This window comes from Nicotiana tomentosiformis, chromosome 3 (assembly GCF_000390325.3).
Source record: "Nicotiana tomentosiformis chromosome 3, ASM39032v3, whole genome shotgun sequence".
In the NCBI taxonomy this organism is placed as follows: Eukaryota; Viridiplantae; Streptophyta; class Magnoliopsida; order Solanales; family Solanaceae; genus Nicotiana; species Nicotiana tomentosiformis.
In genome coordinates, this window is record NC_090814.1 from 25975007 (window position 1) to 26047095 (window position 72089).

The 72089-nt window shown below is 37.4% G+C and overlaps 2 protein-coding genes and 1 long non-coding RNA gene across 8 annotated transcripts; 1 reads left to right on the forward strand and 2 right to left on the reverse strand.

Moving 5' to 3' along the window:
- Positions 1-16715: 16715 nt before the first annotated feature.
- Positions 16716-50461, reverse strand: LOC104120652 (transportin-1-like). 2 transcript variants are annotated; one of them, XM_070196817.1, is made up of 29 exons: positions 49999-50461; positions 49314-49601; positions 48874-48963; positions 48660-48737; positions 48493-48573; positions 48243-48293; positions 47698-47783; positions 39330-39399; positions 39170-39226; positions 39052-39073; positions 38892-38959; positions 38678-38791; positions 32409-32522; positions 32041-32139; positions 31050-31175; positions 29729-29803; positions 29577-29648; positions 25840-25950; positions 24120-24203; positions 23512-23619; positions 22989-23090; positions 22800-22862; positions 22637-22717; positions 19878-19949; positions 19554-19678; positions 18715-18766; positions 18095-18163; positions 17943-18002; positions 16716-17545 (listed from the first exon to the last, which is right to left on the reverse strand). In XM_070196817.1, exons 1-29 carry the CDS (start codon positions 50182-50184, stop codon positions 17462-17464), a joined length of 2688 nt encoding a protein of 895 aa, XP_070052918.1. In that variant the 5' UTR covers positions 50185-50461; the 3' UTR covers positions 16716-17461. The 2 variants fall into 2 exon arrangements, with proteins under 2 accessions (XP_070052918.1, XP_070052917.1); XM_070196816.1 differs by having other exon boundaries at positions 38892-38951; positions 39044-39073; positions 49999-50460.
- Positions 26129-29237, forward strand: LOC104120651 (uncharacterized). Its single transcript, XR_011414647.1, has 2 exons — positions 26129-26393; positions 27439-29237. It is a non-coding gene; the product is annotated as an uncharacterized lncRNA (long non-coding RNA).
- A 957-nt stretch (positions 50462-51418) lies between the features above and the next one.
- LOC104087350 (V-type proton ATPase subunit B 2) lies at positions 51419-59919 on the reverse strand. Of its 5 annotated transcripts, none has more exons than XM_009591776.4 (15): positions 59765-59919; positions 59238-59303; positions 57268-57323; positions 57053-57151; positions 56846-56905; positions 56112-56223; positions 55824-56032; positions 55208-55336; positions 54950-55087; positions 54628-54778; positions 54449-54531; positions 52528-52575; positions 52386-52439; positions 52145-52228; positions 51419-52044 (listed from the first exon to the last, which is right to left on the reverse strand). In XM_009591776.4, exons 2-15 carry the CDS (start codon positions 59293-59295, stop codon positions 51859-51861), a joined length of 1467 nt encoding a protein of 488 aa, XP_009590071.1. In that variant the 5' UTR covers positions 59296-59303; positions 59765-59919; the 3' UTR covers positions 51419-51858. The 5 variants fall into 5 exon arrangements, with proteins under 5 accessions (XP_009590071.1, XP_070052919.1, XP_033509602.1 ...); XM_070196818.1 differs by having other exon boundaries at positions 55824-56028; positions 56108-56223; XM_033653711.2 differs by lacking the exon at positions 59765-59919 and adding an exon at positions 59628-59742.
- Positions 59920-72089: the final 12170 nt, after the last annotated feature.

A 72089-nucleotide genomic window follows, 5' to 3' on the forward strand; every position in this document is an offset into this window, starting at 1 on the left:
AACATGATCATTGGTGGAGTTGACGTCCCCCAAGGGCCAATGTTAAAGCGCACTAAGGTGTCCATTATAAGGGGAAAATGGACTCGAGATTATGTATCGAAGGGAACTATGTGTTTCAACGACGAGGATGCTGAAGGCATCGTGCAACCACATAATGATGCACTGGTAATATCTGTACTCATAAATAAATCTCGAGTTAAACGTGTGTTAATTGATCTAGGTAGCTCAGCCAACATCATCAGATCGAGGGTCGTGGAGCAGCTGGGTCTACAAGATCAAATAGTGCCTGCAATCCGAGTTTGAACGGATTTAACATGGCATGCAAAAATACTAAAGGGGAGATAACCTAGCTAGTGAACATCGTCGGAACCGTTCGAGAAACAAAGTTCTACGTGATCAAAGGAGATATGAGATACAATGCTCTATTCGGAAGGCCATGGATTCACAATATGAGGGCAGTACCCTCAATACTACATCAGGAGTTGAAATTCCCCGCACCGGGAGGGATCAAGACTTTTTACGGAGAACATCCAGCCGCAAAAGAAATATTCGCGGTAGCTAAGGTGATCCCAATATCCGCGCTCCCGACACCAAAGGACCTGAGTTTGGTTGAATAGAAAGAAACCAAATAGCAATCATCGACACTAGCCCCGACCGAACCATAGAAGCAGGAGACAGGCGAGGATGATGATTACAGAGTTCCTAGGTCGTACATAGCCCCTAAGGATTCCCATGCCACCAAGTCAACGGTTGAGGAGCTGGAGCAAGTTGTACTGGTCGAACACTTTCCCGATCGGAAGGTATACCTGGGCATGGGGATAACTCCTGAGCTCAGGAAAAAACTCATTAAATTCCTTATATCTAACATAGATTGTTTCGCCTGGTCCCATCTTGATATGACAGGAATCCCGCCAGAAATAACTACTCACAAGCTGATCCTCGATCCGAAGTTCCACCCGGTTAAAAAGAAGATGAGGCCTTAGTCCAGAGTCAAGCATGTATTCATCAAAGACGAGGTATCCAAACTCCTTATGTGAGGTTTGGTCTTTAGTCTCCATGGCTAAGTATTCATTGCTAACTTCGAAAACCTTTACCTTTTTTACCAAGTCAGCATGCTCTTTCTGAGCCGCATCCAACTCGGCCTGGAGATTCTTGATGGCCCCTTCGTGTTGCTCGTTGAGAAGCTTATACATGTCTCTTTTCTCGGCAAGCTCCTTGATCTCAGCCTCGAGCTGGTTAACCTTGGTCCGATACCGAAAAATGCTTTCGTGATAGAGTACTGAGGCCTGTGAAAGGGTAAAAGAAAGAAGACATGAGAAATATCAAGGGCTAAGTCAAAGGTCAAAAGATCTTAAAGATACCGTACCCGATTCAGTGCCTGCTGCTCCTCGCTGAACAGGCACGGTATGCCCACCTCGTTCATTTTTGCCTGGCCTTCCTCGGTCACCAGGCATCAAAGGTAGCTCTCTACTCCCACGGGAGTGGAAAGAACCCGAGCATCCTCCGAGATAGTGATGACTATCGACCTCTTACGGACGGGATCTACACTCGAGGCAGGGAATTGGTTGACTAACTTCGAGCACGAATTCAGCCCGCCAACTTCTGAAGATGACTCTTTTCTCGGCACTTCCAAGTCGCCCATCCTAGAAAACTCTTCCAAGACGGACGAGTCCACATCGTTCGCGTCATGTGTCCCATCATTAGACCTCTCATTTCCTGCTCGGGCTTCATCGAGCATCGACTCGGTATAAAAAGGTGACCCTGAAATATCTATTACATTGGGTGCCTTCTTCGGGGCGTGGATGGCATCCCGGGAAGTCTCGGCCCCGGTCTCCTCATCGACCCCCCGAACCTGAGAGGGATCAACCTCATGGATCTCCTCTTCAATGGCTTCTTGCTCCTCGGGGGATGTTAGCCCGTGGGCCACGAAACAATCATCTTCTTCGGTCTCATCCCTGAGCCGATAAAGTGAATCTGAGTCGGGTGCTCGAGAGCTAGAACTTTCCTTTGGCTTACGGTCCAACCTTTTATTTGGCTTCTTCTCTAAGCTCGGGGAGCCCAGAGCCTTCCTTTTCATCTTTTCTCTTGCTGCAGCCCTGAGCTGCCCCAAAGCAGAGGGTCAACGGATGGATCCTCATCCCCTTCTAAATGCCTAAGCTCAATGGTCTTAGGCAAACCTGAAAAAGGAAAGGTGAAGAAGTGAGGGTAAGTATGATACGAATGGGAGAGCCAAATGTTGCCTATTCGAGGAAGGGTCTTACCGTGAGAACGGGCCTCCCAGCGGCCCCTCGAGAGTTTGCACCATGAGCACTCGGAATAAGGCATCTATGAACAAATGCCCTCGATCCACTCCTTGAACTGAGGGATAGCATTTGGAACTCGGGCGATGGCTGCACCACCACAAATACCAGTAAGAAAAGAGGAGATGAAGGTAAAATGGTGTTCAAAGGGAAACCATACTTATGAGATGCATTCCACTTCTCGGGGAATGGCATGAGATCGGAGGGAACCAAGTCTTCGGTCTTCACCCGAACAAAACGCCCTTGCCAGCCCCGGTCCCGGTCCACATTGATGCTCGAGAATGGGGCTTTGCTGGCCCGGCATGTGAGCTTTATTAGTCCCCCTCGGAAGATTCGGGGACTGTATAGGTGGAGTAAGTGATCGATGGTGAACCGACAGGATTCGGTCTTGTTCACGAAAAAACAAAGAAGGATCACAATCCTCCACAGCGACAGATGGATTTGACCAAGGCATACTTCGTACCTCTTGCAAAAATCCAAGATAACCGGGTCCACCGGGTCCACCGGGCCCAATGTGAAGGGATAAGTGTAAACACTTAGATACCCCTCCACGTGGGTAGTGATGGCGTCTGTAGGCTCGGGGACTACTACATCCTTACCGCCCAATTATAGTCCTCTCGGACTGCTGGGAGGACGTCTTCGGTAATGGAGCATATATATCTTGATACTCCTTTACCCCGGCCCTGCACCGACGAGGGCTTCTCAACCTTAAAGTCATCGGCAATCAAACAACAATCGGGAACGAACATTTTCAAGTGAGACTCAGCAGTCGGTCCATCGGTAGCCATGGCAGGAGCATACCTCTCGAGGACAACCACATCGGCAGTGATCTCCTCGATATCAACGATCGGTTGCGAAGAATAAGAAGAAGTGGCTTGTTGGGGAACTGATTTGGAAGTTTTAGCCATTGTTATCTGGAAAAAGCTTGAAAAATATGAAGAAAGTTTGAAAGATGAAAAGTCAGGTGCGCTGATTTGGGTAAAAACTTGCAACTTACTGAGAAAGTCTTGAAGAACGGAGATAAAAATATTAGAGTTTGAAGAAGGGTAGTGATATCCTAAAAACTCGAAGGTAGAAGCTTGGCCAAAAGGTAAAAAATGAGCAAAATAGGAAAGTATTTATAGAGATTTGGCGTTGTTTCGCATTCAGGGATGAACCGCCGATGACTGACGCGTGTTTGAAATCATGACGACACGAATGACGGGATATTTTGGATTCTTTGTCGTTTCTGTCACGGCATATAGAAGAAGGTATCGAAGTGCATATGTCATTTCTCGTCGTTTCAGTAAACTTACTCTCCGAGAAACGAGGGGAGTATATGTATATGGGTGAAACCGAGCACGTTGGACACCTTGGTTCTTGATGGAATAAACGGAGCAGAGACATGATCGTAAGGAATCGGAATCTGGGCAAGGAGCCCCTCGAGTCGGGATCCGGGAAAAACACCTACCCTCGGAAGAACCAGGGCCACATCCCTGAGGTCCGATTCATATCCCAAAACTTCAGAGAACATCACTAGATAATTGAGCACGACTATCGAAGGGTCGTGATATCCGCGTCCAGCCAGATGTCACGGCGTGAATCTCGACACGTATCGGCAGAAAATCTGTGATTAGCAAAATGGAAGATTTTTACCTTTTATGGAATTGAAGTTAGGGTAAATCTCCCCTACTATATAAAGGGGGTATGACTATTCATTAGAGATATTGTAACACGCATATCAAGGCAATATATTCTTATTTTCTCTGTTATTCAAAGTTCTTACTTTTGTTCATTAGTTCTTCATTGTTGTGAGCCTGGGATCGAAGGCAGGCAATACATTAAGTTGTTGCTGAGTCCGGGATCATTCCCCTTAATTGATTTGATAATTTATTACATTCTTTATTTGTTTAATCTAACGATATTTATCATTCGTATTGAATTAATCTGCATATCCTTAAAACCACATATGAAATTAATTGTTATCCATTTTTGAATGTAAACGATAGGTTTTATATTATTGTTGTTTCACTATAAGAAAAGTGTGGATTACCTGGGGAATTATTTGGGGAATCTAATTTACAAATCATTTTTATGCGTAAATCTGCAAGTAGTGAATAAAAATATTTCTTTGTCAATTCGCAAGTAAAACCCTCGAGTAAAGCTACTTGGGGATACTTACCTGGGGATTTACCTAGAGATATTCTTACCTAGGGTATTACTTGGGGATTTTGGTTCTGCGAATTTAGCTAAGATTTTCTTTTTGAGGATTTTCTTACCTAGAGAATTACTTGATGATTTTATTTTTGAGGATTTAGCTAGGAATTAATATTTGGGGATTAACTTAGGGATCTGCATACTGCAATTTTAGCTGAGAATGTTTTCTTTGAGATTTACCTAGGAATTTTCTTACGTTGAGATTTAACAGGAAATTTTTTCTTAAAATCATAATTAAGAAATTAAAATTATAATAACATAGAAAATGTGACGACCCGATTGGTCGTTTTGAGTACTAGCTCTTTTTCCTATATTCCGAGACCTCCCGTAGCTTTATTTGATGATTTATGACTTGGGTGCATAGTCCGTGTTGATTTTTGAAAAGTCTATATTTGAAATTTAAAAAAAAATGTAATTTTTGTCCTTAAATGTAGCTAGAGTTGACTACGGTCAATTCTTTTGGTAAACGACCCTGGATCGGTCCTTTGACGATTCTGGTAGGTTCGTATGATATTTTTGGACTTGTACGCATGTTTGGTTGGGGGTCCCGGGGTGACCCGAGGCCGTTTCGACGCATTTTGTGAAAAGTTGAAAAATGAGTTTCAAAGTTGAAAATTTTAAGACTTGATGATCAATTCTTGATATTTGAAGCTATTTTAATGATTTGAGACAGCGAGCGAGTTTGTATAATATTATTACACTCGTGTGAATGTTTGGATTGATGCCCGATGGGCTCATATGAGTTTCAAAGGTGCTTTGGAATGTTTTTGGACTGTTGAGAAAATCTGGTGTAGTTGGTCTGCAGGTCTCGCAAATGTGAGCTTCCCTTTTGCAAAGTCAGGCTCGCATTTGCGAGGGGGTGTGGGAACTAAAGGCTTCTCATATGATCGTGTATTGTCCCCAATGCACACAAATAAAATAAGTAGGGTGTACAGGAACTTTCCTAAACTGTCACATCAATAGTGGCTCCATCCTCTAACCTCGAGCCAGTAGCAATGTTGCTAAGAGATGCAGTAGCAGCAAAAGTGGTAGCAGTGATCACATCTCAACATAGAATAACCAAGGACATGGAATTGGGAGTGAGAAATTGCAGCAGGGGAGAGAAAACCTACACCACGTGGTCAACGAGCATTCTTACACTACTGCTCCTGCTACTTTCAATGCACTTTTCTCTCCACTTAGAGGATATGAATTGGGAGCCTAACTTGGACTCAAGTTTGTGACCACGAGCGGTGGGGAGTGGTAAGTAGATGAAAAAGTCGAACGCCTTTTGCTTCATTTTGCATTTCTTGGCTTTCATATGAGGAATCTCATTTTTTCATCTTGCGCCTTCAATCCTCAAAGTGTACAGCTCTTTCCTTTCCTCTTTGCAATCCCTCATTAATTCATGTGTTTCAATTCCCATATCACCACACAACTCCAATGTTGAAAAATACTTGGAAAGAGACATCAAGCCTCCACATTGTAATTTTGCCTGAATCTTGACATTCTCTTTTTCCCCCGAACTAGAGTCAATTTCAACCATACGTTCAATTATGCATGTTGACTCTAATTCTAATTTTTTCCGGCATCGCCAACAAGTATGGAGTCGGTTGGTGGATGTTCAATTCTTGATTCAAGCTCTTAACTATTTTGGAGACTATTTTTCAAGAACTCCTCTAAGGCTTTTTTCTCTTGGTTTCCTTCTTCACATAGGCACTTCATCATGAGTTTGAACTCTCTATTTTGCCCCTGCTCATTTTCTTCCATATTCAACGCCCTATATATGTTAAAACAAAAAGTAAAATTGTCATAGTGGGGCTTCGGGGAAGGGAAGGACAAACACGCACAATTGCCCAAATGACCATTTTGACCACCACACTTATCGCATATACTCCACTCATAGGTTTGAGATTGTGCGCACAATCCGCCCTCGGGAGAATTTAAACAAATTTGCCATGAGTATGATCCTCCATAATAAGGACATGGGTCATCAAAGTATGAACAACTATCATCCGACCAATTTTCATTAAGTGATGCCATTTTCAAAAAACTAAGAAAATAAACAAGAAAAATAAAAAATAAAACAAACAAAGATAAGAAAAATGACAACACAAATATTCACAAGCTTGGACCAAAGCACATATGCTTACTTCCCAAACAACCTAAACACTTGGCAATTTAAAATAAAAATTCAGCTGTGAACACATAACAATTTTATTTTAACAACTAAAACTTAAATTGTTAGCTCCCCGGCAACGGCGCCAAAAATGATGACGTCCAAAACACACCTCGATAAGAGATATGCTACTATCATATGTAATATAATTTACCCAACTATGAGTCGGGGTCGAATCCCACAAGGAGCTATGAAGAGTTCCAGTTGACTCAATTACTAAATAATCTAAGTTGAACAAAGAGGGACAAATATACTTGGATTTTTGTGGCTATTAAATAATGAATTAGATTCGACTAACTAACAACAACTAAACTAGAAGTCGAGAATAACTTAAGAAAGTTATAGATGATAAAAAGGCCTAAGATAGAGAATCTCCCAATTGTCGGGCTAACTCTAAGGGAAGTCTTGAAACTTTGTTTGACATTATTCTATCACCCTTGGACCTAAAGTTGTTCGCTAGAGTTTCCCAACTACTAACGAAACTATTTTTGAACTATTTTTCCCAAAATAATCAAGATAATAAACTTGTCCAATTCTAGGTCACAGTCGAATCATGATGTCCCCATAACGATTCTACATCGGGTTAAGTAATTCCTTAATTCAACCCGAAGTCCTGTTATTTGACTGACCCAACCTTGTCAATCTTTTTCCGAGAATAACAAGAAATAGGGCATAAACAATTGCGAGCTCAAACAATTGAATTCATTAAACTCGCAACCAAACAAATAGAATAAGTATCAACGATTCAGGAATATTTACTCAAAATCGCCTAACAACGGGTTCATCAATACCCTAGCTAGGGAATTTAGCTACTCTTATTTATACTAAAAAAACATAATGACTATTCTCAAAAAAATCTCCATAATAAACGAAAAATAGAAAAGTTGAGATAAACTCTTCAAATCTTCGATTAAGATGGTTTTTGGACTCTTCCAAGCCTTTATTGCTTCGAAAGTTGTGTTCTCTTCTTTTCAGGTCGAGATTGTAGCTGAGGAGGCAAAAAGAAGCTTTTATATCGTGTAAAATTTGCTCCAAAGACCAAAATATCCTTATAATTTTCGCCTAGAAATTTCTGCTCTCGCGCCCCGCGCGCGCGCGCACCGTGCGCTCTGCATTTGATCTTGTCCAGATGAGCGCACATTAGAGGGAAAATGCGTTGTTTTTGCACTTTGTCATTTTCTTCAATTTGAGTAGATTTTCGTCCCAAAACTTCGAATATTCCTTCAATTCTTCTTTCAACTCCTTATCAACCTAAGATCATCAATTAGGCACAATCATGGTGAGTTTTAACCACTAAAGTATTCAAGAACACTTGAGAATGAGGTTAAACTACTATCAAAATATAGAGAATTATGCCAAATATCACTATCCCCACACTTAAGCTTTTGATCGTCCTCGAGCATAGAAGAGAATAGTTCAATCTTAACACATAAGCAATCAAAACCAGTTCAAAACTTCTCAACAAGCAGATTCTGCTGAGATCAACCATGAAATTCAGAGGTCCTTTTTTTTACTCATACTCACACATTGAAAATCGAAACTTTGTGACCACATAAATTCCAATGTACCTCACAAGCAAAGAAGTGCCCAAAAACTCACACATCATGTAATTAGTCACATAACAATGGGATAATTAGCAATCAAGAACCCTCACACTCAGCAATGAATTTTGACATGCACATGAAACAATACCACAAGCTTGCCCATTTTATTGCTATCCACTAATGTAGGCATCTCAAGTAAAGATCAAGTAGGACTTTTCTATGATTGTGATGTAGGCTCAGGGACATGTCGGATAATATGGGCAACAATGACTCAACTCCCTCTGGCACTACCACCACATGATACTTAAGTACATTTCCTTTCTTTTTTTCTTTTTTTTTTTTGGTTTTTCTTCCCTTTTTTTTTTTTGAATAACATTCTCCCTTTCTAAATTACACACCAAAGCTAATAACTTCTCAATATAACCATGTATTGTCAAGACATTGATCATAGTATTCCAAATATAACCATCTTTGTATGGTAACTTCAAAACCAACAATTCCTCCTTGATGCACCCTACCTTGCATACATATCTCTTAAGGTTTTGCATATCTTCAATAATTTTTTAGGCATGTTCATAAAATTCACAATTTAGTTACACATCAACAACACAAGATCTGCCATTTATATTTCTTTTATTTTGCACTAAAAAGTACAATTGACATCCCTTTTCTTTTGTTTCTCACACTACTTCCTTCACGCACTAAGTACTTTCACAATGTTCAAGCGACGTTTGCCATTAGGGACTATAGTAAGAATTTATGCAATTAACTTCACAGGCTAAGGGGCATCATTAGGCTATCAAAGAAAGAAGGTGAACATGTCATTAGGCATAAAGGGGTTATCTAGGGATAATTTACAATTGTATATAGGTCAATTTTGGCTCGTATGGATAGACAAAGATGGCCTACAATCATTTTCTACTTGAGAACATCCTACGACTTCGCCTCAAATAACACGCTGGGCAAGTTCTAGACTAACATGTGAACATGAAAATGCTCAATTAGAACTCACCACTCTATGTACATGGAGTTCAGAGTTGACTCAATTTCAACCCTCAATATGCAAGCATGAGATGAAAAAGAAAACTCAAGCATACTTGGTGACTCTCAGAGAAGGCTACAAGGTTCCGAACTTTCTTTAAAATAAACAATTTTTTTTTTCTTTTTTTTTTAATATTCTAAGAATGCCCGATTCAAAAAATAGCTCCTTGGGAAAGAACCATGGCAAAGAAAACCTAAAAAGAATAAAATAATAAAAATTAAAAATAATATTCATAAACATAGCAGACTCCCACCCCACACTTATGATCGTGCATTGTACCCAATGCACACAAATAAAATAAGTAGGGTGTAGAGGAACTTCCCTAAACTGTCACATCAATAGTGGCTCCATCCTCTGGCCTCGAGCCAGTAGCAATGTCGCCAAGAGAAGCAGTAGCAGCAAACGTGGTAGCAGCGATCACATCTCAACATAGAATAACCAGGGACATGGAATTGGGAGTGAGAAATTGCAGCAGGGGAGTGAAACCCTGCACTGCGAGGTCAACGAGCGTTCTTACACTGCTGCTCCTACTACTTTTACTGTACTTTTCTTTCCACTTAGAGGATATGAATTAGGGTCCTAACTTGGACTCAAGTTTGTGACCACGAGTGGCTGGGGTGGTAAGTAGATGAAAAAGTCGAACGCCTTTTGCTTCATTTTGCATTTCTTGGCTTTCATATGAGGAATCTCATTTTGTCGTCTTGCGCCTTCAATCCTCAAAGTGTACAGCTCTTGCCTTTCCTCTTCGTAATCCCTCATTGATTCATGTGTTTCAATTCTCATATCACCACACAACTCCAATGTCGAAAAATAATTGGAATGAGACATCAAGCCTCCACATTGCAATTTTGCCTGAATCTTGACATTCTCTTTTTCCTCCGAACTAGAGTCAATTTTAACCATATGTTCAATTATGCATGTTGACTCTAATTCTAATTTTTTTCTGGCATCGCCAATAAGTATGGAGTCGGTTGGTGGATGTTCAATTCTTGATTCAAGCTTCAAACTATTTTGGAGACTATTTTCCAAGAACTCCTCTAAGGCTTTTTGCTCTTGGTTTCCTTCTTCACATAGGCACTTCATCATGAGTTTGAACTCTCCATTTTGACCCTGCTCATTTTCTTCCATATTCAACGCCCTATATATGTCAAAACAAAAAGTAGAATCGTCATAGTGGGGCTTCGGGGAATGGAAGGACAAACACGCATAATTGGCTAAATGACCAATTTGACCACCACACTTATCGCATATACTTCTCTCATAGGTTTGAGATTGTGCGCACAATCCGCCCTCGAGAGAATTTAAATAAATTTTTCATGAGTATGGTCCTCCATAATAAGGACATGGGTCATCAAAATATGAACAACTACCATCCGACTAATTTTCATTAAGTGATACCATTTTCAAAAAACTAAAAAAATAAACAAGAAAAATAAAAAATAAAACAAACAAAGATATGAAAAATGACGATACAAATATTCACAAATTTGAACCAAAGCACGTATGCTTACTTTCCAAACAACCTAAACACTTGGCAATTTAAAATAAAAAATTCAGCTTTGAACACTTAGCAATTTTATTTTATCAACTAAAACCTAAATTGTTAGCTCCCCGGCAACGGCGCCAAAATTGATGACGTCCAAAACACACCTCGATAAGAGATATGCTACGGTCGTATGCAATATAATTTACCCAACTATGAGTCGGGGTCGAATCCCACAGGGAGTTATGAAGCGTTCTAGTTGACTCAATTACTAAATAATCTAAGTTGAACAAAGAGGGACAAATATACTTGAATTTTTGTGGCTATTAACTAATGAATTAGATTCGACTAACTAGCAACAACTAAACTAGAAGTCGAGAATAACTTAAGAAAGTTGTAGATGATAAAAAGGCCCTAAGGTAGAGAATCCCCCAATTGCCGGGCTAACTCTAAGTGAAGTCTTGAAACTTTGTTTGACATTATTCTATCACCCTTGGACCTAAAGTTGTTCGCTAGAGTTTCCCAACTACTAGCGACACCATTTTTGAACTATTTTCCCCAAAATAATCAAGATAATAAACTTGTCCAATTCTAGGTCACAGTCGAATCATGATGTCCCCATAACGATTCTACATCGGGTTAAGTAATTCCTTAATTCAACCCGAAGTCCTGTTATTTGACTGACCCAACCTTGTCAATCTTTTTCCGAGAATAACAAGAAATAGGGCATAAACAATTGCGAGCTCAAACAATTGAATTCATTAAAACTGCAACCAAACAAATAGAATAAGTATCAACGATTCAGGAATATTTACTCAAAACCACCCAACAAGGGGTTCATCAATACCCTAGCTAGGGAATTTAGCTACTCATATTTATACTAAAAAAATATAATGACTATTCTCAAAACAATCTCCATAATAAACGAAAAATAGAAAAGTTGATATAAACTCTTCAAATCTTCGATTAAGATGGTTTTTGGACTCTTCCAAGCCCTTACTTGCTTCGAAAGTAGTGTTCTCTTCTTTTCAGGTCGAGATTGTAGCTGGGGAGGCAAAAAGAAGCTTTTATATCGTGTAAAATTTGCTCCAAAGATCAAAATATCCTTATAATTTTCGCCCAGAAATTTCTGCTCTCGCGCCGCGCGCGCGCACCATGCGCTCTGCATTTGATCTTGTCCAGATGAGCGCACATTAGAGGGAAAATGCGTTGTTTTTGCACTTTGTCCTTTTCTTCAATTTGAGTAGATTTTCATCCCAAAACTTCAAATATTCCTTCAATTCTTCTTTCAATTCCATATCAACCAAAGAGCATCAATTAGGCACAATTTTGGTGAGTTTTAACCATTAAACTATTCAAGAACACTTGAGAATGAGGTTAAATTACTATCAAAATATAGCGAATTACGCCAAATATCATGCACCTCTCTAAGTGAGGTACGGAGTTTAATCTTATGTTTATCTTGTTGTTTTTCCTTTTTTAAGAATTTGGCCGAGCTACAAGGATGGGCATGTCTAGTATCACTTCTTGCATTTTAATTAAGTATTCTTTTTCTTTTTTTTGTTTGGTTTATTTTTTTTAAATGTTGACACATTGAAATCTATATCCTCATTTTGTCACCGTAAAATTTTTATATAATCAAATCAAATATAAATATTAAAACTAGCTAGCCGTGGATGATGTAGAATATAATCAATGGGTCCAATTAATACCAGCATTTTACATATATACATGCTCTAGAGATCTTGGATTTGCCTTTATATTAGGGATAAACTTTTGGTAACCTTTGTTCTATGTACACTGAAGAGCCCAATTTCAACTCTTGGCACATTCTTTTTTTTTGGAACTCTTTGTCCTCTAATTTTCTCGGCATATTCATCTAGGACATCATCAGAATCATCTTCACTCGAGAAAAAACTCCAAATTGTTTTATTGAACTCCTTTTCTAACGTATAGCCATATCTTGGTATAAAGAGTGGTGTTGATGTGTTAAAGGGTGACCTTACGGTCTAAAGGTTATATTGTTTTCCAAGATTATTATGCAGGTAATAACGGTAAATTGTCCGATAGAAGTAATTCGACCAACAATTGCACAGGCTTGATCGTTTGCTGACGATTGCTTAGTAGGTACAAGTTCCATATGCTCTGACATAGTTAGTTATTCATAAAGCCTTGAGATGTATCATTGGTCTCCGCACGTACTAATTGTCTCTTGCCATTTGTGGTCGACTCTAACGTACATCAACGGACCATGACTTTAATTTTATGGTTTACCTTTTTACTCCATCCATTTCTACTTAGATAACACATTTTATTTATCAAGAGTTAAACCAGGTAAAATTTGATTAATATTTTAAAATATATTTGTTATTATATTGACATGATGAAAAAAATTGCAACTTATAATATTTTTCGTATAATTTCTGAATTTCTAACTTTTAGTTTTAAAATACTAAATACTGAATTGAACTAATCTAATTCAGATTTTAAGTTTAGTCAAATTGACTCTCGATAAACAAAATGTGTCATCTAAATTAAAGTAAGAAAGTAATTTTATGTTGTAAAATTAAGCAAGTGGGACTCATGATTCCACTTCTCAAGCAGTAGGAAGCCTTACATAAGTAGTGTTGGTTATACGACACATAAAATAAAATTCTAGACCTATGAATCGTAATCTTTTCCACCAAAGAATTTCTCATGAAGCATTATTAATTGAGACAAAGGGTGACCTAGTCATATGGAGCACCCCAAAACCAACTATGTGTAACATTCTTTTGTCCATTAGACCAAAACATTTATTATCAAACAAGAAATAGACATTAGCAAATGTCACGAAATCGATATGTTTAGAGTAATAACATAAACATACTGTCGCTCTCTGTAATATCTTTACCACATTAATTAATTAAAGTAACAAACAGCCTATTTGATGTTGTCAAAATGAAAACTAGATAGTTACATTCTCCGTGTTTCTCTGCATTAGACCTTTTAAACCAAACGATAACACATTACACATGGCTGGCTATCGCAACATCTTCCACCCCAAAGTGTAAATAAGATGATTAAGTGTAAACCAGTGAAAACCGTACTAATATTTTAAAAATATATAACTACTCCATCTGGCCATATATATAATTTAAAAAATGTGACCGTCGTTTGAATTATAGATGTATTTAGACATTGATCTTTAAATTTTATGAAATATAACTTGTATTTTAAAAACTACATGAAATTACAATGAGTCATAATTTCATATCAAGCAATTCATCACTTATGCACTAACCTTAGCTGGTTGAGATGAGTTTATTTGAATTAATTATATTCATTCTATTCAATTCTATTCGAGTCCATTTTATTTTAATATTTTGATCTTCTATTCATTTAACACTAAACGGAGCACTTTAATACATTCCTAGGTCAGTACGTCCATCGAGAGTTCGAGACTAAATTTGATATATACTCTCTCCGTCCTATTTTAACTATCGCTTTAACTTTTTCCACGCTCATTAACAAAATAATAAACATAAGGTTTAATTTACTTTGCTAACCCTATTAAATATTTTTTGAGAATTGAACAAGTATTAAAAAGAACTACTACTTCTTTAATATTAAGGGTAAAGTTGAAGATAATTATTTGGAATAAATTAAGGTAAAGTTAAAATGGGACGGCGGGAGTATAACTGACAGATGCTCGGAAAAAGAAAAAAAGAAAAAATAATCGACCTCTCAACCTTCTCTATACAAATTTTGAGCTAGCTTATGCTTTGTTTACACAAGGGAAGTTGCAAATCACGAAATTTAAAAGCTGCGAATTGTCTCTTGTCTGAATAGTAATAACCTCATCTTTCTTAAGAGAAAAGAAAGGAGTACAATTTTCCTATTATATAATTACACATCTCCAAACCATTCACTCCCCCCCGGAAAGAGGCAAGTACTGTATACTTCAGTAACTTATTAAGAAAATCAATTATATTAGGAAATTAAACATACAATTACTATGCCTATCACCCCGAACAAGTTGGCTCATATATATATATATATAACTCGCTGACCATGCTATTCCATTCAAACCCATTGTTAATATTACGAGAATACAAACATTTAAAGTCAACGCAGAAATTTTATGTACATGAAAGAGAACCCTTATCAACCCATCAAACACAGAAGCTTAAAAAATGGCAGCTTTTGCGAAATCGTAATCTGTAATTATCAGTCAAGTTTTTAACTTTTTCTTCTTTCCAGCCATAGAAAACCAGCTCCTGAAAATCACGACAAGGGCGTCGCTGAGGCACCCAAACAACCAAAAGCACTTCTCTTTGACCTTGATCAACAAACTCCGGTCGGCCTCCGGGATTTCGATAGGCTGTAGATACGCCCACGCCGCCTGCTGTAAGAGCGGGTCCTTCATCGGAATCTCTCTCCAGCTTTCCTTGCGATTAATCATTGGTGATATAACCGACGGCGGTGATTCCGGCATGATATCCTTAAGGCTGATGTAGGCCAGTGATTGAAGAGTATCCATCTCTATGTCCGAGAATTCGAATTGCACATTGGACTTATTATGGAAGCCGTCGCAGTGAAAATCAGAGAATGACTTTATTAAACTAGTTTCCATATTCCCAAAGGACTAATAAAAAAAAGGTACCTGCAGCAGCTAGCTTTGTGTACCGAAGAGGGGTACTAATTCTGTATGCAACTGAGCTGTTGCTGAACTGAAGGAGAAGGGTAATTTTGCTAGTGAAAAGCTAAGAAAATGGAAGAAATGAGGTAGAATGAAGTTTTTAGGTGACTTATGTGCAGTGAAGTGGGGTCCATGCGCAGAGACGAAAATTGGTCTTTAGATGGACAAGTGTACTGTTTAGTCGTGTGAACTCGTGTCTTGTCTGTACTTTCTCTCGCTTCTTGCTGTTGTTACACTTGCACTCTCACTCATCCACAGGAATCACCTTCACATCAGGATCTAAAGAGTCACAAGGTTTCCAACTTTAGAACTCTGAAAAAGACACTCGAAGACAATTACTATCACCCGTCCTCTAACGTTGTCTGCTTTGGTTTTTGACCAACGTAAGAAGAGTACAAGCTATTCTTAGTTCCCGTCTCCTTGCGCACTAAGCCTTAAGGAATGCAAGTTTACGGCATGCAGTTACCTATTGGGTACCTCAAATTGCGAGAGAGCCTAAGCTTGGCGAACTTAAAAACACTGACCTGTGAGAAATTGCATGATGGGATTCTGCTTACAAAACAATTGCAAGAACTGGTAAATACTGCAGGTTCCAGCTATGTAAGGAACTAACCCTTCCTCTGTGCACCCCAATTATACTGTTTCAGCAGTAGGAACTCAAGAGGCAAAAATAAATGATTCCTTCTAATTGTGTAAAGAAAGAATAAATTACTACACTTTATGATAATAAAGATCCATTTAACAAATAACGTTACCACTCGCTATGTTGCTCTGGAGTTTGGTTGGAGTAACAAATGCATGGGATAGTCTCCTAGTGTTCTGATTTTAGATGCTGAACTCGCATAATACGCATGGAATAATGAAAAAAACTGCAACATGGCATAGAAGCAATGGAGAAGGAATTTCCAGGTCATGTAGAAGGGTGGAGAAGAAACTAATGCAGCGTCGCAGTAGAAACTGAATCTTCTGCATTGCATCACTCTTAGATTTATATTCCAAATGTTAATAAACATTGTTAACTATGTGACTATTGGCCGTTACCATCAGCGAGCACATCAGACACGTCATTCACCGAAACATTCAAATGAAAACAAAATCCACATACATTTGTACCACAGTCAATAATTCCCCGAGTATTGGCTAAATCTAATAACCATGGAAATTCTTAATGTACCTTCCCCATGAAAGCAGATCAAATAAGAAAGAATGTCAAACATACTTCAAGAAAAGAAATTACTTCCTTTTTGAACCCGATGAATTTCTCCTCCTTTTTTTTTAAGAATTATATATAATAGGTGCAGAAACTACTGCTGGACAAAAGTACAAATGGAAATTTACACTCAGAATTATGATACAGCATTCTCCATACAACATACACTTTAGGCATCACGTCACAACTCTGACTGTCAAAATTTCAATTACTATAAACGGTGACAAATTATGGCAGGATAAAAAGATGCACATTTTACCTTTTTGAATAGACACAATTCGAACCCCTCCATCCAATGAACTACTAAGGTGCAATTACTATTACTGCTCTCTCTCATCACCCATCTTACTAAACAATATCTCATTCCCTCCTAACAGACCATCAATTCGTAACCTCCTAAAAGAAAAGGTAGATCATTAAATTATGAGACACCTAGCTGTCGTGGGTGCTGAATTAATCCAACCCAATGGAACCTTACCAAGAAAACTTTAAAATGAGGAAAAATTACTTCTCGACCCAAGAAGCAAATGGTGAAAAACTAAAATATGGATGTCATAAAGCAACCTGTGCAGTAGATGTCTCAAACCTTTGCTTCTCTGCTCCTCCAAACAACGGCTATGCAGACAAACCAGCTCACCGGAAATTTGGAGAAGTATAGCAAGCTTCAACCTTCAAAGAGCATGTTTCTCCAGGATGAAAATTCAACTGCAAACTTGTGCTTGCTCCAACATGCATTGTTCAACAACAATCAGACATTGGTAAACTGGCACCAATATAAATCGGAGAGATGCATGGCTCTGAAGCAACAGAGGAGCGATGAGCTCTAGCATTGAACACATTATACTTTTTATACTTGATACTTTAACAGCTTGCCCTTCACAGAGGGCTCCAAGGCAGACATGCACTGTTCCCAAGCACCATTCTTGAGCATCTGACCAATCCCAGAATAATGCATTAGATATCTTTGTATGGAAGCAATCTTTCCACTGCACGCAAACGACTAACAAATAATTCAACTACTGACCCCCCCCCCCCCCGAACCCCACAAAAGTGCCCTTCCCTCCGTTTTTCTCCATGCATTATCAAACCCAACGTCAAACAACACAAAGATAGAAAAAGCGTGCAAGCAATAAAAAATCAACTTCATCAAGCTCAGTTGCTCAACTAGTGATCTAAAAGGAAAATATGTACTGTCAAAATCCCTCGAAATATCCCACAATTTTCTGATGCTCGCAGCTAAACTATAGAAGCAAGTTGTAAACAAGTTAGAAATGATGATATCATGTAAAGTTCTAATGATGACAGGAAAGAACTGCAGAAGCCCTTACTTGCTTATATCCATGCAAAACCTGGCAGATTTCATTGTGTAGATCTTCACTTTCTATTTCCTGAAAAAGGATCATAACATCAAGACCAATACAAAATAATCTACAAATTTCTTTCCACTGTCGGAATACAGCAATGAAAACGGAGTACTTACATGCCAACTTGCAATGGCTTTGCACATGAAGACAAGTGAATTCAAAGCACCAGATGGATTGGCCTTAACCTGCAACAATCAAAAGAACCAAGTAAAGTTCTGGACAGTAGCTAACAACAAAAGTTGTAACTGTGTGCAAGTTAGGGTTGCTTGTTTTTCTAGAAAAATCATATTAATTTTATATAACACCATAGCTTGAGATTTGCCATTCGTTGGTTTTGCAAATGCCAGCGCATCTTTACGTAGACATTTTTCTGATTATATAAATGATAAAGCACTTCTGTCTTGACATCTTTTGTTGATAATACAACTCATAGAGCACTTCTAGTACAAACTTCCATTTTACATAAGTCGCCTGCCCTTTTCAGAGTTAATGAGCATATAGACGGTGCAGTAGATTGATCCTTTTAGGTGACTGCCATGCATAAATGGTCAAGTTAAGAGGAAACACAAGTTTAACTTAATGAACTTCAGGATTCAGTTTTGTCAATCAAATCCAGCCTGTGAAGTTGAATAATCAAATTTTTCAGTTCCTAACACGAAAGAAACTTATTCATATACCAATATCAAGTTTATGATGACCTGAACCAATGGGTAAAATAGGAAAAGACAGAAAATACCACTGCACATAAACCGCGAAAAGCCTCCTCCTTTTCAATATCATCACGTATCCTGCCACAAAATGACCACCAATTGTTGGTTATCAGGCAGAGGCACTTTTTATATTGGGATAAGCTGAACCCAGATGGCACATCAATGTTCAATGTTGAAAACCATGACTAACACAACAGCGACTAGGATTGCAGTGGAAGAAACAGTGATGCTTTACTCAAAGAATCAGACACTAACTATTGCTTTCATGAATTAAAAAGCAAGACCTGGTAATAATTTTCAGAATGTTAAAACTTAAACGATAACACCATCTTGTTCAACGACTTCTTCCACCTTACACCTTTATCTTTTAAAATTCAATGAAACTTAGAAAAGGAAAAATCCAAAACAATCAAACCACCTGGTCTTCGACCTCCATAAGTGAATACATTCCTGGTAAGGTATAAAAAATACAAAGAAACGCAGTAGCAGCTTTGAAGAATACATTCTCACATTTTACTAAGAGCTCTCAATCATCCAAATCATTCAATTTAATCCAAATCATATTATCTTGGTACTTGGAACAATGAAGCAGATTTTTTCACTGGTGCATCTTTGGGGAATCAACGCCTACTTTACTTCCAATAACTGCCTTTAATTGCGTTTACTCTCATTCGAATATATCCATGTTCACTCTCATTCAACAAGTGCCTTTAATGGGTTAGAGTACATTGGTAAAACATTATTTATTAGTTAATAAATAAATCATAACGTTGTTTATAGAATCTCTCTTTTGTGTGAAAATATGACAGTTTTATACTTCAGCGCGTAGGGAAAGCTAGAAGAAGAGCAGGTGGAAGTCACTTACATTGACAGAGCAATACACCAAGCTTGCATGAAATGTTCCATATGGGGTGATACAAGCTCTGGACAAACCCATGCAAGTCTTCCAAGGGTGATAGCACTGTTTTCTATCAGTGACTTGTTGAGCCCCTTCTCACCATAAATATATTCAATGAGAATGACAATCCACAACAAAAGGTCGGGCACATAAACAAGTAACTTTGGGTTATCATTTAAAAAAAAAAAACTCTGATCAATCACATCAACAGTGATAATACATATCTGAGTCATGCACATATGACTAAATTAATATCATTTAGAAACCAAAAAATGTTCAACAGATAATTACCTCAGCATGTTGAAGAATTGGCACTAAGCATGATACTACAGTCAAGACTATTGGAGATATCTCCTTGGGAACCTGAAATTATGACATCCCATATAAGATCAAATTCTAAGTGATTCAAAAAAAAATACAAGAAAGTTCAAGTTATAAATGTGGGGTTAAACAGGGAGCGCAATTACAGTCAAATCAGAATAGTTGCAGCCAAAGATACATAAATTACTTCATACTCATTATCATTTGTGAGAAACCAAAACGCTAGAGAACAAGCAATAGCAGCACTAGTGAATCCAAACAGCACCTTGTGTTGCAGAATAATGAGATACAAGGGGCTCTCATCTGTCTCCTAACATTCTTCTGTGATAGGCATATAAGCGCATTTCAAAAGTACGGATTATAATGGCGCAGTGCCAACTAGACTTAAAAGGTAAGTTTTACAGAGTGGTTGTTAGACCGACTATGTTGTATGGGGCAGAGTGTTGGTCAGTCATTAATTCTCATGTCCATAAGATGAAAGTGGCGTAAATGATGATACTGATATAGATGTGTGGGCATACTAAGAGAGATAAGATCAGGAATGAAGATATTCGGGATAGAAAGGGAGTGACATCCGTGGTGGACAAGATGCAGAAAGCGAGGCTCAGATGGTTCGGGCATGTGAAGAGGAGAGACCCAAATGCCCCAGTACGGATGTGTGAGGTTAGCTATGGTGGGTCTTAGGAGAGGTAGAGATAGGCCGAAGAAGTATTGGGGAGAGGTGATTAGGCAGAACATTGCACATTGTCAGCTTACCAAGGACATGACCCTCGATAGGAGGGTGTGGAGGTCGAGAATTAGGGTAGGAGGTTAGTAGGTAGTTGCGCATTCTTCTTTTCCATACCAGTAGTATTAGTATGTATTCTCGTTTTTTCTTATTCTTAAATTTCTATTACTACTTGTTGTTTCTTTCGCTTCGATTATCTTATTAACTTATTGTCGTTACTGCTTCTTTTGCATGGCTTCTACCGTATTTCTTTTTCATTACTGTTATGCTTATGCTTTCCTTGAACTGAGAGTCTATTGAAAACAATCTCTCTACCTCTACAAGATAGGGGTAAGGTCTGCATATATACTACCCCAAAACTCTACACTATGTGAGATTACATTGGGTATGTTGTTGTAGTGTAATGGCGAAGAGCGAATGCGTTGGGCAAGACCTTCCTCCATAATGTTGCCGTACCCTGCTCCTACTTGTTGTCAAAGGCGAAAAGCTTTAAAAAGCGCCTTAGGTCTATTTGGGCTGTAAGCGCACTTAAAGTGTGGTTTTTAGTTTAAAAAAAGGCGCAATGAAGGAAATAAATAAAAATTTATATGTAATTCAAGAACAAAGTAACAAATTCATTCATAATGTTTCCCTTAGCAGCTAATACACCTATTTCTGATTATAGTTGTTATTTAGTGCTGCTTGATTCAAGAGAGAACTCATGGGCAATGAAGCACACGCCTTAGTACCTTGCCTTACACTGAAGCGCAACTAAAGCGAGGCGAAGCGCCCTCCCTGAGCTTCAGGGCATAAGCGCGACTTAAATGAGCCTTTGACAATATTGCCTGCTCTGCTCAACTCTTTTTCCTATTTACACCAGAGCCACCTTGCCTCGTCCCCCCTTTTCGGCCCATAATCATCTTCTCTTTCCATACTAATTTTTTTCTTTTCATTGTTTTTTTAGAAGGGGACCTTTGGAGTAAAGATAATGTTGTCTCCATGTGACCTATAGGTCACGGGTTTGAGTCGTGAAATCATCCCCTGATGCTTGCATCAAGGTAGGCTACCTACATTACACCCGTTGGGGTGAAACCTTTCCCCAGATCTTGCGTTATTACACCCGTTGGGGTGCGACCTTTCCCCAGATCTTGCGTGAACGCAGGATGCTTTGTGCATTAGGCTGCCCTTCATTGGTTTTTGATACTTGTTTCATCATTATATTTTTCAACCCTTATCTTTATTTTTTTTCTTTTTGGTGAAGTATGTTATGCAGTGGTTTACTAAGTTAAGAAACAGCAACTAGAAGTATATACATGAAGATGTAATAACAGTCAAAAAGTGATGCCGGAAATTGTCTAATTTTTAACAATAAGAATATGGAAGTTGGAGAAAACGAATTTCTCAAACAATTTACCTATTAACGAATTTAAAGAGAACGATTAAGTGTGACTTAACTCCTCTGATGGTAACCCCTAGATCATCCATAATTGTCAATTACTTTGATAAATGTAGAAATTCTCCGATCCATTTGTGTTACTCAACAATGAGATCAGTTGAAATGTTTTAGGCTTTCAGTAAATATGTGTTAGTCTACATTGCAGAACAACTCATAACTGTACATTCTGTATTGGAGAGATCGCTTTAGTAATAAGATATTCTCTATTGGAGAACTATTAAATGGAGAGTTGAAATTTTTGAAAAGAAAATTTATATGTAACTAATAAAGAAGTCCTAAATGGAAATTGAGAAATATGGGAAATTAGAAGTTTATAAATTGAAAACAAAACTTTTGTAAAAAAAAAAGAGCTAAAAAGTTCTGATAGTCCCCCCCCCCCAACCTTTCCGGTCCCACCTCGCCTCACTAAGGCTTCAGGCTACCCCATTGGCATCCCTAAATTTTCAAAAACTCAAACAGATAACATTCTCTTGTCTTCATGTATAACTCACATTCTATTTACATTCATAACTTAAGCTTATCTAAATCATATGACCTTAGGAAGCAATGCAATTTGCCGAAACCTACCTTGATAGCTAACTCTCCAATTGCCCAGCATGCATTGTTGACCACAGAAATTGTTTCCTTCTCAACTGGCTTGGAAGTGTTCTGTACAAGCATACCATAGATAAAATACAAGAAATTGAAATGTTGAGAGCTAATTAAAGATCGACATAAATATTACACACACCAGTTGCTTAGCAGCAGCATCAAGAAATTCGGCCAAACGAGGATGTAAATGAACAGGACAAACCTACTTGCAATCACCAAAGATAGCAGTGAATTAAAATGCAAGACTGCATTTCCAAAGCAGTCGACTTGTCATTGAAATTCAATGTAACCACCCTATAATCGGTATTGGTGAATTACAATAACTTACCTTTGCAAGGTCACCAAGCAATGCAAAGGCACTCTGCCGAACATCTGGAGCATCATTAAAGCAACATTGCAGAAGCAAATCCCTTAAATTACTTTGTGAAACCTGCAAAGTTATTCCTCATTGAGCATAATGTTAAAATGTACAGGCCGCTTATTATCTAAATGCTGACAGTACAGAAGTGTCAAAGATCAACATTGGCATGTATTATGAACGGAAAGAAGATAGCATCAAATGCTTAATCAGAGTTGGCATCAAAAGATCTGTTCATTAAACAATACCCTGATATATTTTTTCCCAAAGGTACACATTAATCAAATAGCCACTACACTAGATACACCTCAGTTTATCAAATAATAATCCTGCGTAAATAACAAAGCAACTTCAAACTCAAAGGCATCACATAAACCCTCTTTGTGAACTTTAGAGTCCCTTCCTCTCACCTCCAATAATTTGTGATAACAACCAGCAACAATAAAACACACAGAAAGACATCTATAGTCAGTTTAATAGGAAAAGGAATTACCAGGCTTTCTATACTACTACCAAGACCTTCAGCAAGTCCAGAGAGCAGGTCCAAAGAACAAACAATGAATTCTTTATCATATTGAAAACCAGCTGAAACAGGATCAACCTGCAATTGGAATTTAAAAAGTGAAGAGAGAATATCTCATAAAACAAAATATAAGCAAATTGATTATCAAACACATGCAGCAAACAGTTGAAAGAAGCATGGCTACCCTCCGACCTTGAAAAGAAAGGCTAAACCCAACCGTTAATGTAACAAAACGTTCAATCCTAAACCAAACACAGAACTCCGAACAGGATGACGAAGTTCCAGGAAACTTGGAAAATCCAGAGAGTAATAGAAACAAACACGAGAAGATGGAGATCACAGTTACAATACTCCCTCCCCTCTCCCAGTGTGTCTCTGTCCATGTTTTCATGCATGCAGGAGAGGCTGCGTGAATTGGACCATTAAACAGAAACAATTCTAACAGCAACTCACCATTAGTGCTAAGAAACTTACCTTTGCTACGAAGCAATGGCTAATGGTTATCACGGGATAAAAAATAAAAAATAAAAAAAAACCAGAGCCTCAAAAAGCAACTAAGACATCATATCAAGAAAAACCTTTGCCAATTGTTGTGACTGAATGATGGTTATGCACCTCAGAAATACGGGCTGAGCAAATGGTGCAAATCCAGTACCCAAAGCCTGAAAGAAGAAAAATGTATTATCTATACCATAGCATTCCATAGCAGATTACTTCCATCAATACTTTTTAAAAAGAGTCTGACAAAGCTACATTCAGTGCTACTCACATAATAAATTAAAGCAAATGTCACTGTTTGAAATTTAGCAAGTCTGGTTAGGATTCAGCACTTACTGAGAAGTTGAGATTTCTGGTGATTATAATGTATACCTATATTACCTTATTCAAGTCATTAGATTGATGAACATCCTACCACCTAGGCGCAAAATTAGCTTTAAAATGTATTCAAACTTTATCAGCTAGATTCTTTAAGTAATGTTCCCCTTTCTTCTTTCTACACTGGTGAAGTTCCTGAAACACCCAAACAATAAAATACTAAAGGCCACTCTGAAGCATACATAGGATGAAAGGAAGATAAGACTTAAAGAAATGCTTCTAATAATTCTCCGCAGCTTAAGAGGCAAATGTGACTCAGAGGCATAGTAGATTCACTATCAATGACCTACGATACTTCACTATTCAATGACCTACAATTAAAAAAATTACCCTAAAAAGGAACATATTAAACAACTTCTATCAGGTTAAAACTTGTGAAAGGAAAGCATCATAACAGCTAATCCACCAAATATTAATCTCCAAGAAACAAAAGCAGCAGGAGTATCAAGACCAAATGCATGCTACGTATCCAAGAGTGGCAGTTATGTAATCCCGTCACGCCACGAGAGTTAATGTCCTATATGTTGGCAAATACAGTATTTACAGCAGTGCGTTCTCTTGATGCTCAAAGAGCCCTTGAATGAACCTAATGTCTCAAACTCAACTATCCCACAGGAATACTCAAAACACAGATCAGACAGGTAGTACTCCACGGGAACAATGTTTCTAAATCCAAATGCCTCAATTCAACATATCCCATAAGTAGCAACTCAGGCACAAACCAGAAAATCATAAGTTCCATAAACCAAACTCTTAAATTCAAATATCCATCTAAATCTGCATGGAAAACTTCAAACCATGGATTCGTATAATGTAAGTGCAACAAGCAGCCATATAGTTCAAACTTCAAACAATGGAAAAACTGTTAAATGGAGAGCATAACTTTCTTAAAGATTACCACTTCGGTGGTATTAAGCCACCCACCATGGGAGTTTCAAACTGCCATTTGGATTGCGCTGGCTTTAAAATCAAAGATTAACACGAAGACTGCCCTTGGTGATCGAGCTACCCACCATGGGTGGGTTAGCATTGCCAATTGAATCACCACTCTGCCCTTGTGCAACCGAGCCACCCACCATGGGTGTTCTAGCTTTAAGTTAACTATTGGATTAAGCCAAGGATTGCGGTAAAAAAAAAAAAAAAAAAAAATTATTATACCAGAGGAAAATACTCAAGTAATTTGTACATTATACTCAAGTCACATAAACAAGTAGTGCCTCGAACTTCATTTTCCTAAATCTCTGATTCTCCTGGGGTAATTACCCCAAATTTCATGTCCACTGTGATGTGGGTAAAAGAGAACACAAACGAGACGGTTTTATATTATCTATCACTGATATATCAGCTCACAAGGAGAAATTAACCATAAAATGTACTACATTGACTCGATAAAGTTAAATGTCCATAAGCAGTTACAACTACCTGAGCTATCGAGGTAAAACACTCCAGCAGTGGAAAGAGATCTTTGTCTGAATTTGGAAGTTGCTGCCACTTTTCAATTAATGGGGGCATTAAAATCTCAAGGTACCTGGGCTGTAATTACCACCGAATGAACAATTAATAAGGAACAATAAACTATCACAATCCTACCAAATTTCTGTACGCAAAAGCTTTACGGAGAAGAACTTGTGATCATGAAACAAGAGAACCACCAACATTTCTATTATATAGAAAAGCCATGATTGGTCGACCAAGGATAGAATTGTCATTTTATTTTTCACACACTACCACATAATTCTAGAACCGTCCACACTTTCATCTCCTTTCCTAACTCTCTCACTTTCCCTTCATCTTCTCGGCTTGGGGTTTTACCACAATTTTTTCTTAAATCTTCTTCCACTTTTTTCAGTTCATCCTCCTCTCTTTCAATCTTCTGTTCATTACTTTTTTTTAAGGGATTTCTTCCTATTTTATCAGTTTCTTGCTTGAAGTATCTACATTTATGGGTCTTCTACTTTGGGTGTTACAAGGTTCAGGTTAGTGTGTCAGCTATTCTTTTTTTCAATTTTTCTTCTATTTTATTTCATTTTTTTGTCTGCTATTATCCGTTGTTATTGTTGTTATTTATTTTGGATTTTCTCTTCTGTTGTTCTGCATTTTTGTCTTCATATGCAACCTGTATCAATATAATACTTCTGCTTTAATTTGTGGTCTAAACGATTGGTTAAATCTTCAGTTAAATTTGATTTAAGTTTTTTTTTTCATTTGGTTTTCTTGCTTTTTCTTTTTGCCTCTTCTTGGTAGAAGAACACTTCTAATAGAACTGGGTTTAATATGGGGCATGCGGGTGCTGCTACCTGAAACCTAAGTTAGTTTTAATTGGGTTTTGTTACATTTTTAGGTAACACTTTTTGTGCCACAAGTGTTTGATGAATTTATTGAAAGAAATTACTTCTACATTGAACTTCTAGATTCTCCCTTTTTGAAGCTTAAGTTTTGATAGATTATGGCTATACAGTTTGTGCGTTCAAAAGCAATGTAATCTGTTTGACAGACAACTTTCTATCCTTATGGTCTCTCCATCTCGAGGAGTTAATCACTTGCAATATACATCGCGTCTTCTTTCACCGGAAAAGGACAATCCAGAAGAACTTTATATCTCTGCCACAAAATCCAGTCGTATCTCAAAAAATTGAATATAGCCTATTAGTCTATCTTTCTTTCCTTTTTGTTATAATGGTGGTGATAACAACTTCTCATTTCTCCCGTTTTTTCTCTATTTATTTAGATGAACCGACAAAGATAATGTATTTTTCACGTGTTGTGGGAAGACTTTACATTGATTAATAATTATAGGAAGATCACCTACCGCATTGCTTTGTCGTCATTTGGTATTTTCAAATTTAATAACTACCGAAGCAGAACAAGAATTAGAAAATTGTTAATTTTGTGTTAAACTTAAAACACATAACCTCTCCAACCATCATAATTCATCTAACTTATTATATAAATGAGTATGATTGCAATCGCTTACTATCATTTCTCCTTTATCTATCTTCTTTTCAATTTCTTACCTTGCAGAGAATGTTCAAGTTTTGTTCTCACTTTGAATTTATCTTATTGAAACAGGTTTGTACTCAAAAGATAGAAATATATTTACTTGCCATGGTCATGGAAGACTCAATACTCCTCCTCCATCACTCTCAGAAAGGTTATGAATTATCTATATTGGTACACTTTCTTCTCCACGTATTATGTTTATCTTTATGACGGTAATTCTAAATCTCTGCACGTTGTTTGTTGGACGTGCTTGCTTTTGTGCTTTAATTTAAAGTTAAACTCTTTCTAAATAAAGAAGTATGACATTCTTTTTGGAACTGATTAAAAAGAAATATAACACATAAATTGGGACAGAGAAATTATGTTTTATTTGTGAATTACAACACAATTACTCTACCACACTGCACTATTTCCATGAGATACTTTTGTTCTATGAGTTTATGCACTAAGATTGAGTACAAACAGAGAAAGGATGGTTTAGCATGATTAATGTGGAGTTATTTAATAACTGTTATATGGTATAACTTGTTATTTTCTTTGTTCATAAAACACATCTTGATGCCAAGGACAAACCAAAAAATTGAGAAAGAAAAATTTATTACCTGGACTGAGTCCGTTTCAAACATCTTGTGCTCTTGCGTATAGAATAACACAAAAGAGTTATTGATGTTACTTGGTTTATCAAGCATTCAAATTCCATGTTGATTAACTTCTAATCGGAAGTGTCAGGATTAAGCATTATTTTGCAATGACTATATCTTGAGGACATTTTTTATTTGATTACATCTTCTATGGTATTTTGTGAAATCTTAATTGTTTTTATTAGTTGATTTTGTTATAGACTGATTATTCATTAAAGATAAGTTTAAGGAAGTCATCCGTTTAAAGAAGTCTGATGACTAAGGTATAAATTGGGTCATGAGCAACACCAACTTGATGAGTAAATAAAATAAGTTTATTGCCAAGCACATAATAATGTTGAGATGATATAAAAAAATGCCATGTCAGTCCATATTTTATTCTTTTAGTGGTGATAGGAATTGTATCAATGAATCTACGTCACAACTGTATATTTTAATGGACTTTTTAGACATTTGCTAATCATGTGATTGGGCTTACTTCTTTCTTTTGTTTGAGGGTAAGTAAAATTGTAGACAATCTTTTCTGGAGATTGTTTGCATTAAATTTTCAGTATATTTATATAGTTGTTAGCATTAGCTTATTAAAAAAATAAGAATTAGCATTTCTTCGATTGTAGTAACGACGTCTTTGCTTTTAAATACATTATTATTATTATTATTCCATCTTTTCTAAAGGAGCGTGACTAAGACACTTATAGTACTCTAGAGTAATTTAGTTGCACAGATACTTGGCTTGTGTCTATGTTCTCTCTTTCTAGCTTATTTTTGTATCATGATATATTTCAAATTCTTGGTGTGGGACTTGTAGTAGTAAATATTTTCTATTAAGAATATTTAATATCTTATTCTTGTCTCAGAATAGGAGCAAGCTCTCATGAAGAATACAAAGTAGTGGATGTTTTTAGCAAGGTGCAAATACTTGCAATACTCTATATGACTCGTAATTAGACTATGTAATTTCTATTGTTCATAGGTGGTATAGCAGTGATAGCAACATAATACGTCTGGTTAATCATGTGGTATAGAATGATAGGTAGGAAATGAACAAGTAGTCATATGCTTGGATTTGATTTTGTAAATGATTTTAAAAGAAAAGCACAACAAAATACAATATTTTGCTCGGTTCTACACATGCCGGGCCCCTGGGGAGGTAAATATGAATTTCTACGTCTCTCACTATTTACTGAGAATGGAACTGTTCTTTTTGTTGGTGATATGGTTATTCTAAATTATTTATTGCTATTTATAATTGCAATCAAGTATAAATATGCGTTCATACACACAGTTAAAATTATATCACAACTCAAATTATTAGACACTCGATCAAAATTATAGACTCAAATTATTGATCTCTTGTATAATTGTTGGGCCCGTGCATAGCACGGGAAATACTCATCTAGTTTCAAAAGGTAAGAAAACACAAACACGAGGTAGCATATTTGTGATCATGAAACAAGAGAACCACCAACATTTCAAAAGGTAAGAAAACACAAACACGAGGTAGCATATTAGTTATACCTGATTTAGTTCCTCTCCAACAGCATCCGCCAATGTTCCAATGGCATCATAAACAATTCTAAGGTTCCGTCTCTATGAACACCACAAAGATGTCAGACACTATCCGGAGACTGAAATGACAATTTAGTCATAATGAGATAGCACATAAGCACCTGGTATTTTTTAAATGCACACATCAGGTGCTGCAAAATGATATCCAAGCATGGTGCCAACTCTTCCGCAGCCTCCTGCAATCATCAAAACATTATTATGGCATAAATTTTAGGCCAAATGCATATGGGGCCCCTTAATGTTGCCGTGAATTTTCATTTAGGCACCTTAACTAGGGCTTGTTCCTACACTTCAGCATGTTCCAAAGTGTTCTGATTAAACACAAAATTTTAAGTCCCAAAAATTACTCAGGTGCACGTTAACGAATGCTTTCGATGTGTAAAAGCAAACAAATAAAAAACTACCACGTGTCTTTTTAATTCCACGTAATACCAACTTGGATTAAAACTAAATATCATCTATTTCAATGAAAAGCCCCCACTTTATTAATGACTAGGATTCCAGCGATGAAACTTTCTTCGGCAACCTATTCTCCATCATAATAGTCACTAGGGTAACTATTTGATCTATAACATTTCCTTATCAAAAATAGTCACTAGGGTAAAAGACCTTATGTCTCTGTTCTTAGTGGAGTCAAACACAAGAAAGTGAAGCAAATTCTTTTGCTGTAAGAAATAGGTGATAAAGAAAGAACCATGGCTGGTGAAAAAAAATGAAGGAATTGAAGGAGTTTTCTGAACTTGTTCCAGGACCCAAATGGAAGAACTCTATAAAGAAGACCGGAAAGTAGTGCTAACAATTTGCTGGGGTGAAAAAATCTTCACATAAGAAGTGCTAACAATTTGCTGGGCTGAAGAAATTGCTTCCTGGATAAATTTTGATTTCTGGGCTCACTTATTGTTTTTTGTTAAATTGCTTGATTTTGAGGTGAAGACTCAATTTTGATTTTTGGGTAAGTGGAATTCAGTGTTTTTCTTACTGGGTTTCTTTATATTTTCTTGAATTGGTTGTCTGTTTTCTGAATCCTTAACCCAACTAGGTTGATGTCTATTTGCTGTTGAAATTGCTTGATTGAGGTCAGAAACTTTAACCCTTACTACTCTTTTGTCTGCAAAAACACGAGCCCGGCTCTCAGGTGGTGGTGGCGAAGATGAAGGAGAAAGATAAGAAACGAAAAATTGTTTGGAAAAAAGGGGAAAAAGTGTTATTTGGATCGGTTCATGCGCTTAAGGAAGTTTGGACCACTTATTTTGCCATATCAATATTTTGTTTTTAATTGGCACACTTTGGAGCATGTCGGAGTGTCTCGGAACAAGCCCTAGTTAAGGTGCCTAAATGAAAATTGCAACTTTAAGGGGGACCCTATGTATTTGGCCTAAATTTAAGAAAACATTAAGCTATAAACAGCTTTAGCTTTAATACCTCTTCAAGGGTAGCAAAAGCTGAACAAGCAGCCTCTTGCACTCGTTTATTATCATCCAATACTCTTCGCAGAATACCCATTAGAATATTGTTGAATTGTTCACGTCCTTCTTGATGATCTGTCACCTGAAAGAAAGTAAATTAAATGGCGGAAAAACTGGAACATTACCTAATGACAACAAAATCATTTTGGAAGAATGTTTAGTTACCAAAAAAGGATACTGAAAGAAATAACTCAAATAGCCACTTAAACTTATGATAGTCGGACAAGATGGGTAAGTGGTGCAAGCCAAATTGACCGAGTCAATATTTCTTCTTTCTTTTTTTTCTCTTTTATTTTTTATTTTTTATGTTTATTTTATTTTTATTTTTTAAGCAATTCACCAAGTCATTATTTTGTTTGAGAAGCAATTCACCAAGTCATTATTTTGTTTGAGAAGCAATTCACCAAGTCGATATCACAACAAATGGAAATGTACATTGCTATTTGATAATTACCGAAAGAAACAAGAATTAAGAAACCAGCTACTTTTAATTTGTAGCTAGTTTAGGAACTTAATTTAACAATTGATTCAGGACCACCATGTTAGACAAGCATGCAATGACCATATTTGACCAATTCATAGAGGAATAACCACAGTAGTAACATTAAGACCAAGAACCAGTAATTGCACCACTATTGATGTATCTCAGCGACATAAGCAGCATCTCCTGCTTCCACCAAAAATTGTCGGCACAAGGCCACAACTCTTTCCCATCTTATAGAATGGCATCACTATCTGCCAAACCTTGATTGCTCAAGGACACCATATCAAATGTACCCCTGCTTGTGGTTAACACTACTATATCCCAAATAGAGAAACTAACCCAGCATCTTAACAAATTTGATCCAGTAAGGGTTGGCATGGGAATGGTACAAATTCTACCAAGGGCTAGTATACTCACAATTACGATAAACAGATTGAAGATAAATAGGGCAGTGATCACCAACCTGAACAATATATTTGCTGAAGCGTGATAGAGTCCAACAAGAGATGCTTCGTATTAAAGGAAACTTGTCGTCTAAAAGCGGGATGAGAAACGTAATAATCTGAATTGGGGGAAAAAAAGAAGTTATTTTCTTCCAGAAGAGAAGATATTTCAAATATGTCGACATGCCCCAACATGTCATTTGGTGGCATCCATGGAGTTAAATCACTTCCCACAAATAAACCAGGATTCTCAATCGAAGTCAAATTGGCAAAGAAAGACATAAGGGGGTGGCTCATTTGCAAAACAGTAAGTGTTCATGAATTTCAAAGAGAGACTCCTTCAATCATGGCCAATCGATATGAAGGAGCTATCAAGTGATAGGATTACCTCTGACAAATGAGGAAAGAGTCCATTTATGCAGCCTTCACCTATGGCACCAAGAGCTAATACTGCTGCTTCCCTTTCCTTCCAAGCTTCATCTCCTGTAGCAGACAATTTAGCCTGTCCTGATACAACAATTTCTAAACATTAGATCCATTAATGACATGCTACTAAACCAAACAACAAAAGAAACAAGAGTTTTTTTTTGGTTCAATCAAAAGAATCAAAAGTTCGCATCATTTATATTGTATCTCCTGTTTCCTCTCAACTTTTAACATAATCAACATTTCTTGCAAGATGATACACTCTATTTATTCGCCTTCAAGTTAGTATTGATTCACTGATGAAGTTATTGCTTATTAGTGAAGAATTTCAGCTATTGCATTGGTAGCTGTTAGAATATGCATGTGTAATTAGTCCTAGTCCCATATGTAGTAGGAGTAGATGTATTATATATAGGGTTCATTGTATCATTGTTAATAGGTCAATAATATTTATTCCCGTGCTTCAATTCCAGCGACCTTTTTAGGGCGACCTTGGTGTTGTGCAATTCTCCGGCAAAGACCCTCCCACGCGCCTGTCGAAGATCTGTTTCTGGCGGCGCGTCTGTCCCACGCGCCGGCGCATGAGGCCTGTTCCGGCTAGATTTTGAAAAAATTTCTTTTGGACAGTTTGATCGCCTAGTAAGTTCGAGCCTACCCATAATATTTTCTTTTTATTCCGATCACTTTCAATTTTTTCTGGTACCTACAGTGATTTTTTCCGCAGAAAGTGTTTTCCCGGCAGAAACAGTGTTCCCTTCCCTGTTTCAGCGAGATACAGTTGACTATTTTTATTATTTACAATCCAACGATGTCTTTAGGATTTGATATATTTGGTTCTAAAAACACAGGTTCTGGAAATTCAAGCTTCATGATTACTTCAGAGCCCTTAATGGGAAGTTCAAACTATTTAGCTTGGGCTTCCTCTGTTGAACTGTGGTGCAAGGGTCAAGGTGTTTAAGATCACTAAACCAAAAAGGCTAGTGAGGGAGATGAAAAGGCCAAAGCACAGTGGCAAAAGATTGATGCTCAAGTATGTAGTATCTTGTGGCGATCTATTGATTCCCAGTTAATGCCTTTGTTTCGTCAATTCTAGGCATGTCATTTAGTTTGGGAAAAGGCTCGTACTTTATACACTAATGTAATAACATATCTTGTTTTTATGATTTGATATCACGAATGACAAGCTTAAAAGAAACAGGAATTGGATATGTCTACTTATTTGGGACAAGTTCAGGCAGTCATGGAAGAATTTGAGAAGTTGATGCCAGTTTCTGTTAGTATTGAAAAGCAACAAGAGCAACGACAGAAGATGTTTCAAGTTCTTACACTCGCTGGACTTCCAAATGATCTTGATTCAGTATGTGACCAAATCTTGGCTAGTTCGACTATCCCTACAGTTGATGAACTATTTTCTCGATTACTTCGCGTTGCTGCAGCACCCAGTCACCTAGTGATGAGACACTTGACTCCTCTGTTCTCGCATTCCAGACAGTGGAAAATCGGGCATCTCAACTATGAGAATAGACGAGGAGGTTGCTTTGGAAGATCTCGACCCAAGTGTTCTTATTGTGATAAACTTGGACACATTCGCGAAGTGTGTTATTCTTTACATGGTCGACAACCCAAAAATGCTTATGTTGCTCAAATCGAGTCTACAAGTAACCATGGATTTTCTTTATATGAACGGGAATATAATGAGTTCCTTCATCTAGCAAGTAAGCAAACATCTCCACAAGTAGTCTTGGTTGCTCTGATTTCTGTTGCTGGTAATTCTTTTGCTTGTTTTTCCCAGTCTAGTACTCTTGAATCGTGGGTCATGGACTCGGGCGCTTCTGATCATATCTCTGGTAATAAATCACTTTTATCGAATATTGTATATTTACAGTCTCTTCTCGTTGTTACTTTAGTCAATTGGTTCCAAACGAAAGCAATAGGAGTTGGACAAGCTACCCCTATCTTCTACCACTCTAGATTCCGTTCTTTACGTCACTGGCTACCCTTTTAATCTTGCATCTGCCGGTCGTCTGACGTATGCCCTGCATTGTGGTATATATTTTATTGATGATTCTTTTATTATGCAGGACCGCAATACGGGACAGACGATTGGTACAGAGCGTGAATCACAAGGCCTTTACTACCTTTACTCACTTAATCCCTCCACAGCATATCCAGTTACAGATTCTCCGGACCTAATTCACAGACGTTTAGGACATCCAAGTTTATCCAAGCTTCAGAAGATGGTGCCTAGTTTGTCTAGTTTGTCTACAGTAGATTGTGAGTCATGTCAACTTGGAAACATACACGAGCCACCTTTCCGCGTAGTGTTGATCATGTAGAGTCTATTTTCTCTTTAGTTCATTCTGATATATGGGATCCTAGGAGAGTCCGTTCATTCTTGGGATTTCGTTATTTTGTTAGTTTCATTGATGATTATTCAAGATGTACTTGGCTTTTCTTAATGAAAGATTGTTCTGAGTTGTTTTCTATATTCTAGAGTTTTTGTGCCGAAAACAAAAATCAATTTGGTATTTCTATTCGCACTTTTCGCAGTGATAATGCCTTAGAATATTTATCCTCTCTTTTTCAGCAGTTTATGACTTTTTAAGGAATTATTCATCAGACATTTTGTCCTTATACCCCTCAGCAGAATGGGGTTGCAGAGAGCAACAAATAGGCATCTCATTGAGACTGCTCGCATACTTCTCATTGAGTCTCATGTTTCATTGCGTTTTTTGGGCGAAGCAGTTCTCAAAGCTTGTTATTTGATTAATCGGATGCCTTCATCTCTCATCCACAATCAGATTCCGCATTCGGTATTGTTTCCCAGTCACCCTCATACTCTCTACCCCTCGTGTTTTTGGGAGAACATGTTTTGTTCATAACTTAGCCCCTGGGAAAGATAAGTTAACTCCCCGTGCTCTCAAGTGTATCTTCGTTAGTTATTCTCGTGTTCGGGAGGGATATCATTGTTACTCACCTAATCTTCGTAGGTACCTTACGTCATCTAACGTCAGATTTTCGAGTCTAGACCTTACTTTACCTCTTCTGACTACCTTGATATACATGAGGTTACCTATACCGACCTTTGAGGAGTTTACTATAGCTCCACCTACACCCTCAGCCACAGAAATCTTACCCATACAAATTGTTGGGGAATCTAGTGTTGCTCTTCCTAGATCCCCAGCCACAGGAACACCACTCTTGACTTATCACCGTCGTCGTCCGCGCCCAGCTGATTCACGTCCTGCACCTGACCCTACTCCTACTGCGAACTTGTCTCCTTCTAATCACCGATTGCACTTCGAAAAGGTATACGGACCACACTTAATCTTAATCCCCATTATATCGGTTTAAGTTATCATCGTCTGTCATCACCACATTATGCTTTTGTATCTTCTTTGTCCTTTGTTTCTATCCCTATGATACAGGTGAAGTTTTGTCTCATCCAGGATGGCAACAGGCTATGATTGACGAGATGTCTGCTTTACATACGAGTGGTAGTTGGGAGCTTGTTCCTCCTCCTTCAGGTAAATCTACTATTGGTTGTCATTGGATTTATGCGGTCAAAGTTGGTTCAGATGGCCAGGTTGATCGACTTAATGTCCGTCTTGTTGCCAGAGGATATACTCAAATATTTGGGCTCGATTACAGTAATACTTTCTTTCTTGTGGCTAAAATAGCATCAGTCCACCTTTTTCTATCCATGGCTAATGTTCGCCATTGGCCTCGCTATCAGTTGGACATTAAGAAGGCTTATTTCACGATGATCTTGAGGATGAAGGTATATGGAGCAACCACCTGGTTTTGTTGCTCAGGGGGAGTTGAGTGGTCTTGTGTGTCGCTTGCACCAGTCGCTTTATGGTCTAAGGCAGTCTCCTCGAGCTTGGTTTGGTAACTTCGAGTTTGGCATGACTCGTAGTAAAGCTGATCACTGTGTTTTATCGGCATTCTGTTTCAAATTTCTGTATTTATCTGGTGATTTATGTTGACGATATTACCAGCCATGATCAGGATGGTATTAGAGGTTTTAAGCCTTCTTGGCCTTTTACAATGTTGAATTTAAGAAAATGTCCTTTTTAGATCTCTTATGTGTAAATGAAAGATCTCTTATGTGTAAAAGTAAATCTCTCATGTGTAAAAAAAAGAGATAGGGTCATAAAACTAAAAACAAGTTTGTAAAAGGCCAAAAAACCAATTGACCCTATTATTAAGTTGAAGCAACATCTCTTTCAACATTTTAAGATTCTAGACTAAGGATCTGGGCAGATTAAAGTATTTTTTCAATATTGAGGTCGCTCAGTCTAGCTTAGGTATTGTGATCTCACGACGGAAGTATGCTTTAGACATTCTTAAGGAGACAGGAATGATAGGCTATAGACTTGTTGACACTCCGATAGATCTGAATTTAAACTTCTACCATGACAGAGGGAGCCGCTTAGCGATCCTGCAAGATATAGGTTGCTTGTTGGTAAATTAAATTACCTCGTGACTAGACCTGACATTTCCTTTCTTGTGAGTGTTGTAAGTCAGTTTATGGATTCTCCCAATGATAGTGATTGGGATGTTGTTGTCCGCATTCTTTGGTATGTAAAGTCAGCTCCAAGTAAACGGTTATTATTTGAGGATCGAGGCCATGAGTAGAGCGTTGGATACTCAGATGTTGATTGGGCAGGATCACCTTCTGATAGACGTTCTACGTCTGGATATTGTGTTTTAGTAGGAGGTAATTTGATGTCTTGGAAAAGCAAGAAACAGAATGTGGTTGCTTGGTCTAGTGCAGAAGCAGAATATCGAGCAATGGCTATGGCAACATGTGAGCTAGCTTGGATCAAACAGTTGCTTAATGAGTTGAAATTTGGTGAAATCAGCCAGATGGAACTTGTGTGTGATAATCAAGCTGCCCTTCATAATGCATCAAATCCGGTGTTCTATGAGAGGACTAAACACATTGAAATTGACTGTCACTTCGTCAGAGAAAATATACTCTCAGGAGATATTGCTACAAATATTTTGAAGTCGAATGATCAGCTTGCAGATATTTTTACCAAGTCTCTCACTGGTCCCCTCGTATTAGTTACATATGTAACAAACTTGGTACATATGATTTGTATGCACCGGCTTGAGGGACAGTGTTAGAATATATATGTGTGTAATTAGTCCTAGACTAAGTTGCTCAGACTCGGGTGCGGGTGTCCGATACGAGTACGGATCTAGAGGTCGGATCCTTCATGATCTAAAATTTAAGATTCCAGAGTACGGATCCATGTACGGATACGGGTGCGGGGATTCGGCTAAAAATAATTCAAATATCTTAAAATAGAGTTATAAAAATATGCCTAAATTATTAAACAACATGTAAAAAAACTCACATAGTGCTTGTAAAGCGCGGGAAAAGACTAAAAGTTCATTAACCCTAGAACATTAACATTTGAGCTAAGCAAATAAGAAAACAGAAAAGCATTTTCTAAGGAGAACTTGTAGGCCTTCTACATTTCTAGAGGAGAATCCAAGATGGAGATAAAAGGAAAGAGACCGACATAGAAATTTCTATACATGTATTCCATTTTCTTCAATTTTACCATAACTTTTGTTTTGTTTTCAGAAATCTTGAATTTCTCTACCGATTTTGGTCAAAGTACCCAAGATTGATTGACCAGATCCAGTACGGATCCCACACCCACACCCATGTCGTGTCGATTCGGGTGCGACACGAAATGTGAAGAGTCTGAGCAACTTAGGTCCTAGTCCCATATGTAGTAGGAGTAGATGTATTATATATAGGGCTCATTCTATCATTGTTAATAGGTCGATTATATAATTTTTTTCCCATATATTATTTCTCACAGTAGCAACCACATATCACCATAGTGACCATGATCGATATATATATATGCTCACGGAGATGCATATAAAAGATACTGGTCTTGCAGTTTAACTGTCCGAGTTTTAGTTAGAATTCACTAAAGCTATTAATACAACAATGAATTAATTAAGAGAAAATTAACAGAGTCAAATTTAGCAGCTTTTTCAATTTATTCAGAATTAACACCAAATTCACATTGGATCTGAGGAAAAAGAACTTCCTTTCACAAAACAAGAAACATGAATATAAATTTTCCCACTGAATTCCTAATCTGGCAACAAATTGCATTACATTTTTTATTAGAGAGAGAAAAGAGGCATGAAAGGCAGGAGACAACAGCTCTTCGTTTAACATGGATAAACAATCACCTGAACCACAGGCATCAATGTCGGCAGAATGTCATCCCCGAATACATTTGAAAGAATATCTAGAGCAGCTGCACTGCACTTCCGTAAGTTCCACAAGTTTACAATGTCCTCGTCCTGCAATTAAGATAAGAAGCATCAAAATTTTCAAAAGCCACTAAAATAATGTGCACTAATCAAAAAGATATTTCCTTATGGAAAAAACAAAATAACATACATCATCTTCACCATCCTCTGAACCATGAAAACGTGAAGAATGAAATCGAGGCTTGAGATCCTGTTCACCATGATTTCCAGCATGATTATTCCAAAGTGTGTTAATTGTTACATATTTTTTCTTAGAAAAACAACAAGAAATGACAATTAAACCTGATCATGGTCTGGGAGAGATCCATCCTCCTGAGGATAATAACAAAGTAATTTTGGTTAGGTAAAGCCACTAATACCAATTTTTTCGAACTTAAGGGACATCTAATGGTGAATCAAACAACAAACCTCTGCCTCCAAAAGCGACTCGTCATCATCAGCATATACCATGTTAGACAGCAAAACCTAAAAAGTTGTATTGGAAACACCACAAACAAGAACACTCCTCATGCAATGGACACATCATCCAATATGGGCATGAAAAAAATAGACACAGAATGAAGCATACTGGAATCAAACGTGGCAAGAGTTCTCTTAAGTTCTCAGGTGGCAACTGAGGAGCATCACAATATGCGGACCTGTCAATGAAATCCATAAAATAAAATTTTATAGACAAAATAAGTCAAAAGTAAAGAGGCATCAATTGTTCACACAAAAGCAAGAGACTATCAATCGTGACCTGAGAAGTTGAAGGCAAACAAAAATAGGTGCTGCCCGGTGCCTAAGCTCCCGCTATGCTTGGGGTCCGGGAAGGGCCGAACCACAAGGATCTATTGTACGCAACTTTACCCTGCATTTTTGCAAGAGGCCGTTTCCACGGCTCAAACCCGTAACCTCCTGGTCACATGGCAGCAACTTTACCAGTTACGCCAAGGCTCCCCTTCAAGGCAAAGGGAATCATTGAAACCAAAAGATTTCGACCAACGTATATTATTTATCAACTATCATGCAACTTTAACCAGGAAAAAACAAATACATTCAACAAGTTGAACTATGGATTATCTATTTAAATTTTCATCCATGCTCGACTCTAGCTGGCAATACAAGCTTACATCTGGTCTAATAGATAGACGAAATTGTACCACGACAGCATATACATGGTACACATAAAGCAACAAAAGGAGATCTTTGGTTTCAACTCTTTTTGACACTGCCATATTTTGATTCGATTCAACAGAGGAACAACAATAAAACTACACCCCAATCCCAAACTAAGTTGGGGTAGCTTAGCTATATGAATTCTCAATATTCATTCTACTCCATTTGGAACCATTTTGTTCCAATGCCCAATAATTTGTCTTTTAAGACAAAGTAGAGATTCTCGAACGCTAGAGATTCACTACATTTTTCCTTTTTTATTTTTTTTCTATTAAGTAGAGGTTCACTACATTTTTACTTACATACAAATCTCTAAGCAAATGAAAAGCTTTGAGGCAAGCACCGAACCTAATGTAAGTCTATCAACACGACTAAACTTTAATCCCAACTAGTCAGTATCACATATATGGATCTTTTGCTTTTGTTATGCTCTATTTTTCGCTTGTCCACACGGATTCGAAGAGATTGCAGATCTTTTGGATGACTTCCCTCCATCTAATTTTGGTCTCCCTTGTCCCTGTTAACACCTTCAATAATCTACCAATCAGTGCATTTGGAGGTCTATGAAGAATATACCAAACCATCACAAAAGCAGCCTTCTCCCATTTTATTCTCGATGTGTGCTACTAATATCTTTAATCAGATGTGAACAATTCTAATATTATCTAGTCTTAATGGGACCATACATCCATCTTTTTTTGGAATAAGATAAGAAACTTCATTAATGAAGTACTGAGGAGGTTCTGCAAAAAATTATTGGGACTGCACATCCATCTTAACATCCAAAATTTGATAACAATTATTCTGGATATGTTGGACTTCAAGATCAGCATTCACTACCATATAACACTGCTAGTCTCACAACTGTTCTAGAAAGCTTACTTTTCACTTTACTAGATAACTTTCTACGGCTGTCGCTCCAATAAATTCCCTCCATTCGACCATCCGATTTCAATATAGGTGTTGCATCTATCATACTACTGCCCTATAACAGAGCCTATATGTTAATTGTCTGCATTTTTTCTTCAAACAATTCTATAACTTAATAACATGCAAGATATACCTTTTCTTTTCAGTCGTTCTCTAGCCGAGGGTCTATCGGAAACAAACTCTCTGCCCTTCCAGGGGTGGGTAGGGGTAAGGCTGCGTACATCTTACCCTCCCCAAACCCCACTTGTGGGAAACTATTGGGTTTGTTGTTGTTGTTGTTGTTGTTGTAATAACATGCAAGATATCAGAAAATCCCCTTCTCTCTCTACCAGGAAATCTAATCCAATTCCCATGTTCCCTCCCTTGCTCACCTAAGGGGAAGCATATTCTTGGCTACTTATAGTCCTTAATGCTTGCCTCAACAGCTTTTTCTTTCTAATTTTTAGTTCTTCTATCAACGCTCTTCCCATTTCCCATGCCATATAATTGGGCTATTTTCCCTCTCTTTTATCCTGAAACGGTTTGAATTTTTCCAACAGGGATTTCTGTTTGGATAAGTCCATATGCACTATCTAATATTAGCATGAGATGACGCAAACCACCACAAAATCATATATCCGATCTATCGTTATCCTACTGACTGTTAATCTAATCAAATCATCCAGTCCAACTTCTTCCATTATCCCCGTGCAAGCTAAATGACCTCATAAAATAGGACTGACGTAATAGGTGATATCATTTTAACAATTTAAACATGCAGAAGAGTAAAACAACAAACCAGAAACCCAGTGTGATCCCACAAGGTGGGGTCTGAGGAGGGTAGTCCATGTGTGATGTGTCTGTAAGAAGTCACAGGAGAAAATATGTTATTGATATTGGATGATAAATACAATACAAAAGGTCTCTATTTATAGCTATACACTACAAGGAGATATTACTCCTCTTCCAATGTGGGACAAGACTACACTATACATATCTATAAACTAACACTCCCTCCTCAAGCCGGTGCATACACATCATATGTACCGAGCTTGTTACACATGTAACTAATACGAGAACCAGTAAGAGACTTAGTGAAAAGCAGCTTGGTTATCACACACTAGTTCCATCTTACTGATTTCTCCGAACTTTAACTCCTTGAGCAACTGCTTGACCCAAACTAACTCACACGTCGCCATAGCCATGGCCCGATATTCGGCTTCGGCGCTAGATCGAGCAACTACATTCTGTTTCTTGCTCTTCCACGAGACCAAATTACCTCCTACTAGAACACAATATCCAGACGTAGAACGTCTATCAAAAGGTGATCCTGCCCAATTAGCATCTGTGCACCCAACAATCTGCTCGTGGCCTCGATCCTCGAATAGTAATCCTTTGCCTGGAGCTGACTTTATATACCGAAGAATGCGAACAACTGCATCCCAGTGACTATCACATGGAGAATCCATAAACTGACTTACAACACTCACCGGAAAAGAAATGTCAGGTCTAGTCACTGTGAGGTAATTCAATTTGCCAACCAACCTCCTATATCTCGTAGGGTCTCTAAGAGGCTTCCCATGTCCAGGCAGAAGCTTAGCATTCGGATCCATAGGAGAGTCAATAGGTCTGCAACCCATCATTCCAGTCTCCTCAAGAATGTCTAAGGCATACTTCCGTTGTGAAATAACAATACCTGAGCGAGACTGAGCGACCTCAATACCCAAAAAATACTTCAATCTGCCCAGATCCTTAGTCTGGAAGTGCTGAAAGAGATGTTCCTTCACATTAGTAATACCATCCTGATCATTACCAGTAATAACAATATCATCAACATAAACCACTAGTAAATACACAGATTAGGAGCAGAATGCCGATAAAACACAGAGTGATCAGCCTCACTACGAGTCATGCCGAACTCCTAAATAATTGTGCTGAACTTACCAAACCAAGCTCGATGGGACTGTTTCAAACCATATAGTGACTTGCGCAATCTGCACACAACCATTAAACTCCCCCTGGGCAACAAAACCAGGTGGTTGCTCCATATAAACTTCTTCCTCAAGATCACCGTGGAGAAAATCATTCTTAATGTCTAACTGATAAAGAGGCCAATGACGTACAGTAGCCATGGACAAAAAGAGATGAATAGATGCTACTTTAGCCATGGGAGAGAAAGTATCACTATAATCAAGCCCAAAAATCTGAGTATATCCTTTTGCAACAAGACGAGCCTTAAGCCGATCAATCTGGCCATCCGGGCCGACTTTGACTGCATAAACCCAACGACAACCAACAGTAGACTTACCTGTAGGAAGAGGAACAAGCTCCCAAGTGTCACTCGCATGTAAAGCAGACATCTCGTCAATCATAGCATGTCGCCATCCTGGATGAGATAGTGCCTCACCTGTAGACTTAGGGATTGAAACAGTGGACAAAGAAGATATAAAAGCATAATGTGGTGACGACAGACGATGATAACTTAAACCGACATAGTGGGGATTAGGATTAAGTGTGGATCGTACACCTTTGCGGAGTGCAATTGGTTGACTAAGAGGAGACAAGTCCGCAGTAGGTGCAGAATCTGATGCGGGACGTGAATCACCTAGGCCTGATGCTGGATGTGGACGACGATGATAAGTCAAAAATGGTGGAGCTGCAGAAGGTTGAACTGAATTATGTGGAGGAACTGGAGCTATAGGCGGTGGAGCTACAACCGGAGCTGTAGGTGGTGGAACTAGAGCTATAGGTGGTAGAGCTACAACTGGAGCTATAGGTGGTGGAGCTACAACTGAAGCTGTAGGTGGTGGAGCTGGAGTGACTGAATCTCCAAAAGATGAAACTGGTAGTACCTCAGAAATATCTAAGTGATGACCTGAACCTGTGAAGTATGATTGGGTTTCAAAGAAGGTAACATCAGCGGACATAAGGTACCGCTGGAGGTCAGGAGAGTAGCATCGATACCCCTTTTGTGTTCTCGAGAAACCCAGAAATACGCACTTAAAAGCACGAGGAGCTAACTTATCTGTTCCTGGAATAAGGTTATGGACAAAACAAGTGCTTCCAAAGATACGGGGTGGAAGAGAGAACAAAGGTAAGTGGGGAAACATGACAGAGAATGGAACTTGGTTCTGGATAGCTGAAGATGGCATACGATTAATAAGATAGCAAGATGTAAGAACGGCATCACCCCAAAAACGCAACGGAGCATGAGATTGTATGAGTAGGGTACGAGCAGTTTCAATAAGATGTCTATTCTTTCTTTCAGCTACCCCATTTTGTTGAGATGTGTACGGACAAGATGTTTGATGAATGGACTAAAGTAAAAGGTGACTCTGCTCGATTATCAAGACGTCGAGGGAAATGGGAGCGGGTATGCTTACCGAGCTGACATGACTCACACTCTAGAGCTGACAAGTTAGATAAACCAGATACCATTTTCTGAAGTTTTGACAAACTGGGATGTCCCAACCGTTTATGTAATAAATCTGGTGAATCAGTAACAGGACAAGTTGTAGAAGGAAGACAAGATGTGAGTCCATGTGATTTAGCAAGGATAAGGTAATAAAGTCCGTTTGATTCACGCCCGGTACCAATGATCCGCCCCGTACTGCGTTCCTGTATAAAAACATGGTCATCAAGAAATAAAACAACGCATTTAAGTGATTTGGCTAAGCGACTAACAGTTATGAGATTAAAAGGACTATTGGGAACATAAAGAACTGAATCTAAAGGTAAGTAAGGAAGTGGGCTTGCTTGACCTATTGCAGTTGCTATGTTTTGAGACCCATTGGCCATTGTGACTTTTGGAAGAGATTGAGAATACGAAATAGTAGTGAAAAGAGATTTGTTACCAGAAATATGATCTGATGCACCTGAATCAATGACCCAAAACTCAGAGGATGATAATTGGGAGAAACAAGTCACGCTATTACCTGTTTGAACAACAGAAGCTATCTCAGAAGATGTCTGCTATACATGCTTTATACTGAAGGAACTCAATACACTCTGCTAAAGAAATCATCCGACTATTCAAAGCATCGGTTCCCATGTCGCTACAATTTGTAGTAGTAAGGTTAACTTGAAATAGTGGAAATAAGTAACTCCTGTGAGAAAACTGAAGAAATAGCTTGAAAAACACTGTTTACAGCAGGAAAACAGAACATTGTTCTGTGCCCGAAACACTGTTCACGCCGGGAACACTGTAGCTCGCCGGAAAATTCCAAAGTTGTCGGAATTTGTTGTAACCAGGATGGATAGACTCGGAATTCCTTTGCGAGCAAGCTGTCCTGAAGAAATATTTTCAAAAAATGGCCAGAAAGGTCACTGTTCACGCCGGAAAAATATAAAAGTGGCCGGAATTTGATTTGAATTAGATGGGTAGGCTCGGAATTTTGAGGAGAACACACTGTCCTGAAGAAGCTTCGCGAAAACATGGCCGGAAAGTGGCCGGAACCCTCGCCGGAAAAGTTGTTGCCGGCGCATGGAGGAGCGTGGCGGCTTTTTCGCCGGATAAAATTTCAGGGGTTGGTAGTCGGAGGGTGATCTACCTCGTGGTGGTGTTGGTTTTAGCACAACACCGACAGAAAGTGACTTTCACTTAGACAAGCCTTAGGTCACCGGAAAAATTACACGATGACTAAGTTCTTTCTTCCCGGTTAACGCTGGAATGACGCACAGCGATCTTTTCTCACTAATGCTCTGATACCATGTGAGAAGGCACGGGAGAAAATATGTTATTGATATTGAATGATAAATACAATACAAGAGGTCCCTATTTATAGCTATACACTACAAGGAGATATCACTTTTCTTCCAATGTGGGACAAGACTACACTATACATATCTATAAACTAACAGTGTCAAAATCTGTTATTGGATGATGCAGAATGTTCCTGTCTGCTTAAATACCTACTCTGTAGCGCTTAGAAGAAAAACAATGAACGGTATTCACACCAACCAGTCTTGTTGTTTAAATGCGTTCAGACAGATGGACAACCAGTCATCCTAAGAACTGAGGAGACGTTGCTTTTGTTGTTTAGGCTACCAAAACATGCTTGTGTAAAATCTCACCACAAAGACAACATGTAAAGTCAAAGGTACCAAATCGTGAATATTAGTTTTCCTCTTTAGTTTTTCGTCATTTACTCTCTCTCTCTCTCTCTCTCTCTCTCTCTCTCTCTCTCTCTCTCTCTCTCTCTCTCTCTCTCTCTATATATATATATATATATATATATATATATATATATATATATATATATATATAGAGCATAACAAACGTGGACTATTTTTGTTTTAATATTTGCCTGCTGAAAATTAAAAACTCTTATGAACTGAAGTAGTTTGTAAGTTCAAATTTGAAGATCTGAGATTATCTCTTCTCATGAAGGCAAATGTTAATGTATGTTTACCTAATAGCGTTTTTTAAATCCCCTGTATTATTGAATATTTTTGTTTGGACAATTATCGTATTTTCATACAAACACTAAAAAATTGCGTTTAGCAAATAATCATATGAAGATTAGTTATACATCAAATCATAAATATAAAATTGAGCTAAACACTTTATAACAAAATATTTCAATTTTGGATGAGCTAATATTAAGACTTTGAATCAACAAAAAATTATTTCCTTATCACGAAAATGGTGAAGCAACTAAAAATTTGATTACCAAGTCTTTTCTTATTTGAAATATGTAGGAACGCCTAATATTTTAAACTTTAAAATCAATTAAGATTTTAGCTTATATAGGTCATTTCTTTATTTCAAATATGTAACATAATTATGATGTCTTCAAAAACCAAAGCAAATAAGCTCCTATTTGCCGAAAAATCATTAGAAATGTATGGATGCAGGTAACATTCTCTTAATTGCCTTCTCACACAAGTCACAACTGAAGCATACAATTCTCTAAATCAATTATGCGACATAGTAACCAGTAATTATGACTTTCTGATTTCATGACAAAGCAAATAATTGTACTAAAGAGGCAAACGAATGGTTTTCCATTTAACTAAAAAAGATCAACATTCATTATGTTTAGAAATTTATACTTTTTTATTTAACTTTTATTTTATAACTCAACCATATTTCTATATAATATTTATGTAATTTTTAAAACTTATTATATTCATTAATATTGCACTGTGTTTGTTGTTGTTGTTGTTGTAGTATATTCATTAATATGGGACTCCATCTTAATGAGTACAAAATTGTTGTTCTCCTACACATATGCGACATTTCCCTATTTTTAATTTGGATATGAGTGTGCTTTTATTTTAGGACTCCTATAATACATATATAGCTACAACATTTATATATTTTTATTTATTTAAGCATATACGTATTCATTATCATTCAATATTTGTTCTACCATTTCAATTGGTTTTATATATGTAAGGTAATTTGCGAGTTGAGATATTTACGATAGTGTTCAATTTTATGTGTTTATTCGACGTTGTGTTCAATCTTTTATGTTAATTCGAATTGAAGTGGTAAATCAACAAATTTTAAAGTTCTAAATATTACGACTTTGTACATAGTTCAAATAAGGAAGGCTTTGATAAACAAAACTTAGTAGAGTTCAAATACCTAAAAATTACGAAAATAATTAAATGACTATTTTGTCTAGTGTGAAATCTAATTTTAAAGGGTAAAAAAGGTAAATGACATTTCACTAAGGGGTTTCATGCTTTTAATATAGTGTAAAAGGAAACCTATAAAGAATGTAATAAGGTGTTGCTTCCTTGCTTAATGTAAAGGTTACTAGATCATCTCAAGCAAACTATTGATTTCCTCCTTCCACAGAATTAAGATCCACTGAGCGAGATCAATATCTATACAAGAAGCAGAGGAAGTAGTACATTACCAGAACTCACAGGCTTCAAGCGCCACCTCATCATCTGGATCCTTGTTGACTTGCAAAATATATTCTATGATATTTCTCAAGTGAGGCTGCATGAAGAAACCAGAACATCAAGAACAGGCAAAAGGAGGAATATATCTTTCCATATTCTGTACAGGCAAGTCGACTTAAGTTAACAGACTGGATTCATTTTTCAATAAAGCAGCAAATTGCAAGATCTAGGTGATAAAACAGAATAATAAAATTGAACCAGCAGTTCTGACGTCTAGTAAGGGATTGAACTTCCAACAGTGCATATATAACAATTGTATCTCGTAACCATCCGCTTGAAAATCCAACAACCAGAAATGAAACCAAAATAACTAAAATATTAATCCCAATACACTTACAGTTGAATGCTAACTTCAAACTATTTTCTGCCTATTTAGAAGTTTAGCATTTTTTGGTCCCTCGGAGCCATTCCCCATATACAAAACAAATGCAATACAAAAGCAAATATGACCAATAAGAGGCCTCAAACCAAAATTTGAAAGGGGACAAATGTTGACCTCCAAAAACGCAGGACGAACTTCAACCAGTTGAACAAATGCCATACAAACCTGTTTAAAAAACAACAAAACTGAGTACAAGGCAGAAGTTTTCACATACTCAAAACTGTAACTCATTATCGCAGAAACGGAGTTCCACAAAGTGGATACATAAGAGCATTAAGAAATACAAGTTTTCTGTAGAGGAAAACTCGGGTAAGGAGAGGGCGCGCATAAAAATTAGGTATCGGAGTTCACAGCAATTCCTTACCAACTTCCGCACATCTGGAGCAGGGTCATTGGCAAGAAGAAACAACCCTTGAAGATATTTATCCATAGATAAAAGTAAAACCTACAACAACAACATGGAAGTGAAAATGGCACAAAAGGAACAGGATAAAAGGCAACAACTGGAGAGGTCAACAAAGTGGTACTTACTGTAGGCATCAGCATAATAAATTGATTCACAGAACTCAATGAAAGCTTTCTGAGAGAAGCATGAGGTGACTGGAAAAGCTGTTTGCAGACAGATCTCGTTAGAGAAGATACTAAGAGTACAGCATTAAATAAAAGGAAACATTAACATTATCTTAAACAAACAAATAAACATTAGAAAGAAAGTGGACAAAAGGAAGGGGGGAAACTATCTCACCTGAAGAAACCTTGGAAGGAGAATAGTTATTGGTCGTTCAGATAATCCAGGTATATCAGAATCAAGAAGACTTGGCACATCCTCGCATATCTGCATTTAACAAGATCTTTAGCATGCCAATTTTCTGTTATTTTCACGAACGAAAGGTCTGAATCATGTACTACTACAACAGTTTCTACCAATCGTAGTTCCGGTTCACATTATATTTGAATGACAATCCACAAGAAAGACAAAAATGATTGTCCTTGCAATAACCATCGGGTGGAGAATATAGCAATCCTGGGGTCTTAATTTATTAACCACATTACAGAGAAAGTAGTTTGTTTCTCCTATACTCATCCAGCTGTTTAGATATCAGAACCATGAATTAAATAGTACCCTATGGGACAACGATACGCCCCACATACAATGCTGATGTAGTAAGCAGTAGAAGCTCATACCTTGGATAAAGCATCCATGCCACCCTCCATGTGATTACTGTCGTTACTGTCCAAGCCACTGACAAGAGCATGCAGCAACTCCGGCCATCCAGCAAATCCCTCTATTTGTACAAGAACACTTATAATGGTTCCAGCTGTAGACCTTATGTGCCTATCTGTCGCCCCTAGAGAAGGTAACAACTCTGATTTTATGTATTGCTGGTTGGCGAGAGGCATGTTTTTGAATGCAGCTCTCAGGTTATTTTTTAAAAGCAACCCAGCTGCTTGCCGAATGTCGACTGACTTCCCCTGTTGCAAGGACCAATTCAGTGAACACTGCTTGAAGATAGCAGCTTTTTAAATAATAAAAAAAAAGTCATACCAAACTCGGACCAAAATTTGGACCATTTCTGTTCTAAGGAAATCCTAGCCACTTATAATTCGTCCAATTTTATATATACATTTCTTCCATTGAGTAAAATCATGTATTAATGGAAACTAAAAACTAAAGGAAAATATAAGATAATGAATCAGCTACATAAATCCTACATAACTAATCCACTATATTCGGGGCACATTTCATTCAACTACTAAACAAATTAAGTCAATTACGAGTTCTCTAAAACTAGAAGTTGACATAATCTGCAAAATAAAATGAAATTGTCAGCAACTAATAGCGAGAGAGAAAAGGGTGATGAAGAATGACCTCAGCACGGGCGAAGATAAAAGTGAGATAGTTATTGAAATCAGGGAAGTGAGAGTAGTGTTGAAGTTGTTGCCAAATCTGAGACTTATCGGAAGTAGCAGGAGACATTTGTTGCTCCAATAATCCACAGATCTCTTTGAACCCTTCCTCCTGCGGCTGCCATGTTGAACTCGCCGTCGCCGCCATAGAAGTTTCTAGAACAAGAACAAAGAAGATTGGAGAATACAGGGAATCTCGGACAAGTTGTGAAAGGGAGACAAAAGGAAGGGCCGATGACGACGAATGTGTGTTTAAAAGAAGAGAAGAAGAGGGGTTTGGAGCGAATAAGGATCGGGTGTGTACGGGTGTAGTGTAAGTGGTGTGTGGACCCAGCACCAAATGAATCAATCATTGGCTATTCAGACATTTGAGCGGTGGATGGTGTATACTACTGTACTCTGGAGGTGCCACTTTTGCTTTGTTCGACCTGTCCCATTTCTCCTTTCTTCCTCGCGTTTCGACCCTTTTTTGAAAAATATTTCTAAATATAGAATAGAAAAAATTAAATTATAATTTATACTTCTGTGACATGATTAGGAAAGCTATTTTTTGAAAGTAGATGATCTTTGAAGTACAAAACTAAAACTTTCAAAATGTGAAAATAAATAACATGCTCGTGATACCTGGATCAAATTTATGTGCACTTACATGTTAATTCTCACCAATTATGCCCACTAAAATTTGATATAAAGTATTTTTTATCTCAACTATAATTTGAACCCTAATATCCAGATTACACCAACTTTATTGATGTGTAAGGCCATACTCTATGATACAACACATGCTTTAGCACCCCTGATCGATTAGTTCCAAGAAGTTAGCATTGTGATTCAAAAAGTTTCTAACTTAATCTTTTAGCAAAATATAATGTTTATGGAAAACTACGAGCTTGGTGGAAGTATGCAGGGTTGGCAGAAACAGGCTGGGAGAAAGCTGAACCTATAAGAACTTTAATTTCCCTTTAACCATGATTCTCAACTTTAATTTCCCCACAAAGTGATTCTCTCCTTTTTAATCAGGCACAGTCGACTAGTCGAGGGGTTGGGTCTGGGTTAGGACACCACTGAAGTGATTTTATGTATGTAATTAAAGATTAGAGAAGTTTATCCTATCTCGCTTTAATTCTCTTCAGCTATTAAAGGTTTTACCCAGATGGAAGTTTAAGGGAAAAGTCTGTCAGTTTGCAGGAAATTGTAGTGTTAGCGACTGATACCACAAACAAGTGTTCAGTGCAAAGCGTTTTCCCATGCAAGATTTAAAATGCACCGGTAAGCCAATTATTTGATTAGCTTATTTGGCCAAACTTCTAAAATCAACTGCAAAGCCTTTTATTCTTTTGCAAAAATGCTTTTCGAAAAAGTAAAATATATCAACAAACAAGTTGTGAAATAACCTAAATCTCATAGTTTCCAGTTTTCCAAAGAAACCTTATACAAGGCAGCATTATTCACCAATAATCCAAAAGAATCAGCTTACACGCCATGGAGCAATTGAAAAAACACAAACTATATGACAAGGCTTTGTAATTCCTACAAGCGCCTACTATTACTGAAATTTAGTAAATAAACCAAACCTTGCAATACTTTTGGCTAAAACAACACACTAGATTACACGGTTTAATTGGTTCTCAAAAGAATATCAATGTCTTTCAAAATGCTGAAGAGCCTTGGTTTGGAACTCATTGGAGAGGGCATTTATTATTGAGATGAAAGGAGATGCACAACAGACGGCACAAGAAATAAAGTATTGTCAAAGCTCGTACCAAGGCAATCACACAGACGAAAGTACAAAGCTCGTCCTTCCTATTGGCATCCCTTTTTATTAATTAGATGCATCGCGGCTGTAATATTGATCTAGGGTCTTTGCTGGGATACGATGAAGTAGCTCACGAGGGAAGATGCGAAGGAGTGTCCATGCTAAATCAAGTGACTGGAATATGTTGCGTGTGTCATAGGCTCCTTGAGCGACAAATTTCCGCTCAAATTTGTCAAGAAACTCCAAATACAGCTGTTTCATTTATAGGAAGACTATTAGTAATCTTGACTTGATGATAACCCCCGCCAAAACACAGGTAAACTAATTCAAATATATTTCTCAGTCAAATTACCAAGTCCTCAGAAGAAAGTGCTTCTTCTCCGACAACAGCTTTCATTGCCTGGACGTCCTTTCCAATGGCATAATTTGCATACAGCTGAATTTTTTTTAAAGTTAATGCAAAAAGAAAAAGGAGAAAGAACACACACATTAAGCCATCAATTGCAAACAAAGTAAAAATGTATCAAGTCTGCCTGAAGAAATGAAAATGAAAGGGAACAGCAAAAAACATGCTTTCCGAAAGTTGATCTTACCTGGTTGGATACATCAGAATGATCCCTCCTAGTCATACCCTCACCAATGGCACTCTGAAAAAGTTTTAAGGGTTAGTCGTCCTAGTATCAATTAGTCAAAAGCATCTAGATGGACTGAAAACAAAAGGATCCGAATGCTCACCTTCATCAACCGAGACAGGGATGGAAGTACATTGATTGGTGGGTATATCTGTTACATTTCAGACAATGAAAAAAAAATGTTTTAGACATTTTTCTTCAAAAGCCCAATGCCTTTAAAGGAGTAAACACATTCAACCCATCCACAGTCATAAAAGCTTCAACAGTAGCTAATCACAAAATGGCAACCTTCTGTTGCTGTGACACAGCCGAATTCAAGAAATACTCGATTCAGCAAGCAACAGAATGCTTACAGTGACTCAGGAGTCAAGACATCATAGATATTCCATGTGTGGAATACATGTTCAATGAAATTGTCCACAATTGAATTGTAATGTAACACAATTCCAAATATGCAAATAGAAATATTACAAACCAATGGAGTATTTCCTGGATGTGTTTTTGACTAGTAATACTATAAAGTGGAACTTCCTTTAATTTTCCAAGAATGACCTTATTTTCCCAAATATAGTTGAATGTGTTTGGTTTTACTTTTGCAGCATTCTTTTCAATTGGCAGAAGATATGTTAAAGCAAGATTCCTATGCTACATGTCATTCTATTGAACACATTTCCAGGCAGTATGTGCAAAACACATATAAAACATTTGCAAGATATTAGATTTTGTTCAGATATGAAATGCAAGAATGAAACTGTTGGATAAGTCCAAAAATCTGATGAAGTTTATGGCACTAAGGCCATTCATGGAAAGGATAAGCAAAATCTGGTAAGTTTACCTGTAGGGCTTCATCTAAGGAAAAAAAAACTTGTCACTGTAGGGCCTTAGTAATAATCATACAAGTATCATAAATCTTTTTATTATTATCATTTTTCCCAGAAGAAAAAATCATAATTGCTTTAAATCCTACTGGTCATTTAGTGAAATTCATTCCCAAGTCCAACCGGAAAGTAACCTAAGTTTCAAGATAAATGGTGGCATGCAATTCATAAAGGTGTGTAAGGTGATGCATAAATGCATAATAGAAATATTATTTCTTATTAGTGCACAACTTATGACTAACATAATACCATAAAACAACCTAGACAGAAAAAAAGGAATTACGCAAAAGCTTGTTTGAATAATATTCAGAAAGTTCATAGCAGAAAAAGCAGAAACAGTTTTCGCCTGCCAAGGTAACTGTAAGCTAACCTAGGCATGGAAGTCAGCCTGTTAAGTTGATTCAGGAAATGGAATTAAAATAGAAAAACTGAAAAGCTATCTTTCCTTCAATCTATTTTCAGTGTATGCGGCATGATTTATGAAGCACGCAAACAACTTGAAATTATGATAAATGAGAAAGAATATCATGCAGTGACTCAACATCAAAAGAAAAAGGAATAACTCTTAGAATCACCAGAAAATGTTTGGAGGGTCTTTGTATAAGTTAGCATAGAACGAAAGAAGACATGACAATGGTTAAATTTCCCTCCCAAATGCTCGCGCACAAAAAAGGACAAGCGAATGTTGATGATGCTTTCTCTTCCTGCTTGATTATCCAGTTTATCAAATAATCATTTCAGTTTATAAGCCACCTGATTGAGATGATCTGGACTTAAAATGTGATTAGCATGAAATACTTCCCTATTGTCAGCAAGAGAAACGGATCGAGAACACGAAGAATTTACAGTACCCCTTCTTTTAGTTAAAAGAACCTAAAGTACCACTGCTTCAATTTGATTGCTTGCTCATTTATTACTTAGATCTCTTATAACATGAAGTATTATGCCCCTTTGCTGGTGTGAATATGTACTCAGTCCGAGAGTTCCATAATATACCTCCCCCCTTCTTTTAGTTAAAAGAACCTAAAGTACCACTGCTTCAATTTGATTGGTTGCTCATTTATTACTTAGATATCTTATAACATGAAGTATTATGCCCCTTTGCTGGTGTGAACATGTACTCAGTCTGAGAGTTCCATAATATACCTGCCGGTTATGAAGTTGTCGGTCAATATATATTTGTCCTTCAGTGATATAACCAGTAAGATCTGGAGTTGGGTGTGTAATATCTGTCCATACAACATAAGATAGAAATTGATCAATAAGAAGAAAAATCAAGCAGAAGCAGAAATAATAACCAAAATATATGGCTAGCCGTTTGTTACCATCATTAGGCATGGTCAGAATTGGAATCTGTGTGATAGATCCCGTCCGTCCCTCGATACGTCCAGCTCGTTCATAAATGGTTGCAAGATCGGTATACATGTAACCGGGATATCCACGCCTTCCAGGCACTTCTTCTCGGGCAGCAGATACCTGTAATAGGATATGTAGTTATATGATGCCAGTAGTCTTAAAGAAAGCTTAGAATACTTGCAACATCACTTAACCCATAGGTATTGATTTTAAGATCTAATGATGATCAAATTGGGACAAATCATAAGAATACAAAATAAAAAAGATGCAGATGCACTTATTGAAGAATACCTCACGAAGAGCATCAGCATATGAACTCATATCAGTTAGAATCACAAGAACGTGCTTGCCACATTCATATGCTAAATATTCGGCAGTTGTAAGGGCAATCCTGGGAGTAATAATACGTTCAATTGTGGGATCGTTGGCCTGCAAGAAGTATGGCATAATAGATCAGATCGAGCTTCAGCTTAAAGAAGTGCAATCATTTTATTTACTGAAGGGGTGTAAATACCATTTATTGATCCATGTTAAAATTGCAAGAATTACCAGGTTTAAGAAAAGTGTCACTCTCTCCATGGATCCATTTTCCTCAAAATCACGTTTGAAAAATTGAGCTGTTTCCATGTTGACACCCATAGCTGCAAAAACTATGGCAAAATTGTCGTCTTCACCACCCTGTAGCATCAAGTAGAAAAGTAAGATTTTATATCAATATAAATGCAATTGAATCACCACGAATAAACGAAAATGGATGATGAAATGTGCCTGACCAGCTATTTGCTGGTGGCCTAAAAGAAGGAATAGACAATGAACCAACCCTCTGTACCTACTCCGCAAAAGGGTGAACTAAAGTCGGTTAGGACGAAAAAAGGAGGCTGTTTCAAGGATTATATGTTAATGAACTTCCTCAGAAGACCAAAAGAAAAAATAAAAGATAAATGCAGAAATCTATTTTGTTTATGTCGTCTTCAATGCAGTAAATATAAGGCTACCATGTCAAAAGGCAGTAGTAAGATTATTAAGATACTAGTCAAATCTCAAAACATGCTTTGATATCTTAGAGAGGCAGCCAAATGCTTTAAGACCTTTTTAAGCAATGCAACAGACTTCCATATCAGCATTTTAGGCATTTGAAATATAATCATCATGCAATACTACGTACCTCAAGAAGATTTTCAGATTTCTCCAACCTCTTCACCAAACCAGCCTGACGACAGATCTGGGCTGCAATTTCATTATGGGGAAGACCGGCAGCAGAGAAAAGAGGGATTTTTTGTCCTCTAGCAATTGAATTCATGACATCAATTGTTGAAATTCCTGTTTGAATCATCTCTTCAGGATAGGTTCTCTCACTAGGGTTGATAGAACTCCCTAAGATCGGCATTAGCATAATATTAGTGGAGAATCACAAGAACAACCGAATTAGGTCATATTAGAGCTCAGCACTTGCCAGAAATATCTCTGTAAGCCTCGGGTAAAATTGGAGGACCATTGTCAATGGGCTTCCCTGAACCATTGAAGATACGTCCGAGCATATCTAGTGAGACCGGTGTTTTAAGCACCTGCAAACATATTACCAAGAGCGCTCTTAGACAACAGTACAAATGTAAAAACAAATGAAGCATAAAACAGCACATCATCTACCAGAAACATGACTAATAAACTCAGTGGCGGATTCAGATTTTTTAACTCGTGGGTGCTCAACTATTTTTCCTATAAAGTTGCTACTGAGATTGGGTGCTCAGTTAATATATTTATATAAATTATTAGTTTTTCTATCTAAATAATAGTATTTGGTTCCAAAGTTAATAGGTGCTTGAGCACCCATAACCTTAAATGTAGATCCGCCACTGAATAAACTAAAGGTTTTTATTCATATAGAAGCCATCTCTGACACTTTTTCTTTCCATGCAAATAGAGAATGGTTACATGCTTAAATTCTCAAGTTTATTGATAAACTTCATTTGAGCATTTCACGTGCTACATACAAGAGTTAGGTTTAAAAAAAAAGATAAAGGCAAAATGCAAGAGAAGATTGAAGGCTAAAGTAAGGGAGCAAACATGTATTTCTGGACCATGGTTTATCTATGGATTACGAAACCAATTCATGGAACTTATGTACCAGTGATATACGTTTTTGGGTTCTATGCAACGAAGTTAGAGCAAATATGAGCTACACTATACCTCCCCGGTAAACTGCACAGTTGTGTATTTGTTGTCGATTCCAGATGTTCCTTCAAAAACCTGGTTAGAAAAAGGGAAAATAACCATCCCATAAGCAGGTTGAATTACGGAAAAATTGGTGAATATTAAAAGTTAAAGTAGATGATACATATTTGAAAATTCCAAACAATTATATCAAGCAAAGAGTGATACCAAAGGATAACCTACCTGAACAACAGCTTTTTCCCCATCAACTTCCAGAACTTGTCCACGTCTTGTTGTTCCATCTCCCAAACGAATGTTAACAATCTCCTGGTACTTGGGTCCCTGACAAGAGATTATATACACACATTATTCTAAAGCATTAACAGAAACAAGCAACAATAAACAACATCAAATTTAAGAAAATAATAAAAAAGTATAGCAAAGTGTACAAGGATTACCTTAACTTTGTCGAGGATAACAAGTGGTCCAGCAACACCTGAGACAGTTCTATATTCTGCAAGTATACATAGTATTGGAAGTCAGCAGTTTTTATCTTAGACAAATGACAAGTTGAATAAGTTTTTTCTTTCTTTTTTTGGATAATGATAAGAATGACAAGTTTAGTAAGTTTTGAGTTTAGATTGAGTAGAAACTACCAAAAAAGCCAGAAAAGATGTGAACTTATATGTGATGATCCACAAGATTGCCATTTTACTGAAAATGGATATGACAATGGATATATTGAATCCTGAAACCTCAAAAAGTAGGAATATCCTCCGGATGTGGAAGTGAGGCTTGACTCACAAGTCATCCCTAAGAGAGAGAGTTTCAAGTACCTAGGGTCTATTATCCAGGGAAATGGGGAGATCGACGGGGATATCACGCACCGTATCGGGGTGGGGTGGATGAAATAGAGGTTAGCGTCTGGAGTCCTGTGTGACAAGAATGTGCCACCGAAACTTAAAGGTAAGTTCTACAGAGCGGTGGTTAGACCGGCCATGTTGTATGGGGCTGAGTGTTGGCCAGTCAAGATTTCACATACCTAGAAAATGAAAGTAGCAGAAATGAAGATATTGAGATGGATATGCGGGCACACTAGGATGGATAAGATTAGGAATGAGGATATTCGGGAAAGGGTGGGTATGGTTGTGGATGACAAGATGCGGGAAGCGAGGCTTAGATGATTTGGGCACGTGCGGAGGAGGAGCCTAGATGCTCCGGTTAGGAGGTGTGAGCAGTTGGCTCTGGCAAATACGAGAAGAGGTAGAGGGTGGCCTAAGAAGTATTGGGGCGAGGTGATCAGGCAGGACATGGCGCGGCTTCAGATTTTCGAGGACATGGCCCTTGATAGGAAGGTGTGGAGGCCGAGCATTCGGGTTGTAGGTTAGGGGGTAGTCGAGCGTTTCTCCTCGCTGCGTCGGCTAGTCTGATAGTGTTTTGTCCAGGACTTAGCGGTTTTTATTGTGTTTCACTTTTTTTTTCTGTCTTTCACATTTTGGCCTTTCTATTTATTTGTTGTATTTTACGATGCTGATACTATTTTTCTGGTTTCTATCCTTTCTATTTATTTGTTGTATTTTACGATGCTGATACTATTTTTCTGGTTTCTATTGTTGTAACGGATCTATTGTCTCTGAGCCAAGGGTCTCCCGGAAACAGCCTCTCTATCCCTTCGGGGTAGGGTAAGTTTTGCGTACACTCTACCCTCCCCAGACCCCACTAGTGGGATTCTGCTGGGGGTTGTTGTTGTTGCTGTTGTATCCTCCTAGTAGTCAGACCCCACTAGTGGGATTCTACTAGGGGTTGTTGTTGTTGCTGTTGTATCCTCCTAGTAGTGTATAGACAGAAGGTACAGCAAAATTTTGATATGTTTACTTCAGTTGCTGCGTGGATAAAACTAAACAACATATTCTCAAGAGTCCTAGAGTTATTAAGTATACCCATCAAATCCTAATACCTACTGAAACTATAAGGGAAAAAAGGTCTACTGCCATCAGCGCTTCAACTGCTGATACGTGTTCATGCCCAATCATCGGCAGAAGGCATCAGACGGGCTTTGAGAACAGTTCTCTGCCACCTGGGGAACACTCTATTCTTAAATCTACAAACTAACTAGGACCACAAGTGAGACATTCATCTCGTTAGTCCTAGTTAAATATAGCATGTGTAACTCAGCTCTAGTTATAATTGAAGATCATTGCAATCATAATGAACCCGCACCACATATTTTCAAACAGAATCCCCTATTCATCAATTCACTCTTCCTAGAATTCCTTGATTCAATTGAAAAAGTGCTAACACGGGTTTAAGGGCTCATTTCCAAGGCCTGTTACTTAAGCAAAGAACTACCACATCTGCATACCATGAGTGGAACATGTCAAATAAGCCTCTAGCAAACAAGAAGAAGAAGAAAACGATATAAACATACCCATTCCAACCTCCAGGGTTCCCTCCTCCATGTCAATATTGTTGTTTTCCGCACCCATATTTTAACCTGAAAATTAACAAACAAAGAAAATGAAGCAACATCCTATGCCCGCAAGTACTGATAAATCACTTTACAATTGATCATCAGATCACATCTCATTACATAAACAAGAAAGCATCAAAATGCCAAGATGAGCAGCAGAGACGGATACAAAAATTCAAATCAGCAGCAGGTGCTAAATATTACCACACTCACTATTTAGTATAGAAAAATTTCCAACTATACATAAACTGTGAGCCAAAGGCCTAAAAAGCTAGGGCAGTAACAAACAGAGATATCAACAGTAATAAAACAGAGCAATTAGGAGATACATACAAATAAAATTATTACTTATGGGTAAAGTCAAAGGCAGTGGATTGTGTAGAGATGTGTCGCAGTGAGATCGAAGGGTTGTAAATTGCGTTAACTAAATGGAAAGGTGAAGAATGGAAGATTGGAGAATGGATCTGTAAGAAAAAGGTAAGTACCTTTTCTGCTTCTGAATCCAAGACAGAGCAAGAGAATAGAGGAGAGAGAGAGAAAGAGAGAGAGAGGAGAAATGGAACCGAGATCTAATGGTGGAGATAAATAATTAATACTACTCCAGCAGTTTGTAAATGAAATGAGACCATGAGAAGATGGAGGTGGTTTTGTTATGTTATTACAGTAATAACATTAGTACGGGTTTTGTTTTGTTAAAATTGGAAATTAACGTAATATCCCGAATCGGTCACATTTTCTCATTTACTACCCTCCGTTTTGTATATTTATTTGATTGTACATGATTTTAAGAATGTAAAAAAATTCTTCATATCATTTCTATAACGGAATGTCATTAAAAGTAAATTAAAATCAAAAGCTTGTCAAATATGTGATAGACCTTTTAATTAACATATTAAAAGGTAAAGTAAAGTACAAAAGTGATAATTGTCATCTTTTTAGTGTTTGTATAAAAATTACACAATATAGTAAAGCATATTTTTTTAAAGAAAATTTATATAAAAATGTGATATTCGTTTTAACAGATTAAAATGTGATATTCTTTCATCTTAAATAATGTTCTTAAATATGTATTTACCGAAAAACTTTACACAAAAGTGGTAATTTTCAATATATTTGTAAGTTAATTAAATTAACTCTTCATAAATACAACATTCAAACAATTGACAAGGATGTAATAAAAGAAAAATAACAAAAAAAAGGACATTTGTAGTTATCCACCGGTAAAACCATGGAAGTGAACCGCTAGCAGACAAGTGTAATTTTGCCGTTGGCACACCTGCGACCACGTGACTCTTGCCTCAGGCCCCCAACCAATTGATTGCTTAGTTGCGTGGGACCCATAGTGTGAGACCTGCACGTTGATATATTGAAAACATACCAAAAAAAGAAAGGAAAAACAGAGGAGAAGAAAATCTAAAAATGAATGTCTTGGCAATGGCTTGTTTAATTCTCATTGTCTTTGTTCCCGTTTCCTTTTTCCTCTTCTATCATTCAATGTATTAAAAGAGATTTCTATAAATGGAGTCAATTTGGACGATCAAACATCTATTTCTTGCCTTCTTGACAGAGTCTGTTATATGTGTTTGAGATGAAATAACTATGATTTAATTCTTCTATCTTCTAAAAATTTCTTATGATAAGTAACTTATTGATTTTATTGTAGTCATACAAGAGTTGTAACTTATAAGTGCTTGACATGGAGGCTTGATAAACTAGAGAGATTGCATAAGCAGTCCTACACTACGACTTCACCCAATATAATGAAAAATATGTCAAAAAAATTCATTGCTTCATTGTTTATTTCGAATGACACCATAAAAGATTATTATGAAAAATAATTAACATGAAACATATTGAAAGGCAAAATACATACGTCGGGGACATCTAAAGTTGCAACGATTTAGACACCTTAAGTAGGACTTGTTTCAGTTGAACACGTATAGTAAGTCCAAAGTGTATCATTCAGTCATGTTTCACTGACATGGTTGATAGCGCGAGTTGCACCATGTAGAATGCTCTTTGGGTAGATATTTCTAGTTGTAGTTTGCCAAAAAATGAACCACATTTAGTAGGTTTTCTAAGTGAAAACAGAGTAATTAAGAGATGAAAATGTGTATGAAGATACATTTATGCATCGAAAATACTCCTAGGACATCAGTAGAGGACAATAAACATGAACATTCTACATGTGCAACTTACACTATCAACCATATCGGCGGAATATGTCTTTATAAATTTTGAGCCTATTATAGGTGTATAATCGGAGTAAGACCTACAGATAAAATATGTGTTCAGCCTATATTGAAACAAATGTTTCCTCCTTCCTCCTTAGGTGGTATATCATCATGAATCCATGATATTAAAAAGCTTGCCAAGTTCCACTTTTGATCAGTGGTTTAAAAGGAGTGAGTGAGAGAGAAACTTAATCCTTTGACCAAATTAACAGTGATGGTGAAGGCTAGCAATCTTAAGTCAACATTGATAAAATAAACAACATCAAACTTGAGCGAAAGTTTCCTGATTTTGTAACCTAAATAGAGAAATTCGCGCAATGATAGGAAACATAGCAGGTATTGGCCAACATTTGCGCATAAAAAAGAAATCACATGGAACATGTTTGGAAAGCCATCTAACGTAAGAATTAGATTTGTGTGTAATTGCGTGAAATTATATAATTTATCATATTTGTTGGCCGAATACTTACTTGGTTAGTACAAAAGTTGGTGTAATTGAAAGAGCGTAATTATACTCTTCAATTCTCAAGATGGAGGTAAAAATTGATGGTAATTATACCGTGTAATTACAAGCTAATGTAACTTTTCTATTTTTTTCAAATTTTTTTCAAATATATTAAGTAATATATTTATTTACACTATTTCTCTTTTATTTTTCTTATTCTTATTTTTCAACCTTCCAACATGTTAATTATGTTTCATATAATTTTGCAACTTCTAATATTTTGCTTTTTTTTTTTCTTCTTATTTTTGTAGTTGTAAAACACAATTTCATATTTTACTAGCTTTATTTTTTTATAGTATAAATAATTATTTAAAAAAATCTAAATTCATAAACTTTTATTAATATTGTATTCATATGAGTTTGTAAAAACAATAAAGTAATAATTTAAAAAATTAAATTAAGATATTAGTTATTTAAAAGATAGTCTATATGCTGATTATTCTTTTTGATATTAGTTATCAACTTATAATTATCTAATACTTTTATTTAAAAAAAATACGTAATGTATTTAGTTATAAATAATATATAATACTTCTTATTTATACATGTATTTGTTGCACATTAAAATTTACTTACTTAGTATTTTACTAGCTTCATCTTTTAATAATTAGTATAAATATATATCATAAAAAAATTACTTTTTAAGCTCATATCTAACTTTCTTATATTCACATGAGCTTATAAAAAACCAATTCTTTATTAAAAATTTTATTAATTAATTTAAGTAATGATATTTTTTATTTGAAAGATATTGATTATGTAATGACCCGGCAAGTCGTTCTGTGTATTATAGTCTCGTTCCCCTATTTATCGCTTCTTCTATGTTCATTTGTGGTTATGTGACTTGTCAGGATGGTTGGATTGGTTCTGGGGAAGTTTCAGAATGAATTGGGACACTTAGTCCCAAGGTTGAAAGCTTAAATTGAAAGAGTTAACCGGAGTTTGACTTTTGTGTAGACAACTCCGGAATGCAGTTTTGATGGTTCTGATAGCTTCGTAGGATAATTATGGACTTAGGCGTATGTTCGAATATTGATTTGGAGGTCCGTAGGTTGGTTTGAAACTTTTTGGCGAAGGTTGGAAGGTTGAGGGGTTTGACCGAGAGTTGACTTTATTGATATCGGGTTTTCGGGAGTTGGAATAGGTTTGTTGTGTCATTTGGGACTAGTGTACAAAATTTCAGGTCATTCGAAGTTTATTTGTATGGTTCAATATTAGTTTTAGAAGTTGAAAGTTCATTAATTTCATTAGGCTTGAATTGGGGTGTGATTCGTGATTTTGATGTTGTTTGATATGATTTGAGGCTTCGACTAAGTTTGTATCGTATTTTTGAACCTGTTGGTATGTTTGGATGGGGTCCTGGGGTCTCGGGTGTGATTCAGATTGAAATCGAATTGAGGTTTGGACTTAGAGAAATGATGTTGGCTTTAGTTCTGGTGTAACCGGTTTTGGGACGCAAGTGCGGAGCTGCAGAAGCGGCCATTTGTGCACAGTTGCAAAGATTTGGGAAGGTTGTCTGGGAGCGCAGTTGCGAAAGGTCTCCGCATATGCCATTCCACAGAAGCGGACAATAGGGCGCAGGAGCATGATCGCAAGTGCGGCATGGAGTTCGCAGAAGCGAGTTCTGTGTTGGGCAAGGAGTTCCGCGGAAGCGGAAGATTTAGTGTAGGTGCGCTTCCGCAGGCGCGAAGCCATATTCCACTGATGCGGAAGGTCGGAGGCCATAGATGAATAGCATAAGCAAGATTTTTGGTCGCACCTGTGGGACCGTAAATGCGGTTAAGTGAGTCACACGTGCGGGAATCGCTGGGCAAAAATATAATCGAGGGTTTGAGCCATTTTGGACTTGTAAGATTCGTCTAAGGGCAATTTTTGAGAGGGTTTTGGCTACATTTGAAGAGGGAAGTGAAGATTTATCACTTTTATTGATAAACACTGATTACTCATAGATTTTACACCTAGTTTATGTGTATTTGAGATGAAAATTGGAAATTTTAGACTATGTTATTGGTGAGTAAGATTTGATGATTTGAGGGTCGATTTGTGCATGGAATTGGATAAATATAGTATGGTTAGACTCGTGATTGAATGTGTAACGACCCAACCGATTATTTTACTTTATAGATCCCCGTTCCCCTAAATAAAACTCCTTATATGTACTTTTACTATTTTATGACTTGCGAGGATGGTTAGTTCGAAATTTGGAAGGGTTCGGGTTGAAATTGGAACACTTGGTTCCTTAAGGTTGGCTAAAAAGAGCTAATTTTGACTTGAGTCAACGTTTTGAGTAAACGACCTCGGAACCGGGATTTGACAGTTTCAATAGGTTCGTATGATAATTTTGTACTCGAGCATATGTTCGGATCGGGTTTTGGATGACTCGGGAGCGTTTCGGCGCTTAATATTGAAAGTTGGCACATTGAAGGTTTTAAAGTTCTTTAAATTTGGTTTGAAGTAGGATTTTGTATTATTGAGGTCCAATTGAGATTCTGAGCATGAGAATAGTTCCGTATGATGATTTAAGAATTGCACGCAACATTTGGAGTCATTCCGAGTAGTTTAAGTATGATTCGGCGCAATCGTAGTAAGCTAGAAGAATTTGAAGTTCATAAGATGATTCTATTGGTTTTAGCGTATGATTCTTAGTTTTAATGTTGTTATCTGTGTTCCGAGGGTGCGAACGAGTCCGTTTTATGATTTCAAACTTGTTGGTACGTTTGGGCGGGGCCTCAAGGGCCCCGGATGCCATTCGGACAGCGGAAGTCATTTGTCCTTAGTTGGATAGCTGAAGCACCCAACTTCTGGTGCAATCGCACCTGCAGAGGGCCAGCCGCAGGTGCGAGCTCGCATAAGCGAGGCAGGGACCGCACATGCGGAGGCGCAGGTGCAAAGCAGGCGATCGCAGAAGTGGAATAGGGTCACAGGTGCGACGCGCTCGCCGTAGAAGCGGGCTCGCAGATGCGAGCCGTTGGTCGCAGAAGCGGGGGAGGTCAACCTGGGCTTGATCCGCACCTGCGTGGTTTTGTCCGTAGAAGCGGAACCGCAGGTGTGACAGTGTCATCGTAGGTGCGAAAAATCGCTGGGTAGTGAGGTTCATTTAAGTCGGGAGTTAAACTATTTTTGACTTATTTCATTCATTCATTGGGCGATTTTGGAGCTTTTGGAGAAGGGTTTTCACCTAGCTCTTTGAGGTAAGTGATTTCTATACAATATGAGTTTAAAACATAAATTATGGGTAGATTTTAACATTAAAATTGTAAAAATTATGATTTTAGATGAAAAACATAGGTTTTGATAAAAATAAAATTTAACTACGAAAATGATTATGGAATGAGATGAAAATTATATATCTGAGTTCGTAAGGTTATGGGTAACGATTTTCTTTGAAAATTTTCGGAATCTGGGCACATGGGCTCGGGGTGAATTTTAGAAATCTTTCAATTTGGGTTGGCTAATTACTCTAATAGTTAAATTATAAACTTTTTAACATGTATTGACTAAATTAAAGGAGTATAACATTTGACTAGTTCCGAGTCGTTTGGCACCGAGTTGAGGTTTTAGAACGAATTTGAGGATCAGAAAAGAGCTTGAGAACGAGGTAAGTCTCTTGCAGGTGAATTTTATATTCTTAAAATGAAATAAGTTAAGAGAGTGTCTAAAGGAAATAATTAATGAATTAAATTTTTTGTAATTTAATTTATTTGATTAGTATCTGAATCTTAATGTAGGGAGAAAAATAAGGTTTAATGGAAGAATTTTGAAATTAAATTGAGGAGTGCAATTGCGAATGTTTATGAATAATTAGTATGGTATGATTAATTTCGATATTTCGATATTTCGAATTAAGTCCATAATAGTCTCGTTAATTAAATTTTGTGGCCCCTGAATGATAAGGAATTAAATGAAATTCAATTTTTTGGTGGAAAATAAAGACCTAGCACGATTGAAAAGGGTGTTAAAGCCTAAAACCTATGGCTATATAAGGGGTCTTAAGCCACAATGGTGGGATAACTTTTTCATTCAATTTTACACCAAAAGGTCATACGTTTTTTCCTAAGAAATTTCGCTCACACGAGTCCTGCGAATTCCCAGTATTGTTCGGGTAACACATCATTAACCAGAGGATGATCTCGTGAAAGGTTTTTGCTCATACTTGATGGCTCGTTTTGCGATCACGATCACGCTTCAAGAGAAAAATTTCGATTTTATGTTTGAATAAAATCTATGACGTGTGTTGTGTATATTACATGCAAGTGATCATTATTATTTGCTTCCGATTTTTATACATGTATTCCATCACACGATTCTTTAGGTTAATTAATTCTTCTACCTCTTATACGTAGTAGATCAAACCATTTTTTCGCTTAAAATATATCTGAGCAATTCGAACTATTTGAAAATATTTTTGGTCTTTCGCTTAATGGTTAAAAATTAAGATCACTAGATGATGAGAATCAGAAAAAATATTATCTTATTTTTGGAAGCTCCTTAGAACATAATAGTCACTCCGACATTGATGGTCTATACTTATTTTTCGAATTAAAAGTGTTAATACTTTAATTGATTTATTCAATATGATAAAATGTCTTGATTTTTTTAAATGCCTATATTTCTTATAAGATAATGTAGTTCTTGTAGCAGTTGTCTCTACGGAAAGAAGCTTTTGAAAACTAAAATTGATAAAATCTTAAGATCGACAATGTCTTTAAATGGATTAGCTATTTTATCAATTGAAAAAAATTATTAGAAGAAATCGATTATATATAAAATTATTAATAGTTTTGCATCTCAAAAAGTTAGAAAAATAAATTTTAAATAAAATATATACATATTTTTTTAATAAGAAAAGCTTAAGACCTCTTATTAAAATTTGGCTTTAGGCCCCCAATTTTGCCAAGCCGTCCCTGGCCTCACTACAGTATCAGTGGTGCCCCTTGTCTAGTATTTTGTTTGTTGGGTTGGGACTCGTGTGCATTTATGTATCATTCAGTCAGCTAGAAGATCGATGAAACTCAAGTCATGTATTTATGTCCATAGTAGTATCATTTGTACTTCATAATTTGAGTATAAGGATTTATATGTGTTGAATAGCCTATGAGCTCTATGTTATATTTGAGCGTTAAAAATGATTAATTTATGACATATGCACAATTTTCATGAGTTCTAAGTGTAAGCTATTTTGCTAAAGATTCCAAAGATTCTATCATCGAACATCGAATCCTGGCGGGTCTTTCCTTGATCCCTTCCTTGCATCATCTCCCTAATCTCTCCTATAAATAACAAGGCCTTTGCGCAGGTGGTTAGCAACCGAAGACAAGATTCGAGGGGCGTTCAGCCACTTGACTGTAAGGAGAGGGGCTGTTGCTACAGTTTCGCCGCTTGCATTGCAATTCTCGCACGTTTTTAGGGCAGATAAGAGGTACTTTTCAGCACAAGAGCATGGTAGTCACACCTCCCATCTTATTCTCTGATCGCGTATTCAGCCTATCTGTTCTAGTTCTCGCTCATGGATGCTTCTGTTCGCGCTTAGTCGATTTTCAAGGAAAGATGCAAAAAGACTATAGGCGCAGGAGTGAAGTCATCCCCACCCGGGAATCACGAACGGAGGTGTTAAATTTTATTGAATTTAAATTCAATGAAATAATTTGGACTATATTATAAATATATATGTTCAAATAAATATTTTCGGCTAGTATAATTGAATTAATTATATGAGTCCGATATATGTGAATATATCCAAATCCATTGGGTTGGCCCATATAATTGGGCTAAAAGTGACGAGCCCACTTCATTAAGCCCAAGATGTTATCTTCCTAGAGGCCCAGTTTGGTGTCACGTGTCAAATGACGTGGCACGCCAAGTCAAATGAAAGAGCCAACATGATCATGCCATGTCTCAAAATGACAACGCATGCAAAGTCAAATTAAAAGGCCAATGAAATCGTGCCACATGTACAAGTGACATGTTATGGCTAATCAAATGCGGCATTGTCATGCTTCGATGTGATTGGTCGGAAAGAGTTTGTTCTTATCACAACTCTTTTCTCCCACAACTATAAATACGGGTCTTTATAACTCAGAAAAAACACTAAATGTTATAACAAGAAGCAAGGGAGAACTCGTGGATCAAACCCTGTAAATTTTTCCACAAGTTTCAAGCTTCAAGAAATCAAGTTCAAGCTCAAGAATGAAGAACAAATCAACGTTCAAGGAGTGCGAGTTAAAATCAAAGTTCGTGCTAGTTGAATTCAAGATCACCGTTCGTGAAAACAAATATAGATTCAAGATCAAGCTCAAAGGCCCTTGAATTTATCTACTATCAAAAAGTAGAATCAGAGGATTCATAGAGATTGTAACACTCATATTATTTGAAATAAAATACTATGATTGTTGCAATATTTTTCGATCTCGAATATTTTCTTGACGCAATTTATTGTCTACAAATTCTGGCACGCCCAGTGGAACAATCTCTACCTCTCATCTCAACTTTATAATCACTAAAGGTCAAGAACATCGAAATGGCTTCAAAGAAAATCAACTCCATATCAACTTCCCTCAACGCCTCTAATTCCAGGTTCAATGTTGATGTGGAAAGCATCCTCGATGTTACCTTTGGAATTTTTGGACAACTTATGAGGAGCAAAACAAGCTCTTTAGGACAACAAGCACTCCAAGTGTCGTCCGCATCAACCCCTGTTTTTGGATGTTTATCCTCAAAAGGAGCAAGATCTTCTACAAACGCACCCGAAGGAGGAAGCGATGTTGCCGAAAAGATTAAGAAAACTCTAGCTCTGCTTAACCTCTTCGGATCTAAGAACTCTGTTCTGAAGGAAGATGATGATATTTCAAGTGATAGATCCTCCCCACTTACATCGCATAGCGTGAGCCGATCGAGGATCAATCTATGCGACAATCCATGCTACTCTCCATCTTCCACAACAATCATGCAAGCAATGGTAACAAACACTTCATATGTGGAGGAGCAGATGGCAAACTTGACAGAAGCAATCGCTGGCTCAACCAAGTGCATGCAAAATCAAGATGCTAGAATTGACAAGCTAACAGACAGGTTGGGAATCTTGATAGAAGAATAATCCAACCATGTACCTAGCAAGCTCCCAGAAGTTCCAGAAAGTGATTCTCCCCTAAGACAAGTCATCCGCTAAGGCTATCCTTGTCTCATATGAAGGGATGATTCCAATCGATCAACTGAAGGAGTTCATTGAAGTAACTATTAAAAATAAGTATGATGTTGCTGCCAAGTCCTCTCTTACATACGTAAAGCTGTATACTGCAAGGATCGATATGTTGAAGATGCATGTTGGCTATCAACCTCCAAAGTTTCAACAGTTTGACGGCAAAGGCAATCTAAAGCAACACATGGCCCACTTCGTTGAGACGTGCAACAATGTTAGGACTTATGGAGATTACCTAGTCAAGTAGTTTGTCCGCTCACTAAAAAGAAATGCTTTTGATTGGTACACAGACCTCGAGGCTGGATCTATTGATAGCTGGGATCAACTAGAGCAAGAGTTCCTCAATCGCTTTTATAACACGGGACGTACTGTGAGTATGATAGAACTTACAAATACTCGTCAATAAAAGGGTAAATCAGTAATCGACTTTATCAATCGTTGGAGGAATGCAAGCCTCAACTACAAAGACAGACTTAATGAAGCTTCTGGCATAGAGATGTGCATCCAAGGCATGCATTGGGAACTATGCTACATCTTGCAAGGTATCAAACCTAGCACATTTGAAGAACTTGCAACTCGTGCCCATGACGTGGAATTAAGAATGTCATCCACTGGAAATGAAAGGCTGCCCATCTATGAGCCTCGCAAAGGGAACGAAAAGCAAGAAGTCAGAAAATTGAGCAATTTCGTTTCCAAGTCTGAAAGCAAAGAAGCTATGAATGTCAACACATAACTTGTGAAGTTCATGACGAAGGTGGGAAAGAAGCAGAGTGTGAAATCAACTTCTTTTGAAGATAAGCCGAGTGAAAAGTTGACTCATGCAAGAAAAGGAGTATCCATTTCTAGATTATGATGTGGCTACAATTTTTGAAGATCTTCTCGAGTTAAAGCTCATTGAGCTTCTAGAGATGAAGCAACCAAATGAAGATGGGAAAACTGATGATCCAAATTACTGCAGATATTATCGACTTATGAGTCATCCTCATGTGAAGTGCTTTGTCTTTAAGGACAAAGTTATGGACTTGGCCTGTGAAAAGAAAATCGTGCTTGAAGATGAGAAGGCGAGTGCCAACCAAGTCTCTATCACCTTTGGCTCATTCAGTCTAGATGACCTATGCAGTTTAAAAGAAATCAAAGATGTAGAATTACTAGAGAATAACTAAGTCGAAGTATATCAGCCTGATGATGATGAAGGTTAGACGTTGGTGACTGGTCGTAGGCGCCACAAAAGGAGCGCACAAAAAGAATCAATAGAACAACCAACAAGGAAAATTATGGTAAAAGACCAAGGAAATGGAGTCCAGTTAAGCATTTGAAGATGGCAAAAGTGGAAGTGCACCACCCTTAAAAGCCACGACATCTAGTGGCCTTGGAGGAGTTCTTGTCAAGTTGGTTCCGCACGACGATTTCCCATGATGGTAGTGAGGCCTTTTGTTGCCATACTGGCAAAGGGAAAGAAAAGAGTGATGACCTACCGTTGGAACCATCTTCGGAAAAGCTCATCGAGTCCATTCCTCAAGAAGTTAATGCTTGTGAGGAAAAGTTACGTTCACGAATGACGATCTTCTACTATGTGACACTCCTCATAACCGCCCATTATACCTGGTTGGCTATATGCACGATGAAAGAGTAAATTGAATTTTGGTTGATGGAGGATTCTTAGTGAACATCTTGTCGATTCGTACTGTGAAAGAACTTGGCATTCCTATGAACGAACGCTTGGAAAGTCGTATGATGATCCAAGGATTCAACCAAGGGGGAAAAGAGCCATAGGTGTGATCAGGTTGGGAATCACCATTGAAGATATGCAATCAAGTGCATGGCTACATGTAATCGATGCAAAGACTTCATACAACGTCTTGCTTGGAAGGCGTTGGATACATGAGAATAAAGTGGTTCCATCTACCTACCATCAATGTTTGAAGTACTACGAGGGTGAAGTCGAGAAGAAGATAGTTGCTGATGACAAGCCATTCACTGAGACTGAGTCACACTTCCCCGATGCAAAGTTCTACTTGAAGAACCGCATTATGAAGGAGCTAAAAGCTGATGATGTCACGAAGGGCGAGAATGACGAGTTCGGGATTGAAATTGCTGAGGTGGTTGCCGACAAAACCAAAGTTGTTGCTGAGGAGGTATACCCTAACTCAAATAAATATCATGGAGGTACATTGTGTCTCATGGCAAGAAAGTAACTCATGCGCTCTGCTATGTCCCTAAAAAGAAGAAAGAGAAGGGTGAGTCATCCAATCTCCAAACCAATATTCTAAGGGGGTTAACTTTTCCGATCAAACAAATTTCGGCAGTAAAGCTATCCTCAACGCTACTTGGAGGGTTTGTGGCCCAAAATAATTCGTAGAATGTGGTACTCCCTACAAAGCGTACAAATGAAGGCCTTGATCCTAATGCTTACATGCTATTTGCAAAAGCCGGATATAATCCCAATGAGCCATCAAAATTAGGGAAACTCCCGTCAGAAGCTGCTACAAGGCAACCATGTGAAGGTCTGGGATACAAGCAACCTCCACTAGTTCGCATCTCTATAAGAAGGTCAAGCAACAACTATATCACTGTAGAAGATGAATATGCCGCTTCTAACAGACCTTCTCTCTTTGATCGACTTGGAAAATCAGCTGTGAGGACTTCCGTATTTGAGAGATTGGGTTCATTAAAGAAAGGGAACAACTTCGAGAGAAATTATCGAAATACAAGAATACCCATTTCGTCTAGAATCCATAAGATCTCTAAGGATTTCCAAAGTCTGGTCCCTTCTAGGATAAGGCGACAAATAAAAGTCGTGGTTTCGTGTGATGAGGTATGAAGGTAAAGCCACACACTGTGGTCTACACTAATGAACGTGATGAAGATGAAGAAAG

Coding starts and splice junctions, on each gene's coding strand:
- LOC104120652 (XM_070196817.1), bottom strand. CDS start 50,184: ATGGCGGCGACGGCGAGTTCAACATGGCAGCCGCAGGAGGAAGGGTTC. Junction 38,960..39,051: donor GGATGGATCTCTCCCAGACC/ATGATCAGGTTT, acceptor CTGGAAATCATG/GTGAACAGGATCTCAAGCCT. Junction 17,546..17,942: donor TTTTGCATGGATATAAGCAA/GTAAGGGCTTCT, acceptor GGGATTGGTCAG/ATGCTCAAGAATGGTGCTTG.
- LOC104087350 (XM_009591776.4), bottom strand. CDS start 59,295: ATGGGTGCGGAAAACAACAATATTGACATGGAGGAGGGAACCCTGGAG. Junction 56,906..57,052: donor GGGAAAAAGCTGTTGTTCAG/GTAGGTTATCCT, acceptor TTTTCTAACCAG/GTTTTTGAAGGAACATCTGG. Junction 56,224..56,845: donor CTGTGCAGTTTACCGGGGAG/GTATAGTGTAGC, acceptor ATATGTTTGCAG/GTGCTTAAAACACCGGTCTC.